General features: G+C 31.4%; 1 protein-coding gene across 1 annotated transcript; it reads right to left on the bottom strand.

Annotated features, from left to right (window-relative positions):
* Positions 1–32,393: 32,393 nt before the first annotated feature.
* LOC139868880 (uncharacterized) lies at positions 32,394–45,914 on the bottom strand. Its single transcript, XM_071857219.1, has 10 exons — positions 45,875–45,914; positions 45,423–45,475; positions 45,220–45,361; positions 44,824–44,852; positions 43,816–44,667; positions 42,880–42,946; positions 42,349–42,789; positions 41,898–41,994; positions 33,006–33,143; positions 32,394–32,913 (listed from the first exon to the last, which is right to left on the bottom strand). The coding sequence occupies exons 1-10, from the start codon at positions 45,912–45,914 to the stop codon at positions 32,394–32,396; spliced, it is 2,379 nt and encodes a 792-aa protein (XP_071713320.1).
* Positions 45,915–72,089: the final 26,175 nt, after the last annotated feature.

The raw sequence follows: 72,089 nt of genomic DNA, 5'->3' as shown, positions 1-72,089 counted from the left end.
TTTTTTTGTCTCTATGCATGGGACGTATATTTATGAGAACTCGAAATGAAATTCTTGTGGTCTATTAAAACGATGAAAATGATTATTTATGTTAAACTAATGAACTCACCAACCTTTTGGTTGACACTTTAAAGCATGTTTATTCTCAGGTACGAAAGAAATCTTCCACTGTGCATTTGCTCATTCTAGAAATATTACTTGGAGTCATAGCATCTTTCAAAAGACGTTGCATTTGAGTCGTTGAGTTCATCAAGATTATTATTAAGTCAATTATAGTGGATATATTATTAAATGGTATGCATGCTGTCAACCTTCGATGTAATGAAAGATTGTCTTTTCAAAAATGAATGCAATGTTTGTAAAATGTATCATATAGAGGTCAAGTACCTCGCGATGTAATCAACTGTTGTGAATCGCTTATAATCGATATGGACTTCGTCCGGATGGATTAGGCCGGGTCGCTTCACTTATTCAATTTCATTTAATTTTTTTTTTGTTTTAATTAATTGAATTGATCACTAGTCGTTTATGTATCATTTATAAACACTAAAATTATATAAAATAGGGATTGATCCCTGATCGTTACATGTCTGCTCGATTGATTTATTTACTGGAGAAGATGAAGGAGCATAAACAGAATACAGGTTATAATAAATTTTGAGGGGATTTAAAAACAGAAAACGGGCATCAGCCCAGCTGGTTAAGTGGGGTGTCGGGTTTCAAAAGGTCGCGGGTTCGAGTCTCTCTAGTGGCGAATTCTTTTTTTGGTTTCTTCAAAGGTTGTAATAATTATTATTATTATTATTATTATTATTATTATTATTATTATTATTATTATTATTATTATTATTATTATTATTATTATTATTATTATTATTATTATTATTATTCATTATTATTATTATTATTATTATTATTATTATTATTATTATTATTATTATTATTATTATTATTGTTGTTGTTGTTGTTGTTGTTGTTATGTGTTTATTGTTACTTACTAATATTAATGTATTGCTAACTATTATCATTATTATTAATAAACTAGTCATAAAAATTATTATGATTAATATAGTTTATATTATTAACATTTCTAATATTATTAGTATTAGTATTAACATTATTATTACTATTAGTATTATTATTATTATATTACTATTATTATTACTAAATATTAGGATTAAGATTATAGTTATGTTACTACTAACATGAATATTATGAACATTATTAACATTAAAACAAGTAATATTACTATTATCATTAGTATTAAGACTAGTATTAGTATTAAGCATTAATTGTATTATTGTTATTTCCTAAATTTAAATCTAAAGATATTAGAATATTCGAAAGAGAGTCATGAAATAAAAATATTATAAGTAATTCATGAATTAAGTATAATATAATTAAGATTAAGTAAAAATCATAATTAAAAGTATTGTTATAAATGTTAATTCAAAATCTCGAATATGAAAATAATAAAAACTATTATATTTATCAATAATATTAGTATTGGTAACATTTAGAATTTTTATTATTAACAAAAGTATTATTATTAAGATTGCTACTTGTAATAAAATTGTTATTGTTATCATTATTATTATTAAGTATTAGGCATTGTTATCGAAATTATTATTTTCATTACCATTACTATTAAATTATTCACTTTATTAAAAACTACTGATATAATCACTATTATGAGATTTATTATTTAAACTTATCATTAATATCCTTACTAATAAAATTATAAATAATATCATCATATTTATTAGTATTATCACTACTATTTCAAATATTATCTTAGTATTACTAAAGTACTGTTTTAACAAACAAAAATATATATATATATATATATATATATATATATATATATATATATTACATATGACATAACACAATTTAATAATTTCATAAAATGAATATAAGTTATTAATATAAAAATTATATCATAAACAATAAAATATATATATATTCGATTACAAGTATATGTTTTAATATATATATATATATACACAAATGATATAGGTTCGTGAATCTGAGGCCAACCCTGCATTGTTCAATATTGTCATATGTATTTTTACTACAAAATACATTAGGTGAGTTTCATTTGCTCCCTTTTTAAATGCTTTTGCAATATATATTTTTGGGACTGAGAATACATGCGCTGTTTTTACAACTGCTTTACGAAATAGACACAAGTACTTAAAATTACATTCTATGGTTGGATTATTAAACCGAATATTGCCCTTCAAGTCTGGTAACCTAAGAATTTAGGGAAATGGCCCCTGATTGACGCGAATCCTAAAGATAGATCTATGGACCTTGACAAGTCCCATTCGGGGTACGAATGCTTTAGTACTTCGAGATTATTATACAGACGAGAAGTTCTGTTTTGGGGATATTCTATGCATTAAGTTAACGTCGGTTACCAGGTGTTCAATCCATATGAATGATATTTTTGTCTCTATGCATGGGACGTATATTTATGAGAACTGAAAATGAAAATCTTGTGGTCTATTATAATGATGGAAATGATTATTTATGTTAAACTAATGAACTCACCAACCTTTTGGTTGACACTTGAAATCATGTTTATTCTCAGGTATGAAAGAAATCTTCCGCTGTGCATTTGCTCATATTAGAGATATTATTTGGAGTCATTCATGACATATTTCAAAAGATGTTGCATTCGAGTCGTTGAGTTCATCAAGATTATTATTAAGTCAATTATATTTGGATATATTATGAAATGGTATGCATGTATGTTAACTGTCGATGTAATGAAAGTTTGTCTTTTAAAAACGAATGTAATGTTTGTAAAATGTATCATATAGAGGTCAAGTACCTCGCGATGTAATCAACTATTGTGAATCGTTTATAATCGATATGGATTTCATCTAGATGGATTAGGACGGGTCATGAAAGTTGGTATCAGAGCGGTGGTCTTAGCGAACCAGGTCTGCATTAGTGTGTCTAACTGATAAGTCGTTAGGATGCATTAGTAAGTCTGGACTTCGACCGTGTCTGCATGTCAAAAGTTTTGCTTATCATTTCGTGTCAGAAATCATCTGCTTATCATCCTTAGGAAATTACCTGCTTATCATTCGTAGTCTAGACACATCTTACTGCAATGATTGCATGAATAGTGTATAGACAAAATTCGTATCTTAGCGTATCTGCTAATTCATATCTTAGCATATCTGTTACTGTAGACTTTGCCTGACAGCTTCCGTAGATTCCTCCATAACTTATGGGATTTTAGTATTATATATGCATATGTAAATTATGTATTGCAGGGTACTAATCTACATCCTATTCTATTCCTTATCGGAAATCCTTCATCTGATCGTACGAGATGAGTCCCTCAACCAGTTCGAGTCCCTTAGATTCCGATAACTATTCCGATAGTTAATCCGACAGCCATTCCGACATAGAGTTTCACTCAAGCTCCGAAAGCAGTGTCACCGGAATGAATCAACCAATCAACCATCCCCAATTCATCTGATGGTTTCGTAGTCGACTAAATCAATGGAGACGAGAAGAAGGCGATCCTTTCCACTCACCAACCTGCGCTCTTGGTGAAGAACCTGAAGCACTTACCGGAGAACCTGTTCGTAACATCATTTTCTCTCTCATTTCCAGAGTGTCTCGCCACGACTATATCACAAGTCAGATTCAAAACCTTATTCATTCACTCATTCATACCGACAATCATCCCGGAGTAATAAAGTCAATGAGTTTCCGAGTTGTAGCCTTAGAAAATATGGCGCAAAATTTACCAGCTTCAACAACATCAACGGCATCAACTGTACCACCAGCAACAACACAAACCACAACAACACATGCCTCAACATCACAATCGGTACCCCGAGCATACAAGAATATATAATCTCCAAAACATTAGAGATTACATATTCGCCATGTTGAACGAAGATAAATGATGTAGAACGTCATCGTTCTACATGACGTTCTACATCATTTATCTTCGTTCAACATGGCGAATATGTAATCTTTAATGTTTTAGAGATTATATATTCTTGTTCTAACGTAAATCAAATGAGTTTAATATCATATTAACTCATTAAATCCATGATTATGTCTGAAGAAAATATATATGTATATATATTGTTTCATAAAGATTGTAATTAAAAACTCTTTCGTACAAACTGTTAATGGTGAAAATATTTTAACGGGTAGGTAATATGAAGCGACCCGTCCTAATCCATCCGGACGAAGTCCATATCGATTATAAACAATTCACAACAGTTGATTACATCGCGAGGTACTTGACCTCTATATGATACATTTTACAAACATTGCATTCGTTTTTGAAAAGACAATCTTTCATTACATCGAAAGTTGACAACATGCATAAAATTTCGTAATATATCTTATTCTAATTGACTTAATAATAATCTTGATGAACTCAACGACTCGAATGCAACATCTTTTGAAATATGTCATGAATGACTCCAAATAATATCTCTAAGATGAGCAAATGCACAGCGGAAGATTTCTTTCGTACCTGAGAATAAACATGCTTTAAAGTGTCAACCAAAAGGTTGGTGAGTTCATTAGTTTAACATAAATAATCATTTCATAATTTTAATAGACCACAAGATTTCATATTTCCATTTCTCATAAATATACGTCCCATGCATAGAGACAAAAATATCATTCATATGGATTGAACACCTGGTAACCGACATTCACAATATGCATATTAGAATATCCCCATCATTTCGGGATCCTCCTTCGGACATGATATAAATTTTAAAATACTAAAGCATCTGGTACTTTGGATGGGGCTTGTTGGGCCCGATAGATCTATCTTTAGGATTCGCGTCAATTAGGGTGACTGTTCCCTAATTCTTAGATTACCTGACTAAAAAGGGGCATATTCGGTTTAATAATCCAGCCATAGAATGTAGTTTTAAGTACTTGTGTCTATTTCGTAAAACAGTTATAAAAGTAGCGCATGTATTCTTAGTCACAAAAATATACATTGCAAAAGCATTTAAAAAGAGAGCAAATGAAACTCACATATTGTATTTTGTAGTAAAAATACATATAACGACATTGAACAAATGTAGGGTTGGCCTCGGATTCACGAACCTATATCATTTGTGTATAACATATACTCGTAATCGAATGAATCTATTTATTATTAATGATGTATTTGTTAAATTAATAATTTATAAGTTTCATTATTTATTTATATATATTTTCATTTTATATAAGCAGATATATTAATATAGTTAAGTTATGTAATTTAAATATATTTTTGTATATAAAATCATTAGTTCTATACCTATAACTTTAACAATGTTATTAAAACTTTTTATTTTAGTAATCATAATTATTTTAATAATAATAATATAGATAATACTGCTAATAACAATAATGGTAGTTTTAATGATAGTAAAATAATAATTTTAATAAAAATGATAATAATGTTAACAATTTTTAATAATAACGATACTATTAATGATAATCATAATGATAATAATAGTGATAATATTTATAATAATACTTAGGTTACTAATAATAATAAACATAATCATATAAATGATAATTATACTAATGATAATAATGATTTTTAATACTTTTAAGTATGGTGATAATAATAATAATTATAATACTACTAATAACAATAATAATAACAATCATAATAATAATAATAATTATGATCATTATAATTAATAATTAATAATTACTAATAATAATAATAATAAGGATAGAAATAAAATAAAAGAGTATACCCTTTCCAAGCTTCTTCTAAAAAGAAATGCTTAGACGGGGCTCGAACCCAAGACCTCACAATAACCCAAACTACTCCTAAACCATTCGTCTGTCTTGGTTTTTCTGAAATTACACGAATTTAATATCTGATAAACCAATTTTTCTGTTTCCTTCTTCTAAACCTATCCATCCTCATCGATTTCATTACTTGAAATCAGTTTGGTACAAGCCCACAGCAGCTAGGCCCAAACGTCTTTGAATCATAACAAAGAACACGGCCCAATTATCAGTATTTGAAGCCCAACTGACCCAACTCTTAAGACATCTTATTGAAGAAAAAGAAAATATATATGCAAACTCCTAGTTTCGAACCCATGACCTCATGTTCAACACCCTCACCCCAAACCACTCGATCTATCTTGTGTTTTACTGAAATAATTACCTCTTTATTTTTATTTAAATCGTAATTCAGTTTTCTTCATCATCGTAATACCATCTAACCATTATCATTAATCTAACATCATACATAAACGTAACCATCATATATGTTTCATCATTGTCGTGTAACCAAACATCATCATCAACTTTTTAATCCGCAACATCATCATTATTTATTTCATCTTCTAATTCATGATCACAAAAAATAAATAAATAAAAAATAATTCCGGTCCCTTAAAAGTAAAGTTGGTCGACCCTTTTAGCTCCACTTGTTCCCATGCATAGTAAAAAAAAAAAGGCTGTATAAGAAAATATAATATCCTTTATAACCAAGTTGACAACCCATAAAAGTGGTATAGTAGTGACCGCAAGAAGAGAAAAAAAAATGACGGGTTCTTCTTCATAATTATCTTCATAATAATTCATTTTCCACTAGCAATCCAAGTCCACTTAGATTACTCATGTGTATCGTGAGAACCAGCTGGAAGGGTATAACTTTATGTGAGATTTTTGATAGTGTTGCAGGTGGCGGTGAAGATGAGTGTTGAGGTGGTAATCATGGTGGTTCACAATGATGTTTTTGGGGTTTGATGAAGGTGGTGTTTGATAGCGTTCGATTGAGAAATAAGAGGAAGGAGTTGGAAATAAATTGGTGTTGGATAGTGGTGCATCACGATGGTAAAGAGGAAGAAAAAAAACAAAAAAAACAAGGTGAAGGTTGTTTCAATGGTGAGGTAGTGATAATTGATAAAGGATGGTGGAAATCGAATGCCTTCTTTTCAATAAAATAAGATGATTGATTGTTTTGTATTGCAGTTGTATCGACAAAAAAAAAAAAATCACGAGCAAACAGGAGACAGGACAAAGAAAAATAAATATACTGATAGGGATGTGAAACCGATTTCCTTTTTCTATATCGACATTAAAATTCGTATTTAATTAATACTAATAATTAATACATATAAATATGTTAATAGTAATAATTCTAATAATAGTAACCGAAAAGTGATTGTGGTGGACATGGCTTCGGGTTAAGAGAAAGCAAATAATAGAAATGTAGTTTTCAATTTACATTTGCCTTTGCATATTTTATGTATCATATAAGTTAGTGGAGAATAGAAAAAGAAAACAGTAATATATTATAATAATTCAATCACATTAAACGTGTTTATGATTATAGCAGCCTTCATAATTCTATCAAGAGTGATATATCCCGCTCCGTTGTTAATTCAGTGGTGGATAAAAGTTCTCGAAAAAAATCCCATATTTTTAAATTAACTTTATTTATTTATTTTGGTCATTATGGTATAAAATTCAGTCATTAATTTAATAAATAAATATTACATCAACTGTCTCTCTCATTTATGAGTGAAATATAAAAAGTGTTAAAATTAAATAATTAGATCCTAAATATACTTTTAATAAGCCTATAACTTATATAACTCATTTTCGGATCACATTTTATTTTAAAAAATTACATAAGTTCGAATTTAACTTGCTTAATATCAATCGGAATATCAAACGAGTATTACAAGCATTTAATATTTATTTTTAATATACTTTATTTATATATAGAGATATATTTTAAATAATAATTATTATAATATCATATCTTTATTTTATTAATTTTTAATAACAACAACATATAATACTTCAAATTATATTTTGAATTATTATTTATATATACATACACACATATCTATTTACAATTAATTGTTCGTGAATCGTCGAGAGCAGTCGAAGGTCAATTGAACATATGAACATCGTTTCAAAATTTTCTAGACTCAACATTACATACTTTGCTTATCGTATCGAAATCATATAAAGATTAAGTTTAAATTTAGTCGAAAATTCCCGGGTCGTCACATAATACCCGAGGAATATTTAGATTTCACATTAATAAGTACACTGTACATTCTTTCAAATCTAATTCAACAGTCATTTACTATCATATTTACAACCACCGATATACAAATCCGTTCACCACAGAATAACCATATTCATTCAATTTCATATTTGAATTTTGATCTATTAGAATCCAACAAGTGGCATAATGAAGAAAATATTGGACAAAAATAAAAATTTGTTAGAAACAAACAAATTAACCATGAGAAATTTTGTTAAGAATCCATGCTAACTGTTCCTAGATAACTGTTCCTAGCTAAATGTTAATTCTGTATTACATTTTAATTATCGCAATTTATTTTATCGCAATTTTAATTCTCGCAATTTTATTTATCGTCATTTAATTTCTGTTATTTATTTTACGCACTTTATTTATCTTCATTTAAATACCGTTATTTATGCATTTAAATATCGGGATACGTATACAAGGTTTTGACATATCATATCGACGCATATATATATATTATTTGGAATCACCATAGACACTCTATATATGCTGTAATGTTAGAGTTCGCTATACAGGGTTGAGGTTGATTCTATAATAATATATATACTTTAAGTTGTGATCGAGTCTGAGACATGTACACGGGTCACGATATGTATTAATTAATTCGAATATTATATATTAAACTATATATGAATTATTGGACTGTCAACTGTGGACTATCGACTGTGGACTAATAACATTGGATAATTAAAATGAATTAAAATATTGATTATAATATATGAAACTAAATAACTCTTCAAGTTTGCCACTTGATTTCATCTTAAACCTCATTTATATCTTGACGATTACAATCTGCGTTCAAACCTTTCATGATTCTTGAAAATACCTCAACCGAGAGGATGAACCAACCGCACTTCATCTACGGAAGAAGAGATTGACGCATTTAGTTATGCATCTGAAAAACTCTCGAAAACTGAGTAAACGTTTAACACGTAGCTGTGCTAAATTCCTTTAGCGTTATTATTACCGAAAATAACTTTGCAATATCTTCAAATTAGCCAAATTTGTCACAGCTTCAACAAGTCAACTTCGACTTTTCGTTCGAAACAACCTTATTATAACCTTGACATATATGCATGCTCTTTTATTGTTACCGGGGAACCTTTCATATTCCACCATATTATCATCAGCGTTTAATCATCTAAAAACACAATTCTCCTGAAACCACCTCGGATTGATAACCGATGGTTCAGATATCGTAGCATTAAATGCAGAGAAAACAGAAAAATAATAGATGGCCTAAACGGCCAAAAGTTTGATGATAAAGAAAAGAGTGTTAAGGACGCTCGATAGAAAATTTGGTACTGAAAAACAAATTGAGCGAACTATGAAGGAGACCAAGGACATATACAAGGACCAAACCCTATATTCAAAGAATCCAGGTAATTCGGGATCAGATGAAATCTTTAGAGAATATCCTGCTCCAAAGTCATGTTAAAATCTTGCGGAAAATCTTTCTTCATCAACCATCGAACTTAGAAATTTCAAAATATCATCATTAATATCTTCGATATTTCTGAGGATATTTTCATAAATATTCTCGTCCGAAATTATTTATCTCTTCATGCTATCAGTGTTACATCATATAGAAACTGTTAGTTTCTACATTCTGTAAACTTTCGAGCTTAAAATATGAATGTTATTGAAGTAATGTTAGGAACTGATGAATGAGTTAGTATAATATAATGACACTTGATCAACGTGATTATATTACAGTAATTCATGCTGAGTTTCTAATGGGACGTGATGATTCACAGATCATAACGTCATTATGTGCCATGTTACGTAACTCTTTCATTCTGCTTAACTTCTGAACATATCAAGAAGGTATATTCTTGATAGTTCTATTCTCAGTGATTCAGGTAATTTGACAAATCAAATCGTGCGATTTCGTTCTTTCTTGTTTAGAACATAAAGTTCATTCGAGGTTACATACTTATGAATTCTGGACCTTCACTCGCTTTACTAGAGGTCGAGAGGAGAATAAAAAGGCAAAGAGCTCCAAAATATAAGAGAAAATATAAAGCTCAATAACAACACGGAGGTCACAAACCATGGATATTAATAAGAATAGCAATATAAAGACACGGTATAATTAAGAAGAGTATCACCCAAGGTAATAGTAGAAGTAAACAGAATTCTCTGGCGGAAGATTGGAAAGAAGGATGACGGAAATGATAATTAGGAAAAATATCAAGTATTAGAACTGGATTAAACATTTTCACAATCTATTGGGTGTATGAATAAAGGAAGAAAGTGTAAGAATGGTGAAAATAATGGAACGGAAGAGCTTAAATTATAATGGAAATATCAGACAGTGTAATCAAGATGGATCACCGTATTTAATTACAGAGATCTTAATTTCTTTACTCGCCGAAGAATCAAATCTTTTAGATTTCGAAGATTTTCTTTATATCCCTTGAATTTTGGAATTCAACCAAGACAACGTCAAAAATTAAAACGAAACTTCATTTATTCATTTCACTCTTTTGTGATAGCTTCATTCGTGCTCTTCGAATAATCGAATTATTTTATCTGTATTATTCAATAATGATAAAACTCTATTTATCAGCTCATATTCGTCAGGAAAACATATTTATTGTTAGTCATGACGACCTCTTTTAAATTTCGGGACGAAATTTCTTTAACGGATAGGTACTGTGATGACCCGGGAATTTCTGACCAAATTTAAACTTGAAACTTATTTGATTTCGATATGATAAGCAAAGTCTGTAATGCAGAAGTCTCAAAAAAACTTTGAACTGTGTTCATGTATACATTTGTCCTTGACTATTCCCGACGATTCACGAACCATTGTGTAAATTTATATGTAATATATATATATATATATATGTATATATATATATATATATTTGAAAATATGTATATATATAACAATGTTAAATAATAAAATACAAAATAATTATTAGAATTAAAAATATAAAATAATATATAGAATAATTAAGTTACTATCATATGAATATATATATATATATATATATATATATATATATATATATATATATATATATATATATATATATATATATATATGATAGTAAAAATAATCTATATATATGATTTCTATAAATAAAAATTATAACATTGTAAGATATAAATATTAGATATTCAATAAATTTTATCATATAATAAATGAGATAATTATTAAATAAACATAATTAATAAATTTTAAGATAGTAAATGTGTTTACAAATTAAAAATATAATTGTTATACTAATATTATTATTTGTTACTTTCATTATTAATATTATATTGATATTATTAATACTACTATATATAAAATGTAGATATGAAATTGTTACATTTAATTTGTTATAATATTATTATTATGATTGAAAGTATAATCAGTATTACTAAAATCAGTAAACTATTATAATTATTGTTATTATTATAATACAATTTATTATTATCATTAATATTATTAATATCATTATTAACAATATTGTTAATAATTAACATTATACTTGCTGTTTATATTATTATTGTTATTATTATTGAAAGTATTATTATTATTTATATATTTGTATTTATTAATTATTAACATCAATTATATATAAATCATGATAAATAAAACCAGATTCATAGAATCAATATCTGATCTATTAAAATTAGCTGATAAATTAAATAATATATATAGGAACAGATTGGTACGCCATCTCTATCTGACTATATTTTTTTTTTTGGTTTCTTCCTTTTGTTTCGAATATTCTGCCGATATATTTTCAGTATAAGGCAATCACTTAACTCATATTATTTGACAAACCCACATGAATTTAATTTACCAATATCAATTATCAATTATAACAGCTCAATCTGTCGTAGTTAAATTAAAAATCGAAGAAATACAGTTTCAGTTCTCTGTTTTGTTTCAATTTTTCAAAAACGTCGAAAATGAAAAATCTTCAAAATGTGTAAATGCAGTTGTTCTTTAAATCTTCTACTCCAACTATCTGCAAAAGCTTAAGCTCCAATTTTTAATATTGAGTTTGAATTTTGGAGTCAAACATATAAATTAAAAAGTCAAACAATTTGTTCATAAGGAAATTCGAGTTCGTTTTTGAGTTTATGGAACAATTGATGATTCCTAAAGTTTGTATACATGATTTCCAAACTATTTCGTATAGGAAGTTTTTTGTTAAAACGCTCTTAAAATCGAAAATCAATTTTTTTGTTTTGTTAAAAAACTGCGACAGCAGCAAGCTTATTCAGTTTCATTTAAATTTTTTTTGTTTTAATTAATTGAATTGATCACTAGTCGTTTATGTATCATTTATAAACACTAAAATTATATAAAATAGGGATTGATCCCTGATCGTTACATGTCTGCTCGATTGATTTATTTACTGGAGAAGATGAAGGAGCATAAACAGAATACAGGTTATAATAAATTTTGAGGGGATTTAAAAACAGAAAACGGGCATCAGCCCAGCTGGTTAAGTGGGGTGCCGGGTTTCAAAAGGTCGCGGGTTCGAGTCTCTCTAGTGGCGAATTCTTTTTTTGGTTTCTTTAAAGGTTGTAATTATTCTTCATTATTATTATTATTACTATTAATATTATTATTATTATTATTATTATTATTATTATTATTATTATTATTATTATTATTATTATTATTATTATTATTATTATTATTATTATTATTATGATGTGTTTATTGTTACTTACTAATATTAATGTATTGCTAACTATTATCATTATTATTAATAACCTAGTCATAAAAATTATTATGATTAATATAGTTTATATTATTAACATTTCTAATATTATTAGTATTAACATTATTATTACTATTAGTATTATTATTATTATTATATTACTACTGTTATTACTAAATATTAGGATTAAGATTATAGTTATGTTACTACTAACATGAATATTATGAACATTTACATATTAACTAATAGACAAAAGTTATGAATAGTAATCAGGGGCATTTTCGACTTCTTATCTTTTTTTTTAATTCTAACTAAATTTCATTTTACTAACAACGCCCCCCACACTTTTTTGAAAAATTCAAATCGACCCCCCAAACAGGGGGGAAAGTGTCAAATAACTATTTTCATAAAAAATTTTAAATAAACTCCACCCAAATATTCAACGGGTCATATCTTCTCGCTCGCAACGAGTTAAATTTTTTCGACACCATCGTTAAACTCGAAATAATTGTAGGAACACAATGTCACTAGCTATACGCAAAATGGACGCTTTTAAAAAAACGCTAAATATTTGGGGTACTTTTCATACACGTTGATTTTGCGTTAAATTTTTAAAAGTCGACAATTCCATATCGAAACGCGGAGATGCACATATATTGTTAATTTAAAATAATATTTAAATCTCTCACGGGTTATACCTTTTAGTTCGACTCGAGCTGCGCTTCAATGACATTATCGTTAGCCACAAAATAATTTTACTAAATGCAATAAAATACATTAAAAACCGAACCCCCGGCGCGAAGCGAGGGTTCGATAACTAGTATTAACTAATAGACAAAAGTTATGAATAGTAACCAGGGGCATTTTCGACTTTTCACATTTTTTTAAAAACTTTAACTAGATTTCATTTTACCAACAAAGCCCCCCACACTTTTTTGAAAACTTCAAATCGACCCCCAAACAGGGGGGTAAAGCGTCAAATAACCATTTTCATAAAAAATCTTAAATAAACTCCACCCAAATATTCAACGGGTCATATTTTCTCGCTCGCAACGAGTTAAATTTTTCCGATACCATCGTTAAACTCGAAATAATTTTAGGAACACAATGTCACTAGCTATACGCAAAACGAACGCTTTTTAAAAAATGCTAAATATTTGGGGTACTTTTCATACACGTTGATTTTGCGTTAAATTTTTTAAAAGTCGACAATTCCATAGCGAAATGCGGAGATGCACATATATTGTTAATTTAAAATAACATTTAAATCTCTCACGGGTTATACCTTTTAGTTCGACTCGAGTTGCGCTTCAACGACATCATCGTTAGCCACAAAATAATTTTACTAAACGCAATAAAATACATTGAAAATCGAACCCCCGGCGCGAAGCGAGGGTTCGATAACTAGTTATTAACATTAAAACAAGTAATATTACTATTATCATTAGTATTAAGACTAGTATTAGTATTAAGCATTAATTGTATTATTAATGTTATTTCCTAAATTTAAATCTGAAGATATTAGAATATTCGGAAGAGAGTCATGAAATAAAAATATTACAAGTAATTCATGAATTAAGTATAATATAATTAAGATTAAGTAAAAATCATAATTAAAAGTATTGTTATAAATGTTAATTCAAAATCACGAATATGAAAATAATAAAAACTATTATATTTATCAATAATATTAGTATTTGTGACGATCGCTCCAAATCCATATGGACGAACACGTCATTCATTGATTTCATTGCGAGGTATTTGACCTCTATGTGATACATTTTGTAACATTGCATTCGTTTGAAAAGGTATTTCATAAATGAATATATAAATTCCAGGTTTTTTTACATCTGATGATTCCTACGTATAGACAATCACCATTTAAATGGTTTACAATAATACATCTGTTGACAATACAGTCAAAATAAGATACATGGTAATGGTTTGATGAATGCAAGTTTCTTGTATATAGCATGTATGACTCCAAGCACATAACTTGTATCACGTATGAGCAAACAGCGGAAGACTTCTAGAAACCTGAGAATAAACATGCTTCAAGTGTCAACACAAAGGTTGGTGAGTTCATAGTTTTAATATTACACATAATCCGTATATCAATGTGGATTACAAAAGTTCAGTTGTTTCATTCAAAACGTTTATCATTATGTTTTAAATAAAAGGTGGACCACAAGATTTCAGTTGTTTCATCCGAAACGTTTATCAATCGGTTCTACAAAATTGAGCACCCTGGTAACTAAACTTTAACGTTTATATAATTTGTACCCTCTGTATAATCATCTTAATAATACATGCAAACCAACGTGTACGCTTCTCAAATAGCATACGTCCGTTAAAAGGCTAGCGCTCTAGCTCGAACGGGGATGTCAAGCCCTATGGATCCATATATAACTACTCGCGCCCACCAGTTCTTATAACCGGCAGTTACTAGTTACCAAAGCTAAGGGATTTTCGGTTCAAACTCAGTGTAGAATTTAGTATGTACTTGTATCCATTGCGTTTAAAATAAAGTGCATGTATACTCAGCCCAAAAATATAAAGATTGCAAAAGCAATTAAAAAAAAGATCAATGAAACTCACGCATATAAATATTGTATATCGGTTAATAAAGCATTTGCATGTATTCGCAGTTAAAAATATATTTCAAAAGCATTTAATAAAGCAGTTGTAAAAATAGCGCATGTATTCTCAGTCCCAAAAATATAAAGAGTAAAAGGGAATCAAATGAACTCACTGTTTAATATTGATATACAATATTGCAGGAAAGCACGTAGACGCATCGGAGATGATAAACACGAGGTTTGATTCAGAAAAAAAATACCCCCGAACATTACCCATAACCTCCTTGGCAATAACCCATAATTTCCTTAGCTCTAGCTTGCTCGAAAACTCATTTTGAAAATTACTTGGACAGCACTCCGTCGTAATATTTGATGTACATTATTATTTTTGTATCGCAAAAATAATAATACTAATATTAAGATTAATAAGATTAATAATAATCTTAATAATAATAATAATAATAATAATAATAATAATAATAATAATAATAATAATAATAATAAATATTATACGGAGTAATATATATTTGATTTTTCATTCGAGCAAAACACCTGAATTTATAGTACCTGGCCTGGAATCTGGAGTCATGCGACTCGCATGGAAATGGCCTTCTGGCCATGCGACTCGCATGAGGACCAGGGACAGCTCACATTGTTTTGGCTCCTAGCTTGTCGACATAATATAAAATAAATATAAATATATAAATAATTAATATAATTATTTATATATTATATTTTATTCTTGTGCATAGTAGACTAGATATTTTTGGTCCGATAAGTCGTACGTCATCACTCGACTTATGTCCCGGTTCCGGTTTCTCGAACGCATTTTCGTACGCTTAGAAAACTTGCATTTTACATTTCGTGACACGTACCTTTGTCAAAATATAGCCTTAAATTATCCCTTAATTATATCACTCAAAGTGTATCTTAAACTTTCGAGTGTTTTGGTCATTTACTTCTATAAATCATCGTCTCGCTATTTGTTAAAACACATTTTTATAATAGTGTTTTACTGTAGCAAAGTTACTGTAGCAAAGTCAAATTTTACTGTAGCAATTCACTGTAGCAAAGTCAATTTCACTGTAGCAAATAGTGATTTTCGAAAACACTGTAGCATTTTGAGTAATGTGGCAATTTGAAAACACTGTAACAAATTAGTGTTTAACTGGTTCATCTTAAACGCCTTAGTTAACTTAACTAAATATCAATTGAATCAATAAACGAATGTTACTATCGTTTATTATATATATGTATATATCTTTTTAATATACATAAATCAATTTTTAAATACACATTGGAAGTTATTTATAAATAAATTTTAATAATAAATATTTCAACTTATCATATACATTCGAATAGATATTTAAACCAATAAGTTTAATGTACGGTATCAAACAATTAATACATTGTTACCTTTTCATGTTATAGTATATATGTATCTATTTACATATAATTGTTCGCGAATCGTCGAAAACAACCGAAGGGTATTTAAATATATAAAAGTAATTCAAAAATTTTGAGATTCAGTTTTACAGACTTTGCTTATCGTGTCGGAAATGTTAATCATACAAAGATTAAGTTTAAATTTAGTCGAAATTTCTGGGTCATCACAGTATTGGTAACATTTAGAATTGTTATTATTAACAAAAGTATTATTATTAAGAATTTTGCAAAAACTTGATGTGCGAAAAGTGGTATATGAATTTATCGTATGGAAAGTACCGGGTTTAAAGATTACACACACTAACGGGCAGTGTACCCGATCGTGTAGTAGTATAGATAATGGTAAAATCCGTGTATAGTTCCAAGGACAGTTATATGTGCAAATTAAGATTGTATGAACTAAATTGTGATTAAGCTAAAATAAAAGGAATCACACAAGTACAAGATATTGGGTTGCCCTTTAACGATGGGCAAATCAATAAAGGAATAAGTTTAAAGACAATAATTTTTGGTATTTTAGGTTTATGAAGATGAAAGATAGTTTTTATAACAAATAAAAGGAATATGCTCATCTAGACTTTTTACCCTCGATATTGAATGTAAGTTTTGATATTAAGGCCTGATTGAATAATTATGTGTGTAAGTTATCTAATAGGTTTACTAAGAGTTCTCTCGGATAAACACGCAAACACAATAACAAGATCAAGGGTTCCCTTTTCACTATGGTTCTTGTATTTGTAATCAAACAACTATTATAAGCATGCTAATCGCCTAAATCGACCCACCAAGAGTTCTCTTTAGCGAGTACTCAAACTAGAATTACTAAGTGAGGGTTCCCTATTACTTAAACCTTTTCGTTTGTGACTAGTTGATTAGCTAGATTAAAGACTTGAATAACAATTGTCTTTGCTTTCGCTCTACACAATTCATTCCTATTTTGTTTAACCTTTTTAATCTAGTTTACCCCCTTGGTCCGGTTTAGCAAACAATCAATCTAAGACAAGTTGATTGTAAATCAATATGATACATCAACAAGAGTTCTCTTTATCAACAACATATCAATTAACTAGATACAAATGATTTTTAACAGCAATAAGCATGGTTCTTAATTCAAGCTTTAATCTATCACGCATAATACATTCAATCAATAAGATTACATTCAACACCTTGGTTATTAATCTAGACAAGCATAAAAGAGCTAGCTAACAATCATATTTAAAGACAATAACAAACTGGAAATAAAGATAGAATTCATTGAACTGAAAGAATCGACCTCTTGAAGCAATCTTGGATGATGATCCTGATGATTCTTGAATTTGGATTGGAATGATGGATTAGGTGATCCTGGATTACTCCAAGGATCACCTTGAATCGTCACCTAAGCCTCTGAAAATTCTGTTTCTGTACTCCCTGGTTCGTCCCTTTCTAACTGATCTTCAATAATGAGGTTTTAAAGTGGAGAAAGTAGGTAAAAAGCACAAAAGTCGGCTGAAACCTACTACGGGACGGCGTCCTAAAAGGATGGACGGCGTCCCGTTTCATGGAGCAAGACGGCGTCCCATTTTCCCAGACGGCGTCCCAGTTTAAAGTTCAGGACGACGTCCCAAAACAATAGACGGCGTCCCGGTTAAAAGGGCTGGACGGCGTCCCGAAGCCCTGAACGGCGTCCCATTGTGCTGGAAGTTACTGTTTCGATTTCTCTTGCAAATATCTTCCATACTTCTTCCATATTTCTTAATATCTTCCATATTTCTTCAGTTACACAATGATTCTAAAGTTAACTACAATACAATGAATTATACAAGGAGACTATACAAATACAAATGGAAAAACAATGAAAAAGACTTGATATTGCGACTAATGATATATCTATTTTGAGCAATATCAAAATCCCCCACACTTATCTCTTGCTTGTCCTCAAGCAAGTCTTGTTTTAAACACTCGAATACAAAACAAAAATATGAAACACACACACATTTATTGGATCACACATTTATTGGAATCACACTCACACAATATAGTACACAAGTCCACACTAATCACACGAAACACACACGTTCTTTTGGAACACAAAACTCACGCTATATTTTACACAATTGGAACACACACTCATTGAGTTACACACACAATATATGAAACACACGCACACATTTGGATTAATCGGGAGAGGTGAACTTCGTTGCAAGTATTGAAAATTTTGGATCCTTAGGGAAAAATGGATCTTAAGAAAACGTTTTATGATTTTGAAAATGTCATGCTAGTTTTTACACTAGACACGTTTTCCGGTTTTAACCTCAAATTCCGGTTGAGGGTAACTGAAAACCGAAGTCTCGGTAGGCGATTAGCAAGCTATCCGCCCCCATGATTGTAGTATCATGGAACTCTTAACCGGGCGCCCCCTGACGCGATATAAATATCGGTCTTTCATGACAATTTTGTACATTTAATATCAAGGGTTAAAACTGCGAAGACTAAGCTATCGCGCGGGACAGATCCTGCTCCAGCTTATACACCGTAATCGGTCTTGCACTGGATAGCGACTTGGATTTACCCTACCAAGTTTATTTTCGGGTTTGAAAGTTCAAGACTTACCCTTCCCACTGTACCGTATATCGTGATATGATATTGGTATGAAATGACATAGTTTAGGAAGTATGCTATATCAAGTAAGACAAGAATTCGGAAGACTTTACTTCCTTCAAGGATGGACTAGATACATCCTTTAGGTTTAGTGACATTATTCTTTTTCCTTTCAAGCCAAAAGTACTTTAAACATTTTTCTTAATAAAATTTGGTGATAGTAATTCGAAAAGATTGGTAAAATCCCCCACACTTGGCTCTTTCGTTAAGACTTTTAGTTCAAAAATTTTAAAATTTCCCATTAAATTACGAAAATAAGCCAAGTTGAATACCCGCGAGAATTTATACCATCCCCCCACACTTAAGATTAAGTAATGCCCTCATTACTTAAAATCAGTAAAATTTAAATTTGAGAGGACAATAGTGTGAAAAGGGAGTTCGAAAAACCTATGTTCAAAAACCGGAGATCGTGGGATATAGGTGAGCGATGGCGCATCCTTCAGTCCTTGATCTTCATCACACAATTTCAAAGTTGATAGGTACCTTGCTGAATTTTAATGCTTGTGTCACTAAAACCTTGAAAAACCTCGTGCACTTTTATTAACGCGTCATGCACTCGACTTGACCCCAGAATTTAATGCCTAGTGGGGTTAAAGTCCCCCACACTTTATCGGACGAGACGTGAAGTCGGTGGAAAAAGTTCCACGAATCAAAATAGTGAGCCAATCATTTACACCTCGGGTGGTGTATATTATATGTGATAAATTCTTTTTCAGTTTCCCGAAAAAGGATGACCTAACGCGAGGGTTAACACATGACTCCCCTCCAAGTGCGGTTTTCAGTAACACTTTTATTCTTATTGATGGATCTTGGTCAAATGGGTCTTTAAATATTGTATTCCCCAACTTGACATCCTCTGGAATAAGCATGGACCCGCTGTGAATCTCAACTATTGAGCGGGGCTCAATTTCCAGCTTCACTTCCTTTAATTCTTCAGTTGTAGGTTCATAACCATTAGCCATGAGAACGAGTAGCAAACCGTTTTCCTCCTTTAACACAATCTCATCTATATAACTAGAAGAGTAAGAATGTAACTCCGGGAAATCCTGCAAAAGCTCAGAAAGTGGATCTAAACGAGTACATTTTTCAACAACCAGTTCGTCTTGCAAAATAGATTGTGAAGTTACAAGTTGTGGAGCTAGACTGGATTCTGTCACATTTGAATTTTCCGGAAACAGAATCAACGGTGAATAATGATCGGTAGCATGTTGCATAGTGGGTAGGGGACTCGAATGTTTAACGTTCGGATTCATGCAACATTGCCAAGACCCATAAAAACACGGGCAGAAACCTTCGGCTATCATCCTTTCTTTCATAGACATGTTTTTAATGTTAACCACAACTTCATCTTCTTCTTTCTTTTGGTACCCCTCGTTGGTAACACTAGGAGATAAATATAATTCGATTAGTTTCCTCCGTTCTACTCTCATTCTCTCACCCATTGTCATATTCCTATGGTCAACCATTTTCCTGCAACTGACAAAAATAAGAAAAGAATAAAAGCACCGACACTAAACAGTGAAAGAAAAATAATAACAAAAAATTCTACAAAAAATGATAAAATCTAAGAAAATAATAATCACAACTTAGTCAACAATTCTTATCTTGACACAACTGTCCCCGGCAGCGGCGCCAAAAACTTGATGTGCGAAAAGTGGTATATGAATTTATCGTATGGAAAGTACCGGTTTTAAAGATTACACACACTAACGGGCAGTGTACCCGATCGTGTAGTAGTATAGATAATGGTAAAATCCGTGTATCGTTCCAAGGACAGTTATATGTGCAAATTAAGATTGTATGAACTAAATTGTGATTAAGCTAAAATAAAAGGAATCACACAAGTACAAGATATTGGGTTGCCCTTTAACGATGGGCAAATCAATAAAGGAATAAGTTTAAAGACAATAATTTTTGGTATTTTAGGTTTATGAAGATGAAAGATAGTTTTTATAACAAATAAAAGGAATATGCTCATCTAGACTTTTTACCCTCGATATTGAATGTAAGTTTTGATATTAAGGCCTGATTGAATAATTATGTGTGTAAGTTATCTAATAGGTTTACTAAGAGTTCTCTCGGATAAACACGCAAACATAATAACAAGATCAAGGGTTCCCTTTTCACTATGGTTCTTGTATTTGTAATCAAACAACTATTATAAGCATGCTAATCGCCTAAATCGACCCGCCAAGAGTTCTCTTTAGCGAGTACTCAAACTAGAATTACTAAGTGAGGGTTCCCTATTACTTAAACCTTTTCGTTTGTGACTAGTTGATTAGCTAGATTAAAGACTTGAATAACAATTGTCTTTGCGTTCGCTCTACACAATTCATTCCTATTTTGTTTAACCTTTTTAATCTAGTTTACCCCCTTGGTCCGGTTTAGCAAACAATCAATCTAAGACAAGTTGATTGTAAATCAATATGATACATCAACAAGAGTTCTCTTTATCAACAACATATCAATTAACTAGATACAAGTGATTTTTAACAGCAATAAGCATGGTTCTTAATTCAAGCTTTAATCTATCACGCATAATACATTCAATCAATAAGATTACATTCAACACCTTGGTTATTAATCTAAACAAGCATAAAAGAGCTAGCTAACAATCATATTTAAAGACAATAACAAACTGGAAATAAAGATAGAATTCATTGAACTGAAAGAATCGACCTCTTGAAGCAATCTTGGATGATGATCCTGATGATTCTTGAATTTGGATTGGAATGATGGATTAGGTGATCCTGGATTACTCCAAGGATCACCTTGAATCGTCACCTAAGCCTCTGAAAATTCTGTTTCTGTACTCCCTGGTTCGTCCCTTTCTAACTGATCTTCAATAATGAGGTTTTAAAGTGGAGAAAGTAGGTAAAAAGCACAAAAGTCGGCTGAAACCTACTACGGGACGGCGTCCTAAAAGGATGGACGGCGTCCCGTTTCATGGAGCAAGACGGCGTCCCATTTTCCCAGACGGCGTCCCAGTTTAAAGTTCAGGACGACGTCCCAAAACACTAGACGGCGTCCCGGTTAAAAGGGCTGGACGGCGTCCCGAAGCCCTGAACGGCGTCCCATTGTGCTGGAAGTTACTGTTTCGATTTCTCTTGCAAATATCTTCCATACTTCTTCCATATTTCTTAATATCTTCCATATTTCTTCAGTTACACAATGATTCTAAAGTTAACTACAATACAATGAATTATACAAGGAGACTATACAAATACGAATGGAAAAACAATGAAAAAGACTTGATATTGCGACTAATGATATATCTATTTTGAGCAATATCAGAGATATTCTATGCATTAAGTTAACGTCGGTTACCAGGTGTTCAATCCATATGAATGATATTTTTGTCTCTATGCATGGGACGTATATTTATGAGAACTGAAAATGAAAATCTTGTGGTCTATTAAAATGATGGAAATGATTATTTATGTTAAACTAATAAACTCACCAACCTTTTGGTTGACACTTGAAAGCATGTTTATTCTCAGGTACGAAAAAAATCTTCCGCTGTGCATTTGCTCATATTAGAGATATTATTTGGAGTCATTCATGACATATTTCAAAAGATGTTGCATTCGAGTCGTTGAGTTCATCAAGATTATTATTAAGTCAATTATATTTGGATATATTATGAAATGGTATGCATGTCTGTCAACTGTCGATGTAATGAAAGTTTGTCTTTTAAAAACGAATGCAATGTTTGTAAAATGTATCATATAGAGGTCAAGTACCTCGCGATGTAATCAACTATTGTGAATCGTTTATAATCGATATGGATGTCATCCAGATGGATTAGGACGGGTCATGAAAATATAAACTGAGTAGTAAATTATTTCATTTTTCTTTAAAAAAAAAAAACATTATTGCTATTCTAATGCTAATTGCAACGGAGTATATGCTAATTGCTACGGCGTATATACCACTATACAAGTGTCCTTCTAACCAAAATTCAATTATTCCATCCCTCTCAAATCTATTATTCCTAAACAAAAAATACACAATATAAGAAAAAGCACCCGTCACATGTACTTTTCTGTTTACATTACAATTTTACCCCTTACTTTTTACCTATCTTTTTGTCATACATGCATAAAGTAGGGGCACAAAAGACTTTATTCACATTATTTTTTTTCATTTATAGATATAAACAATTAATTTGAAACATTTCAAAATAAAATAATAGACTATAGATTTGAGACGGAAGGAAGGAGTATTATTTTAATATACAGTATATAAGCTTTGCTTATTTGGTGGTAGTGGGTTAATTGTACAGTGGAGTAGAATTTTAATTACATATTTTATAATTAAATATTTTATATTTTATATATGGAGTTATCTCATATGTGTCAGTTTCAACTTTAGAAGGCTCATGCAACTTATGACGTCATAACGACTTTAACTAATTAGGTACTGCCGCGTGTCGTAGCTGCCACCAGTTTCCACTGCTAACAGGACTAATTATGTTAAAGTTCGGTTTGACTAAATCGTGTATCATTTTCACATGACTCACAACTCACAAGTAACACCCATTTTCAAACACTCCGTAATTAATTCAAAAAAATGCATAGTCCGGAGTTTTTTTTAACAATAATTTATATAAATACACACTGTACATATTATACATACGAGTAATGCACACTAGTAGATCTTATCAAAACAGTGAAAAAAAATATCAATATCATTACTCCTTTAAGAAAAGTAAATTATTATTTTCCCGTAGTTCCTCCTAAAGTGTACTTTAACTATTTACACCATTTTAAGAATATTTTTTATTATATCATTAATCCGTATATTTCATCAAGAGTTTAACTAATTAGCTGGTTAAAATCTGTTTCTTTATAGTTGAAAATCACTATTTATATAAGACAATACAAAATAACAATAACAATATAATATAAATAATACAGTAATAATATATAATATTGTATATTTATGATATAAATATTTATAGCAGAACGAAAATATCATTTTATTTATCTTTTAAATCTTGTACGTTGAAAAACATAATTGATTGTAAATAAGTTTGGGTCAATATAACTTGGATTAGATTTAAATAATTTTAATAAGGGTTTGGTGAAACTCCTGGATTTAGGACTTGGATATTGTTGTCAAAAATGATTAGCCGTTGATTAAGATAATGGGTTCATAAATCAACGACTGATAGATCAGCCACATGCTCAATAACATGGCTCTTCACAAAAGTGACCTTTCAAATTTCAACGGCTTTTTCCGTCTCATTAATTCATATTAAATAATTCGGAGTAAAGTAATACGGAGCAATTACAAATTTAAAACGTATTGTTTAATATATTCACTTGTTGCTCAACTAACCATGTTTGATAAGTCATTTGATAAGCATTCGGCTACACTCTTAACTATACCCGTTTCTGTTATTGAAAATTCAAAAATGTACCCACTCATCATGGAGTAGAGTATTAAATATTTTCTCGTTCTTGCATACTTGAATGAAAATTGAAAAGACTGTCGAATAAAAGTCTACAAAGATTAGGTCCTATGACGTACACTTGTCTCCCATTAAATTTTGAGCCTAATTGCGTCCTGCTTTTGGAAAACTGATCAAATCGGAAACAATGGAATGTGGAATGGCTAAGTTTTGGTCATTTCATTCAAAGAAACTGTACATAGTGACAACTATCGGTCAATAAGAGCACAAGGTGTCCGTGTTCATTTCAGTGTTCATTTTTCAATGTCCATTTTGAAAGCTGAAATTGACTGACAGTGTGTAAGGTGGATGTGTCCACAGTGTCCATTTCAGTGTCCATTTCGGTGTCAATTTTCATATTTTGTATTTTATTTTTTAATACCTTTTTATTCTTAATTATTGTTTTTTATTAATTGTGAAAAATAAAAAAATCATTAATAAAAAAAAAATGATTAAACCTGCAGCAAAAAAAAAAAATGATTAAAATTATTGCTTATTCCATACTCAAAATTATCTTCATCTTCTACCTACAGCCAAATTCAACCTGCAGTAAAAAAAAAAAAAAAAAAAAAAAAAAAAAAAACCCTGCTCTTTCTTCTTCATCTCAGCAGCAGCTAGCAAACCTGAAAAAAAAAAAAAAAAAAACCCCGCTCTTTCTTCTCCAACGGCTCTTAATTTGAATTTGGACAACGGCTCTTAATTTGAATTTGGACCCCACAATCACACCCTAAAATCACCGTCGGTTTTTGGTGGCTGGAAATCGACGGCGAGATCGACGCCGTCACGGTGTCGACCGACGGTCGATCTCACCGTCGATTTTGAAGGACGGTGAAAAAATTAAACGGGCACCGTGTGCTCTAAGTGAATTCAAATTGTCTTCTTATTTCAAACCCACATGTTTTACGGTGTGAATTTAAATCACGTTTCACAACCTACATCTCGTTAAGTTACACTCTTTTTATGTTGCGACATTTTTCACGTACACTTAAACATAATAACCATATATTTATTTGCTAATTATAAATATTTTCGTGAAAGACTATTGTTTTTCATATATGAGTGTTAAATAAGTACTCCGTATTAACGTCGCCAATAGTTGTGGCAGGTGATCAACTATTGGAAGAAGGAAAAATATTTCGAAATACAGTGTGTCAAAGTCAATAGAAAATTCTAAACCTGTTTCTTTTCCTTCGGATTCGTGATGTTTAAACTTTCACTTGATGTGATAAATTAAATTTTGTAGCTTCAAGTGCGGTTTTTTCACGTTCCGCGCAAGTGATTGTGTCCTTTTGTTCAAACATTTTTTGTACAACGTCGGTCTTGTGTGTGTTAACTTCTTCAACTAACTCCTCAAATCGTGAAAAATTTGTTCCACGGGAGCTAGTTGTCGCATCGGAAGATGCGGATTTCCTGGCCAGTTTCCCTGCTCGATTCCTTCCCATGGGACTTGGAATCGCATCATCACCTAAAAGCGCATTAGCTTTATCGTCCGTGATATCAATCGTATGGACTATGTCATCGTCATCCTCATCGCGCAAACCTCTACCAATAACAGCTCCATCGACCGGAGTAGACGTAAGCTACTTCGGTATGTTTTCAAAAATTGTGAAGCTTCTTTAAACGCCTATGTTTTTCCCCGTTCGTACCGTACGATTTCACCGCATCCTTGTAAAAGTCTTGATCGTTTGGTCAAATGTATCTTGGATTGCGTTTTTTTCTTCATAGTATCCTTGAAACGCCTTACATCCCTTGTCCACATAACCGTGATCATTTAGACTATATCGAATTGTGATGGCAAGAGTGACGTGTTGGGTGTAAGGTGAGGTGTGTTACGGAGTATATATTATTATAGGGTAAGTAGTTAGGATCAGTCCCTCCCGAGAAACAAATTTTTTACTCATATGATATGTGAGTTAATATGATTAGATTTTTTATTACTTATAATTATATTATGAAATTTCATAAACATAGCTCAAAGAGTTATATTTAAGCTTTTAAAACATACATTAAATAATCTTAACACGTTAATAATTACCTCACTAACTTGCTTATAACCATTTTCTTAACATGTTTGTACTACTCCTTCCATCCTTAATTTATTATGTAGTATTATAACTAGTTGTGGAGCCATCGCTTCGTGTCGGGGGCTCCGTTTTGAATGCGAGTTAAAAAAAAAAAGTCTTGATCTATTTTGTAAAAAAGAATTATTTTTTTCGACATAACATTGAAGGGTTGTTCCTTTTGTGAAAGTTGCTTCTTTTAGCGTTCGGGTTTTATTTTTTTTTAAAAAAAGTTAGTAAAGTGGGGGTTCGATTTGTATTTTAATAAAAGTTAGTGTGTTAAGTTTGTGAAATTTGAAAAAACATTACGTATAAAGCGGGGGTTCGATTTGTATTTTAATAAAATTTAGGGGGTTAAGTTTGTGAAAATTGAATATTAGTAAAAAAAAGTTAGTAAAGTGGGGGTTCGATTTGTATTTTAATAAAAGTTAGGGGGCTAAGCTTGTGAAATTTGGGGAAAAATATACGTATAAAGTGGGGGGTTCGATTTGTATTTTAATAAAAGTTAAGAAGTTAAGTTTGCGAAAAGTGAAAAAATGAATAGTACTATTCATTTCCACTTTACTTTTTAGATATAGGTATATAATTTGAGATGTCTCAAATTAAATGTCTTTCTATAAATAAATAAATACACTTACTTTATGCATTTAAGGCAAAAAGTAAGGTATAAAGTAAAAGAAAAAAAAATTCAATTTAATGATAACATTTCTTAAATTATGCGTTTTTTGTTCGGTGACAAGTAATATTTGACAGAGGGATGTATTATTTATGATCACAATATTTGTTTAAGTACGAAGTACAACTTTTAGGACTATGTTTAGATAAATATATACAATATTATATTATATATATGGCCTACCCAAAGGGGGAGTAAGCCGATCGATAGCTCGGGGCATAAGGTTTTTAGCTGGCCAATTTTTTTTTTACATATAAACACAATCGGAGATTTGAGGAACATGAGACTTACGAAAACACAATTGAAGCAGCGAATGTGAAACGCAATAGGCTCAAAAACAACAATCAAATATCTCAAAAGCAATTGGGCCTATCCACCGATGGGCCGAACGAATAGTGAACTAAATGAGTTACGTGATACTGTTCGGAACTTGCAGGTGACCGAAGGTAAAAAAGACTGTTGGAGCTGGAATCTTAATTCGAAGGGCATTTATACGGTCAAGGACTGTTCGGTTATTGTTGACAAAATCATTCTACCACGTGCGGTTAATTCTATTGAGTCGTTGCGAAATGGTTTGGTTCCAAAAAAAGTGGAGGTGTTTATTTGGCGGGCGAGATTAGGACGTATACCGGTAAGATTCGAGTTAGATAAACGGGGCATCGACTTGAATAGTGTGAGATGCCCGATTTGTGATGGTGACATTGAGACGGTGGAGCATATACTTTTTTCTTGTCAAGTGGCAAAAGACATTTGGGCTAAAGTTCTTAAATGGTGGGGGTATAATTCGGCTATATTCGGGTTTGAGGATATTTTTAATGGTACTTTCGGTTGTGTAGCACAGGATCATAAAAAGAATCAATGGCAAGCGGTATATTGGGTGGTTTGTTACATTCTATGGAAGAATAGAAATGCAAAGATGTTCAAGAATAAGCTCGAGACGGTCCCATCTTTATTTAGCGAGGTTCAAGTTCTTTCATATGATTGGATTTCACGACGTTGCAAGGGTCATATTATGGATTGGCTACAATGGTTCTCACACCCTTAGTTTTAACCCCTTTTGTTAGTTGCAATCTTTGCAATTAGCTTAAGGCGATGTAATTTGTTTTTCTTATTTCTTTCGTGATGTATCGTGCTGTTAAGGTTGACCAGTCAACCATGTACTATTCGTGTTTGTTTAATATAAGTCCTTCTTGCTTTTCAAAAAAAAAAAAATATATCTCAAAAGCAGAGAAACTAGGGGAACACAAGTACACAACTGAGTCGTTAGGGGCTAAGGGACTTCTTTTTTTCTTTTTCGTTCTAGATACTTAAGTTTTCGGGATCGGCCCTTATAATATACCACGTATGTAAATATGTGCATTTACCATAATTATTGATGTAGAATTATTACGGTGAAATTTTTTGTTCTGTGTATCGTCTATTTTGTTTTGTTAATTGTTATTTTGTTTTGTTAATTTTTTGTTTTTGCATGTTTACTTTTGATAACAGTTTTATTTGAATTGGTTATATCAGTTTAAAGGTTCATTCATGTATTGATTGAGATTTTTATTTGTCATAGTAATCGTTATTTTAGTAAAAAAAAAAATAATAATAGAAAAATAAATTTTCTGTTCCGTTATGGTGAAAATTTTCACCTCTAAGTATGGTTAGATTATTTGTCACAAATTAAGTTTAATGCCAACAACACCACGTTCATCCCACGTTGCACATTCATGGCTTAATTATGACTGCGGCCTTGTAACAGCTGCACGTAAAGCGCCGTAAGGAGTATATTTAATTAGTTCATTGATAAATTATGTAGTTAATAGAATAGATAAAACGGTATATAACGTATTTGCTTAGATTAATCTTCCAATTGCACAAAAATGCATGTAAATAACTTAACCGTAGTAGTCTAATAATACCAAAACATCACCTGCCATCTTTATATTTTGAGTCGTTTTTGTATTGATTATTATCAGTTAACTATTTAATACGCAGTAATCGATATTCTATGTTATAAGTTCAATTACGACGAGTTAACTAACTATCAATGAATAACATATTTAAAACTTTTTCCTTGACGCTTATGTTTAATTAGAATGTCAACTACTGACCTTTAAAACGTTTTCCCCGATAATTAAAATGTCAACTGTTGACTTTCATAGCATGTGGTGTTGCTTACTATATAGTTCCCGACTCCCGTTGTGCTAATTATTTACAAGCAAAACATTAAAGAATATATAAATAAATTTCCAACATGTTATTACTAATAAATCGATGTATATTCTGCAACCACTTACAACATACACTTTAAGATTTTTGGTTTTTAATCCGTTCAATTATTTTATAAGAATCTACTTGAATTTTCATATTTGTTCAAGGTACTAAATATACGGAGTATAATCTTAAATTGTGAGTTATTGTAATTTGTACGTATAGACAATGAGACTGAAAAGCTACCGGCCATGTTGAACGGAGTGAAAATCAACCTAGATATTTGGATTGCATCATTGAGAAGGTTAAAAAGAGGTTATGTAGGTTCTATTTTGTAATTTGTAATTTATAATTTCTAATTTCTAATTTCTAAATGTGTTGAATCTCATCACCATTCTAGGTTGTTTTTATTATTATTTCGGGACCGAAAATCAACCTTCTTAAATAATCTTTATTTGGTGTGGGATTTAACCGTGAGAAATTGCCCGTTAGCCATGATTCTGGGTTGTGCTGCAGGTTCTTTTCCATTCAATTTCTTGAGTCTCCCGGTTGGACATGTAAAATTAAACAGATCTATGAAAATAATCTTTCAACCAATATTCACAATCACAAAGTCGATTACAGCAATATGAAGAATCAGTTTAATCTGATTCAACTCTAAACAATCTCACAAAATACAGAATACCACAATCACAATATGTGATTGTATATTAAGATGAAAAGAAAACTGAACAATCTCAAGATTAGGGTTTGTAGAATGAGAGAAAACAACAATCGGCTGAATGAGAGTATGTGTGTATGTATCAACCCTAGCACTTGAACAGCATATTTAAATGAAGAAAATGAAGCCTTGAGCCCAAAGTAAATAACAACCCAATCTGCTAAGCAAGTCCAATAAGCTGCTACTAGAATCACTTTGTCCAGAATAAGCCCCTTAACTTTATAAATACTTGTATTGCAAATCCTTTCCAGTTATCCTTTTAACCAGCATTTTCTAGAATCCAAAGAATAAGAAAAGAACAATAAGTATTTAAAAATAAGCTTGTATAAAGTTAACATTCCCCTTCAAACTTATTTTTAAATAAATCAATAAGACCCAATCTTTCAACCAAAAAATGATGTTGTCTTATGCTAAGACCTTTAATTAAAATGTCAGCCAATTGATTTTGAGAATCAACCCTTTCAGGTTTTATAACACCGGTGCAAACTTTATCTTTTATAAAATGTACATCTATATCAAAATATTTGGTTCTTTCATGGAAAACAGGGTTTGAAGCAATCTGCATAGCAGAATTATTATCACAGTAAAGATCAACAGGTAAATTGATCTTAATATTAAGATCATGAAGTAAATTTTATAGCCAAATAATTTCACAAGCAGTTGTTGCCGTGACCCTATATTCTACTTCATCAGAGGACCTGGAGATAGCAACTTGTTTTTTTACTTTTCCAAGAAACTAAGAATCCACAAAAATAGACTAGATAACCAGTGACTGATTTTCTATCCAATTTACATTTTCCCCGGTCTGAATCAGAATATGCATATAAAGAAAAATCATCGCCTTTCATCAAATGTAAACCCTTCCCAGGAGAGCTCTTAAGATATCTTAAGACTCTAAAAGCAAGGTTCAAATGAGATTGCAATGGAGCATGCATATATTGACTAAGAACATAAATAGCAAAAGCAATATCAGGTCTGGTTAAAGTCAAATAGATCAATCTTCCAACCAACTTTTGATATTTAGTTAAGTTGAAAATTAAATGATCCTTTTCACTTGGTTCACAAGCAACACACAAATTTGGTTCAATTGGAGAACCAATTGGCTTAACACCTAAATAACCATAATCATTTAAAAGTTCTAAACAGTACTTTCTTTGAGACAAACAAACACCTTGATTTGTGTTTAAAATTTCAATGCCAAGAAAATATTTCAATTTTCCTAGATCTTTTATCATGAACTTAGATTTTAGAAAAGTTTTAAACTTTTCTATTTCAGACACATTATTTCCTGTAATAACAATATCATCCACATAAACAAGTAAAGCAATAAACACATCACCACAGTTTTTTACATATAAAGAATAATCATTTTTACTTTGAGTAAAACCATTTTCAAACAAAGCAGAATTTAACTTTTCATTCTATTATCTTGGGGTGCTTGTTTTATACCATAAAGAGATTTAGTTAACTTGCACACTTTAATTCTTTTATCAGAATCAGAATAGTAACCTTGAGGAAGTGTCATATACACTTCTTCATTTAAGTCACCATAAAGAAAAACATTATTAATATCAAGTTGAAAAAGAGGCCAATTATTCTGCACAACAATTGTAATTAAACATCTAACAGTAACATGTTTGACAACAGGAGAGAAAGTTTCATCATAATCTATTCCTTCCTTTTGACTATACCCTTTAGCAACAAGTCTAGCTTTATATCTTTCAATTTCACCATTAAATTTATACTTGATCCTATATATCCATTTACAACCAACATGTGTTCTATTAGGTGGAAGATCAGTAATAATCCTGGTGTTATTCCTATTAAGAGCTTTAATTTCAGTATTCATAGCTTCAATCTAGTTTGGATCTTTAACAGCTTGATCATAATTTTTAGGTTCATAACTTTTGTTCAGATTAGAAATAAAGCACAATTTGTCAGAATTCAGATTAGAATAATTCACAACTCTATTTATACTATACTTAACTTTATCATCAACAATAACATCATCAAACTTTTTAGAAAAAACAGTGCTTCTGGTAGATCTCCTTAGATTATCAGATGAACTTGTATTTTGTAAGTTTAAAGAGCTGCCCTCAGAATGAGAATTTTGTTCACTTTCATGAGTTGCTGTAGGACTATGCTCATTAGCATTATCACTAATACCATCTACATGAGTTGCTGTAGGATCATAATCATGATCACTACTGCCATCACCATCACTATTAGACCTCTCTTCATCATAGGGACTTGAAGTGTCATTGGTGCTTAAAAACATTTGATCAAAGAAATTCATTTTATATAAATCATTATCATTTTGTTTTTCATCAACATTCTTCAATTTTAAAGGAAAAACAGTTTCATAAAATTTCACATCTCTAGAAAAAAAGACACTTTTATTATCCAAATTGTAAAGTTTATAACCTTTTTTGAAAAACTAGAAAAACCAATTAAAATACATTTAATATACCTGCTACTAAATTTATCAGAAGGATTAAGAACGGTTGAAAAACACAAGCAACCAAAGCACTTAATATATGAGAGGTTAGGTTCAGTTTTGAAAATAAGTTCATTAGGAGATTTTCCATTCAGCGCAGCAGTAGGAGTCCTATTAATCAAATAACAAGCAGTTAGAACACATTCAGACCACATATTTAAAGGTAATCTGTAACGTCCTCCCAATAGGGTCTGGAAGGAACGTCACTAATATCAAAACATACCAACATATTATAATAAACGAGAACAATACTAAATGATGAATTTAACTTTAATGAGTACGCAGCGGAAAATGAAATATCGTTACAATGACAGGAATAACAATATCGTAAATGTTCACATGCAGAAGTAATAAATGCGATATCTCTTGATCCTATGTCCAAGTAGCATCACATAAGCAGTAAGTATAAGAGCTTGAATCAAACAGTACCTGAGACAAAATATGCTAAAGTGTCAACCAAAAAGGTTGAGTGAAGTTCATAGGTTTAACAAAAAGTTTGTCGTTGTTTTAGACCACAAGATTTAGTTTGTAAAGTTGATCTCCCGCAGGATCAAAAAGTTATGCCAATGCGTGATATTTAGACTAAACGTTCAAGTTTGCCCCATGACAAGTTGTGTCTGTCCTTGTCGGTTTAATTTCATTATTAAGTAATACAATGACTTGGTCAAATGTACCGGGGACGTTACTCCCGATAGGCCTACCCCCAATAATTAAGCATGCTGCAGCAATTAAAAATATCACTGTAGGGACTTAGTCGGACATAGCCGGGTATAGCATAGTTTAACAGTTTGGCACTTGTGTCTAAAGTGTAATAAGTAAAAACAGCATGTGTCTCACCCTAAGTAAAAGTAAGTAAGTTTGCTAGCAATTAAAGAGGGGTTATGAATTCACCTTAGTAAGTAGAGAGAGTGTTATTCCTCGGAATAAAGAGTTGAACGAGTGAGCAGGAAAGTCAACCTATTGACATTTAAGAGTAGTTAAGTGTTTTGCCCATGTTTAAGTTTAAGTATGTGTTTAAGTATAGTTTGTTTTACTAAGTTTCTATTCCTAGTAAGTTACTATTTTTATAAAGTTTCCATTTTTAGAAAGTTTCTTATTTTACTAAGTTTCTATGACTAGAGAGTTTCTACTTTTATCAGTGTTTTCCATTTTAGGATACTTGTCGTATTAGATAAGCTTCCAATCACCCCTTTCCCTTCGAATGGCTAATTTAGATCTAGGGGCTTGAGCCATAGGACCCTTTAAATCGGAAATTCAAACCCTCTGCCTAGAATCTCATAGAAACCATTCGTCAAGAAAGTTCGAAGATCTATACATCTCTAATACATATCCCAAAATGTTTTTATGTTACAATATAAGTAGTAGGTTATAGGTGCTAGTAATAGTAATAGTGTATACATGTTATTTATTTTATTTTTAATTGCATATAATTTATAACATTATTTACATATTTCGGTAAAAATAATAACCGAAGTAAAAAGTAAAAAGTAAAAAGTAAAAAGTGAAAAGTAAAAAAAATAAAAAGTAAGAAAAGAATACTTACTAGTAGTAATTCTTCAAAGAGAGAATGAGAGAAATTTTGGTGTGAGTTTGAATGAGAAATGAGGGGTATTTATACTTGAAAAAATTAGGTAAAAAGAATAAAATAATTAAAAGAAAAAGAAATATTTAATTCTTAATGGGATTTTAAAATTAAAAAGTATTAAATGTTAGGTCATGGGATAATGCACAAAATAAAATAATAAAAGTAGTTTTTCCATTAAAATTTTTAATTAAAAAGTAATTTATTTATTTATTTATTTATTTTAAGGATTTTTTATGTAAATAAACAAATTTATTTAATGTTTTTCCAAGAATATTTGTCAATAATATTTTTTTTTTGTTTTATTTAATTAATAAATATAAATTTTGCATAAAAATAATAAATAATTCGGTATTTTGTATTTTTAATAATAATTATGATTTTAATTATTAAACTATAGTTTTAGTAAGTTTGTAAATATTATTACATTTATATATAATTAGATTTATTATATAGTTAAATATATAATACATTAACTAAATAATAAAAGTGATACAAAGTTTATATACTTAGTTAAATTATGTCAAATTATATAAATTAATAATATATTATTTATTTAAGCGTACATTGTTGACTAAAAATTACTATTCGGTCAATATTTAATTGTATATAACAACCCTTAATACATATAGTCAGACATATAACCCTAGGGTTAATTCAGTAATTTAGAAGTCGAAAAGTGAGGGTTGTTACAATACCTCCCCGTTAATAAAAACTTCGTCCCGAAGTTTTAGGTAGACTTCTCGAATGCATCAGCGGTTGAGAAGAGATGGGGATATTTCTGTTTCATTTGGTCTTCACGTTCCCAGGTATGTTCGGGGCCTTGCGTGTTTTCCAAAGGATAGAATATTGTTTTGTTTCAAGCGTTTAAGTCATACAAACCATAATCTCTATAGGTTCTTCTACGAAGTGCATTTTATCATTAATGCAGAGATCATTCAAAATGATGATGTTATGCAAGTCATTTCAGTAAATTGGATACATGAAATGTGTTATGAATAATATTGAGCTCATTTAAAACCTTGAGCGTTTATGCTGCAATATTAGGCAGACAAAACAGAGAGGAGTTCATGAAAATCATAGTCATGAAATTTGATAGAGATCGTCATTCTTTATAACAAGAATGATGAATTAGAGTTTTATCGACATTAAATAATATGGATAAAGTAATTCGATTATAGAAAGAGTATAAACGAAGCTATCGTAAAAGAGTAAATGAGAAAATTAAATGTTTGCCTTAACTTTTGACGTAGTTACGATTGATTTCCGGATTTCAAGGAATTAAAGAAATCTTCGAAATCTTTATAAGATTTGATTTTCCGGTAATTACAGAAATTAGAATTTTCTTTAATTAAAGGCGGTGAATTGCCTCGATTGCTGTGTCTGGAATTTTTGCTATAAATTAGCTTCTTCCGTTTCATTATCTTCACCACTTATATACTTTCTTTCTCAATTCATACTTCCAAAAGTTTTGTTAATATGCTCAATCCAGTTCTTGTCTTTGACATTATATTGGTTATCGCCACAATCATCCTTCTTTTCCAATTCCCACCAGAGGAGTCTGTTTACTTCTACTATGGTCTAGAATTTATTGTGTTTTTAGTTCTCCCGTGTCTTTATATTGCTATACGCATTGATATACACGGTTTGTAATTTCAGTGTTGTTATCGGGATTTATATTTTCCCTTATATGTCGAAGCTTCATGCTTTTGTAAAGCAAGTAACGGTCTAGAATTCGTAGGTATGAAGTTTTGAATGATCATGATATTCAAAGCAGAAGGAAAGGTAATAGCACGATTTGATTTGTCATATTACCAGAATATCCGGAAAAGACCGAATTATCAAGAAAAATAATTTCTTGATATGTTTAGAGTTTAAATAGATAAGAGTCGTGTAACATGGCAAATGATGATTATAAAGTCTATGAATCATCATCTTCCATTAAAAATTTAGCATGACTTACTGTAATATAATCACGTTGGCCTGACGTCATTATATTATACTAACTCATGCTTCAATTCCCAACACTACTTCAAATCATTCATAATTTAAACTTGAACTTTACAGAATATAGAAACTAAAATAGTTTCCTTTATGATGTGATAAAGATATCGCAAAAAGATAATTAATTGCTGACAAGAATCGTTATAAAGATATCTTCAGAAATATAGAGGATATTTATAACGAAAGATACAGTGATATCTCAGAATTTCTAAGTTCCAATGACGAGGAAAATTCTTTTGTTTCCTCTGCATTTAATGCTACCATATCTGAATCATTGGTTATCAATCCGAGATGGTTTCAAGAAATTTTATTTTTTTAGATGATTAAACGCTGATTGTAATCGTCAACGGATCTAATGGTTAACGAATAGGCGTTGTTGATGATAATTTCGGTGGTTTGATGTGATAATTCATCATAGAATACGAATGAATATAATTCATGAATGTAGTGATCTTTAGGAAGATAACACCTGCTAAAGCTTTACTTGAATTCTGGTATGTTAATTTCAGAATGTGTAATTAAATTTGTATAAAAATGATTGTGTATCACAGTGAAGGCAGTGAGTATAATTAATGATTTATGAATCGAAATTGAAGAATGTACAGTGTATTTATGTGAGATGTAAATATTTCTCGGGTATTACCTACCCGTTAAAATATTTTCACAAATAACAGTTTTTACAATCTTTATGAAGATATACGTTCATATATGTATTCTTCAGATATAATCATGGATTTAATGAGTTAATATATATTAAACTCATTTGATTTGCGGTTTGGAACGAGAGTAAATAATCTCCAAAATCTTAGAGATTTCATAATTGTTGCGAAATATATCGCTAATGAAGTTATGAATCAATACATTCATCGTTATACTTGATTTATTATGAAATGGAGTTTATTGTGCTGAAGCAGTGATTAACAATTGTTAAGTCATTAGCGAAGGGTGTACATCATAGCATATTAGTGATATGAATTAACCAAGTAGTACATACTAGTTGAGATTTTCACGTAATTGCTTAGTACGACAAGATTTATTATTGTTCCAAATCATATATATATAAGGTATACATATATAATTCTTCACGAAGAATGAGTCAATACATCTTAACTCTTTATTGCTAATATTCCTTGGTATCTATGGGGCGTAACATGTTGATGTTTGAGGTACTGAGTGTGTTGTTGAGGCGGGGGATGCGAATGTTGTTGTTGATAAAGCTGATGCTGTTAGTGGTGATGTTGATGGTACTGGTGGTGATGCTGGTTATGCTGCTGGTGCTGCTGCTGGTGTTCGTAGGTTTCGCACCAGATTTTCCAGAGCCACTACTCGAGCGCGAAGCTCGTTGACTTCTTCTATTATTCCGGGATGATTGGTGGTTGGAACAAGGGGGTGAATAAGATCTAGAATCTTCGATATTATATATTCGTGACGGGATACCCTGGAAAGAAGAGAGAAAATGGTGTTTCGGACTGGTTCGCCAGTAAGCGCTTCAGGTTCTTCGCCAAGAGGTGAATTCGGTTGGTGGAAGGGATCACCTTCTTCTTGTCTCCATTGATTGAGTCGGCTACGAACCCATCCCCAATTCATCCAGAATAGATGATGGCTGATTGGTTCGTTTGTTCCGGTTACGCTGCCGTGGGAGCTTGAAGAGTTTGAGAAATTCATATTATATGTTTGGAATAGGGTTTGATATGAAATGGGTATTAAATACCGAATGATATATTCGTCTCCTTGAATACGTATTTATAGCAAAAATATTTCCGTAATTTACGGAGGAAATTTAGGATAAGTGGTAGACAAAGTTTATAGACATGATAATATATGATAAGATATGATGTGTTATCCATTTATGTAATAATGGTGGTATGACGTGTTGAGATTTGTAACTAGATATTGATTAAAGAATTTCAATTCGTATACTGTGATAACCCAATAATATTTTCCGGTTCGCAAACCGATGCATAAAGGCATAAGATACGTGAGTGTTTGAAGTAGTAGCAGGAGCTTGTGGATGAACCGTTATCTTCAATAACAAATAGAAGTTTGATAAACTTGATAGGTCATAAGTTTGAAAAAAAAAATTAAGTGGAATAAAGATGAATATGATATAAACGAAACACTTTATTTTATTAAGAACAAGGCTTTAAACAAGCCTTCTTATTACACGATTCGGGGATAGAAATAGTTTAAGGCCTAGCCTTTGCATAGATAGAAAATGACTAGGAAATATTAAGATTGAAGTAGTCTTCATATTTCTTCTTCTCGTCCTCAACCTCCTTCATAAACTTCTCAAACTTGTCGTTCTTCTCCTTTTGTTCCTCATAAAGATACTCGATGTTATCATAAAGATTGGAAACATCATTGTTGATTACATGGTACTTGCGGTCCTCCATCTTCAATCTAAAGTCAACATCTTCTCTAGGTAGGAGAGATATTGCTTCCCCCATCGGGCATTTCTTGTAAGGGTGCAAACCAAAGTCCCACATCGGTCATGGGATAAAACAAATGTATGTATATAATCTCTTTCTTTAACTCAGCATTTTCCTTCATGAGCTTCTTGATCGCTAGGTCTTTTTCCTTCATTTGAGCATCGATCCTTGCAATATGGCGAATTAGGCCTTCGGTAGTTCTTCGCAGATTCATGATCTCGTACTTGACATCAACTTCATCATAGGAAGGAGATCAGGATCTTTTCTTTGATTGGCCAGTTTCTTCAAGATGTTTCCTCTTGTCTTTATTTCTTGGGGTTGGATAGTATTGAGGAGACCCATGTGAATCAAGATTAGTATTTGGGCTATAATTTGGTGATGGAGGACCACCAAAGCCATAAGGTGGGCTTTGGACTGGTCTTTCAGCAGAAGATCTTTCAGTATCTTTTTCGGTTGGCTCGAAAAGATTCATTTTGTTCACTTGATGAGAATTAGACATCCTAATATTAGGAAAGAGATTTTGATTAGAATCTTTAAGTCAAGTATATTAAAGCATAATCTTTAAGATTATGGAGCAATCCTAAGTGCTTTAATTCTAAGGCAGGAAAGGTTATAGTTTCCTAGATTGCTAAGGCACCCTAGCTAACAAGTAAGGCACACATAAAAATGCAATCCTGGTTCTCTATAACAGCCTGGTTATGCTCTGATACCAATCTGTAATGTCCTCCCAATAGGGTCTGGAAGGAACGTCAATAATATCAAAACATACCAACATATTATAATAAACGAGAACAATACTAAATGATGAATTTAACTTTAATGAGTACGCAGCTATTAAATGAAATATCGTTACAATGACAGGAATAACAATATCGTAAATGTTTACATGCAGAAGTAATAAATGCAATATATCTTGATCCTATGTCCAAGTAGCATCACATAAGCAGTAAGTATAAGAGCTTGAATCAAACAGTACCTGAGACAAAACATGCTAAAGTGTCAACCAAAAAGGTTGAGTGAAGTTCATAGGTTTAACAAAAAGTTTGTCATTGTTTTAGACCATAAGATTTAGTTTGTAAAGTTGATCTCCCGCAGGATCAAAAAGTTATGCCAATGCGTGATATTTAGACTAAACGTTCATGTTTGCCCCATGACAAGTTGTGTCTGTCCTTGTCGGTTTAATTTCATTATTAAGTAATACAATGACTTGGTCAAATGTATCGGGGACGTTACTCCCGATAGGCCTACCCCCAATAATTAAGCATGCCGCAGCAATTAAAAATATCACTGTAGGGACTTAGTCGGACATAGCCGGGTATAGCATAGTTTAACAGTTTGGTACTTGTGTCTAAATTGTAATAAGTAAAAACAGCATGTGTCTCACCCCAAGTAAAAGTAAGTAAGTTTGCTAGCAATTAAAGAGGGGCTATGAATTCACCTTAGCAAGTAGAGAGTGTTATTCCTCGGAATAAAGAGTTGAACGAGTGAGCAGGAAAGTCAACCTATTGGCATTTAAGAGTAGTTAAGTGTTTTGCCCATGTTTAAGTTTAAGTATGTGTTTAAGTATAGTTTGTTTTACTAAGTTTCTATTCCTAGTAAGTTACTATTTTTATAAAGTTTCCATTTTTAGAAAGTTTCTTATTTTACTAAGTTTCTATGACTAGAGAGTTTCTACTTTTATCAGTGTTTTCCATTTTAGGATACTTGTCGTATTAGATAAGCTTCCAATCACCCCTTTCCCTTCGAATGGCTAATTTAGATCTAGGGGATTGAGCCATAGGACCCTTTAAATCGGAAATCCAAACCCTCTGCCTAGAATCTCATAGAAACCATTCGTCAAGAAAGTTCGAAGATCTATACATCTCTAATACATATCCCAAAATGTTTTTATGTTACAATATAAGTAGTAGGTTATAGGTGCTAGTAATAGTAATAGTGTATACATGTTATTTATTTTATTTTTAATTGCATATAATTTATAACATTATTTACATATTTCGGTAAAAATAATAACCGAAGTAAAAAGTAAAAAGTAAAAAATAAAAAGTAAAAAGTGAAAAGTAAAAAAAATAAAAAGTAAGAAAAGAATACTTACTAGTAGTAATTCTTCAAAGAGAGAATGAGAGAAATTTTGGTGTGAGTTTGAATGAGAAATGAGGGGTATTTATACTTGAAAAAATTAGGTAAAAAGAATAAAATAATTAAAAGAAAAAGAAATATTTAATTCTTAATGGGATTTTAAAATTTAAAAGTATTAAATGTTAGGTCATGGGATAATGCACAAAATAAAATAATAAAAGTAGTTTTTCCATTAAAATTTTTAATTAAAAAGTAATTTATTTATTTATTTTTTATTTATTTTAAGGATTTTTTTATGTAAATAAACAAATTTATTTAATGTTTTTCCAAGAATATTTGTCAATAATATATATATTTTTTGTTTTATTTAATTAATAAATACAAATTTTGCATAAAAATAATAAATAATTCGGTATTTTGTATTTTTAATAATAATTATGATTTTAATTATTAAACTATAGTTTTAGTAAGTTTGTAAATATTATTACATTTATATATAATTGGATTTATTATATAGTTAAATATATAATACATTAACTAAATAATAAAAGTGATACAAAGTTTATATACTTAGTTAAATTATGTCAAATTATATAAATTAATAATATATTATTTATTTAAGCGTACATTGTTGACTAAAAATTACTATTCGGTCAATATTTAATTGTATATAACAACCTTTAATACATATAGTCAGACATATAACCCTAGGGTTAATTCAGTAATTTAGAAGTCGAAAAGTGAGGGTTGTTACATAATCCCCCCTAAAACATTAAGGCTCTTGCAACATTTAGCAAGTGCCTATGTTTCCTTTCAACATCCCCATTTTGTTGAGGTGTGTATGCACAAGTAGTTTGATGAACAATGCCTTTAGTTTTCAGAAAAATCAGCCATTTTATTGTTAAGAAATTCAGTTCCATTGTTAGACCTAATAATTTTAATCCTTTTAGTAAACTGATTTTCAAGAAGTTGAACAAAACTAAACAAATTATCATACACATCTTCTTTACTTTTAAGCATATAGATCCAGACAGCCCTAGAGTAATCATCAACAATGGTTAAGAAATATTTAAAGCCTTCTCTACTCTGAATTTTAAAAGGACCCCACAAATCAAGATGAATTAATTCACCAAGACTTGTAGTTTTTTGTTCACTTAAAGGAAAAGGTAATCTAGTTTGCTTAGCCTATGACAAATTTAACAAGGTTCAGTATTTAAATCACCTTTTAAAGAAAGTTTAGTTTTAAGAACATTGAGAACTTGGTCTGAAGGATGATCAAGTCTAGCATGCCAAAGTTTACAAGAAGCATGATCATCAGTATTATCAAAAAAATATAATCCTCCATCTTGTCTACCAGTCCCTTTTATTTTCAAGTCCTTCAAATCCTGAATATAGCACTTTTTATCATCAATCCTGATACTAATTTTATTATATCTTGACAATTTATAAACAGACATAAGACTAACACAATATTCAGGCACAACAAGAACATCAAACAGTGTTATATGATTATTAATTTTCAGATTTCCAATACTTTTGATTAAAGCTTGAGTTCCATTTGGATGTCCAACAGTTAATTTTAGATCAGAAATATTAACCAGGTTAAATAAACCTTTTTCAGAAAAAGTCATGTGTTGATTCGCACCAGAATTAATTACCCATCCTTTAAACACATGTTTTGACTCAAGATTGGAAGCACTAAAGAATTTATTAAAATTTAAATTAAATTTCACACTACAATTGAAAAAAGTACCTGCCATATTAGACTGAGTATTAACAGTATCAGGAGAATCATTTATAAGACTGAGAAGCTTCATCATCTGTTCATTTGAAAAAGAAAGAGAAGGAGAACTAGTACTTGCTTCTTTAGAAGCAGTACTATTATTAGACACACTTTTAAAATTGTTTTGATACCCCTGATTTGGTTTATAACGAGAAAAAATTCGGCCCGCGCATTGCTGCGGGTGTGTTTGGATATACGTGGTTAGTGCCTAGTATACCTAATGGCATGCGCGCTTCTAACGTTTTATAAAAGTAATGTTGAGCGTGAACAGAGGGGAAAAATTGCGTAGAGAAAAGTTTGAGTTGTTTATTATGTGTATATATATGCATGAAAGATAGCCCAAAATGGTTAGCGTTTTTTAAAAACGTCCATTTTGCGTATAGTTAGGTTGCGTTATGTTCATAAAATTATTTCGAGTTTAATGGTGATAGAGGTGAGAAATAACTCGTGGCGAATACAAAGATAAGCTCCGTCTAAGATGTCAGCGCATTTAACTTTTTTTTATAAGCGTCCGTTTTGAGCGTAGTTAGTTGCGTTTTGTTCGTAAAATTATTTCGAGTTTAATGGTGATGCGGTGGAAAGTAACTCGAGACGAATAAAAAGATAAAATCCGTGTAAGTTTATGGTGGGGTTTAGTTAATTTGTTTTTAATTAAATAATAGAGTTATACTTAAAGTACCTGAAGGTCGTGTATTATTACATATTACACCTTAGAAAGAGGGGTTAAAATGAAAATTTGGTGTTGTGTTTGTTGTTGTCGTTTGAAAAATTGGAGGAGGCCAAAACGACCAAATTTTGCTCTCCTTTTAGTATATAAGATTAATAATTATTGTTATTATTGAAGTTTTTCTTAAACCCAGGTGGATATCCTACAATCTCAAAACATCTATCAATAGTATGACCTACTTTATTGCATTTTTTACATTTTAAGTTCTGATTAGGTCCTCTACTATTATTGAATCTAGAATTGAAATTCTTATTTGGATTAACATCTTTATTAAAAGATTGAGCAATAAAAGCAGATGATTGAGTTTTAGTGATCACAATTTCTTTTGAATTAACATTTCTATGTGATTCTTCCCTAGACAAGATAGCATAAGCACTTTTCACATCATGTAAGGGATGTCTTAACAAAATATTACTTTTAACAGACACATAACAATCATTTAAGCCCATTGAAAATTGCATTAATTTTTTAACTTTATTTTGTTCTTTAACAAACACACCAGCAGGACAAGTACAAGCAACACCACAAGTACAAGCAGGACCAGCAATCATGCAATCATATTGTTTCCACAAACTATTCAAATTATGATAATAATTAGACAAACTACTATCATTTTGTTTTATAGAATTCATCTTATGATGCAGATTGTAAATAACAGAACCATCTATCTTATCATAAGTCTCTTTTAGTTCATTCCAAACATGAGTAGCATTAGTAGAAAAAATTTGATCAGAATAAAATTCATCAGATATTGACCCAAGTATCCATGAAAGTACAACATTGTTACACCTATCCCATTGATTTTGAAGAGTAACATCTGTTGCATGTCTTTGTAAAGATCCATTTATAAAACCAAGTTTGTTTTTAGTACCCAAAGTCAATAACATAGACCTGCTCCAAATATTATAATTTTCAGTACCCTTTAGTTTAATTGAAATAAAAGGTGTTCCAATAGTTGTATCACTTGCATGTAAATACAATGGGTCACCAAAGTCAAGTTTATTAATCATAGTAATAGCACCATCCCCCATCTTAACAGAAAAACACAGAGAAACAGATATAACAAACAGATATCAAATTGAAGTAATAAAGAACAAGATTAAGCAACTAGGCAAATAATCACCAATAAAACACATAAATAAAGAAGCACAGAAACAATATCAATAAATCAAAAAAACAAATAGCACATTCACAGCATCAATCGCTGGCCAGAGACCTGTAAAGGAAAGAAACAACTTACAATACTCAAGCAAAAAATTGGTTACTAACCAAGCAGTCTGCAAGATTAGTAAAATAACACACATCAATAATAAAGGTCAAGAATCTTAAACCGTGCTTGATCAGGTATTCATGAGTTTCTATGAACTTGGATCAAGAGTTGGGCACAGTGATTCGATCAATAACAGGTATAAAAGCACGAATAAATTCGAGACACCCCTTTGTAGATAACTACAGTAGAAGAAACAAGAAGATAAACAGCGGAAGACTTGATAAGAAAAGAAGCACAAACTTGAAAACCCTAACCCTAATTGAGAAAATTCGGGTTTCTTCAATAGATCGCGAACAATAACAATAACAATAACCGATACACAGATCCACAAACGAACCCAATAAGATGATGAAAAAGAGTAGATCACCAGAAACCTTCCAGAGACCTTGTTTAACAGAAAGATGAACAAACCTTAGAAACACTGCAACCGAACACGAATCAAGCGAACCTATGCTCTGATACCATGTAAAATTAAAGAATTCTACGAAAATAATCACGATCTCAACCAATATTCACAATCACAAAGTCGATTGCAGCAATATGAAGAATCAGTTTAATCTGATTCAACTCTAAACAATCTCACAAAATACAGAAAACTACAATCACAATATGTGATTATATATTAAGATGAAAAGAAAACTGAACAATCTCAAGATTAGGGTTTGCAGAATGAGAGAAAACAACAATCGGTTGAATGAGAGTATGTGTGTATGTATCAACCCTAGCACTTGAACAGCATAGTTAAATGAAGAAAACGAAGCCTTGAGCCCAAAGTAACTAACAACCCAATCTGCTAAGCAAGTCCAATAAGCTGCTACTAGAATCACTTTGTCCAGAATAAGCCCCTTAACTTTATAAATACTTGTATTGCAAATCCTTTCCAGTTATCCTTTTAACCTGCATTTTCTAGAATCCAAAGAATAAGAAAAGAACAATAAGTATTTAAAAATAAGCTTGTATAAATTTACCAGGACAAAACATCAACTGGATTGATAGTTGGGATTCCATTATTACGAAGGTTAATAAGAGGTTATCTTCATGGAAAGCGAACATGATTTTCATGGAAGGTAGACTTACTTTGATTAAGTTGGTTTTGAGATATCTTAGATCATATTACTTCTCCTCTTTTATTGCTCCTAAAAGTGATTGACAAGCTTGAGTCTTTAAAATCAAATTTATTTTGGGGTGGAAAAGATCATGATCGTCAAATGCATTGAATAAAATGTCAAACAATGTTAAATTTTCATTAGAAAATGGTGGTCTAAATGTAGCAAATCTTAAATCTTTGGACCTTGCTCTTATTATAAGTGGAGGTAGAGATATTTTACCAATAAGGGGTCAAAATGGGCAAACGCCATCTCTGCCATTCATGGGTCTAGTATAAGGAATATCCTGTGTTTTAAACATTTGATACATGTTTTTTTAATGCCGGTTAGGAGTCACTGACGAGGGTCGAGCGCGATTTCGAAACACACCCACCCGATCATTTCCTTGGTACGAATCATTACAATCCTACAACCCCTCAGGACAAAACTCCCATGAGGAACCCATACGGTCATTGCGTGTGGTAACACGTCCTCAGGTAAGGCCCGAACGTAAGACGCCTACAACCTCCAAGTCCCATGAAAATGGACGCGTAACAACAAGGAAATTTTGCAGCGAGTAGGAGTCGAACCTCTGACCCCTCATATGGGAAGGAAAGTCACTACCACTACGTCAATTCCTTATTATTTTAGATACCTGGTACATGACTGAATATTGTTAAGTATATTGTTGAAATCCATGCTAAGCAAATTATTCCTGACTAAAGCTTATGTATGTGCATCAGAGATTGGTGCATGTCTTACTTTTGGCACGACATTTGGATTGGTGATATTCCTTTGGCTTTCCGCTTCCATCGTTTATTTTTGCTTGATACTAAACATGATAATACTGTGGTTAATCGTTACTCTCGCAATGAATGGACTTGGTGTTGAAGAAGACCACCTCGTATGGGGGATGGAATTGACCCAATGGGATGAGCTTCAGTTTATTCTCAATTCTTTTACGCTTTTTGAAGTACCTGACTAATGGATATGAACTAAGGATCCATCGCATATTTTCTCAGTTGCAAGCCCTAGACTTTGATTGATAAAATCTCCTTCGCACCGTCAACTACGCCTACAATTTGGTGTAAGTTTGTCCTAATCAAGATTAATATTTTTATATGGCGTTTGAACCTAATTTGTTTACCTTAGAAAGTAAATCTGTTGCGTGGAATTGAGCTGGATCAGACCTCCTATTGTTTTTGTGATCGACACGCTAAAGTCGAGTATCGTTTGTTTCTTGCTTACGACACCAGTTTGCAGATTTGGGATAAGATCCAACAATGGACCAACATCGCCTTCCCCACATGGAATTCCATTCAGGACATTTTGTTATGGATGGATGACGTTCCTATTATTGGTAGACAATGTATCATTCTCATAGTTATCCTTATCCCGCCTTATCGAACATACGACGCCTTCGTAACTACTATGTTTTCGAAGATTCAAAGTTCAAGAATTTGCATGTTTTTGATAGCATAGTTGTTCCGAATTTCACTTGTAACGACCCAACCCGTTAACCAACGCAAAACAAATTTTTTTTTTTTTTTTAAAGAAAGGCAACCTGCCCTTACAGGCTTAACCCGCGGTACGGTCAGCCTAGCCGCGGCGCGGCTTAACTCATTCTCAAATGGTCAGGACCATTAAAACCCTCGACAACCAATTTGCTTGTTAACCAGCGGCGCACCCCTCAGGGCCGCGGCGCGGCTCGAGTTTTATGCTGATTCTATCTTAACAAAAATTTACACAAGTGCCAATTTCCGCGAATACGATAACCAACATTTCAAAAGGGCTTCATGCCACATAAATAAGCAAATTTTACAAGTTTTAAGACTCCCGTTCAAGTATTTGACCACTGGGCATCATGCACCCATTTCCACTTCAAAATATAAGGTTCGACCGACAAGTTTAAATACCAAACAAAACCCGAGCATGGTGTTTGGGATTAAACTACCCAAACCTAGGTCGAACTTCAAAAGCTATTCTCTAGCATAATCGATAAGGGAGATCACTAGTCCAAACGTATACCCTTTCCTTTGTCCATGCCGGAGCCTAAAAAGAGTAAACAACGAGAGGGTAAGCAAAACGCTTAGTGAATGCAATAATTATACATATACATATATAACTTACTCACTTGCAATCACTTACACCAATTCTACACATATACTAGCAATATAATTAGCATACCATCATAAAGTATAACGCCAAATCTTCGATAACACAAGCTAGTATAACATTAGCATATAACACGAGCAATATAATATGCTACACTACAATACACAAACATTGATGTTCACAGCATCCATTAGTATTCAAATTCCAAGGCTAGCCCTACGAATGGTATCGTCAACATCGAACTTAAACCTCATCCATCCCAATTAATGTGGAATCATCAACATCGAACTTAAAACCCTCATATGAGGTATCGTCAACATCGAACTTTAACCCCTCATCAAATCACTACAATAGTGGTATGGCATCGTCAACATCGAACTTTAACTCCATACATGAGGTATCGTCAACACCGAACTTTAAACCCTCATCCAACAAACAATAGTGGTATGGCATCGTCAACATCAAACTTTAAATCCATACCCCACAAGCAAATAAATCATATACATACACATATAATTATTCTACTCACCTTAACGCCTTCGGTGAATTAGAAATCAAGCTCGCAACCTTCAATGCAACGTACCTATTACATTATGTATATAATTAACATACAACTCGTTGGACTAAACACCAACAATTTACTATTGCGCATTTAATGACCCATTTGCATTAAATGGCCCATTTACACCAAAACCGCCCATTCGAGGCCAAGGCTCATCGTTAGTCACTAAAAGCTAGTGATTTAGGTCTAACAACACCAACTAACACAAGCTTAGAGCATTTCATATCCATCTTGCCCAACTAGGTCAACAATTACCCAATTGACCCATTTTAACATCAAGACGCATGATTTGGTCAAACTTGAACCCATTAACAAAAGTTCCACTAACACATAAATGTATTAGTGATTTAACAACACAATTGCACCTTAAACATCAAATTTACAAGACAAAACCCTAGATTACAACACCTTAGAGTTTTCTTACATCAACTTAACCCAACTTCACCCATTTAACCCCTAAATGGGTCTTACAAGTCTTTAAATGACAAAACCTTAGCCATAAATCGAATTAAACTCAAAACACGGAGTTAGGACTTACCAACACTATCAAATCGTAGCTAGAGACGTAGGGAACAACTTTAAAACTTGGGCTCGGGCGAGATTCGGTCTTCTTCTTCCCCAAAGTGAGCTCTCTCACTCTAAAACTCTAACTCTCTCTCTAGGATTAAAGTGGAAGAGATAAGGTGGTTGAAAATGGAGTAATGACACTCCTGGATCTGATCTTGTGCTTTAAATTCGTCTATCACGCGAAAGTACCAAAATGGCCCTCATTTAATTAATTTAAAACAACGAATTGCTGCCAGACGCCAGCCGCACCACTGGCCTATTGGCTGCGCCGCGCCCAAAACTGGGAACTGAGGCCGCCACTATATAAATATATACAATTTTGTACATTCTAAACTCGGGTCTTACAACTCTCGCCCACTTGAATCGAATTGCGTCCTCGCAATTCAAGCCGCATGACAAGCAGGAAGATACACCAAAACGAATTCTTCGAATTCCCACGTGAACTCGGAACCCTTTCGATGATGCCATTGAACTTTAAAAGTCCTCACCTCCTTTTTACGCAACATTTTGATCTTCTCGTCAAGAATGGCAATTGGTTCCTCCACATACTCTAACTTGTTATTCAATGAAATCTCATCCAACGGTACCCACGTCGAGTCATCCGCAAGACACTTACGGAGATGGAAAACATGGAATGTGTTATGAATCCCTGCAAGTTCTTCGGGTAACTCTAGTCTATAAGCAACCTCACCAACACGAGCCAAGACTTTGAAAGGACTAATAAACCGAGGAGCTAACTGAAACCGAATAACACCTTTCCATGGCGAAACCTTAAGCATCACCATGTCACCTTATTGGAACTCAATTGGTTGCCTTCCTTTATCGACATAAGATTTTTGTCTATCTTGCATCGCCTTAAGTCGAGCCCGAATCATCTCAATCTTACTATTCGTCTCTAAAACCAAATCGGTACTCCCGATTTCTCTTTGACCCACTTCACCCCAACAAATAGGAGTTCGACACCTTCGTCCATAAAGCATCTCATACGGTGGCATTCCAATACTAGCATGATAGCTATTATTGTACGAGAATTCCACCAAAGGTAAGTGTTCATCCCAACTACCACCGAAATCAATAACACACGCCCGTAACATATCCTCCAACGTTTGATTCGTACACTCGGTTTGACCGTCCGTTTGAGGATAATACGACGTGCTCATCTTCAATTGAGTACACATATCTTCATGAAACTTGTTCCAAAACTGAGAAGTGAAACGAGTATCTCGATCCGAAACAATAGATATAGGAACCCCATGCCTCGATATCACTTCTTTGATAAACAACTTAGACAATGTTTTCGATGATATCGTTCGGGAAACAATGCACTTTTTGTCAACCGATCAACTATCATCCAAATCATATCAAACTGTGTTCTCGCCGTATTTGGTAACTTTGTAATGAAATCCATGGTAATGTGTTCCCATGAAGCAACCCGTCCTAATCCATCCGGACGAAGTCCATATCGATTACAAACGATTCACAATAGTTGGTTACATCGCGAGGTACTTGACCTCTATATGATACAATTTTACAAACATTGCATTCATTTTTAAAAGACAAACTTTCATTACATCGAAAGTTGACGGCATGCATACCATTTCATAATATATCCAACTAAAATTGACTTAGTAATAATCTTGATGAACTCAACGACTCGAATGCAACGTCTTTTGATATATTTCATGAATGACTCCAAGTAATATCTCTAAAATGAGCAAATGCACAGCGGATGATTTCTTTCGTACCTGAGAATAAACATGCTTTCAAGTGTCAACTAAAAGGTTGGTGAGTTCATTAGTTTATCAGAAATAATCATTTCCATCATTTTAATAGACCACAAGATTTTCATTTTCAGTGTTCATAAATATACGTCCCATGCATGGAGACAAAAATATCATTCATATGGATTGAACACCTGGTAACCGACATTAACAAGATGCATATAAGAATATCCCCTATCATTCCGGGAAATCCTTCGGACATGATATAAAACAACATCGAAGTACTAAAGCATCCGGTACTTTGAATGGGGTTTGTTAAGCCCAATAGATCTATCTTAAGGATTCGCGTCAATTAGGCGTGCACTAATTCTCAAAATTAGTGATGTTCCCTAATTCTTAGGCTACCAAGCTAAAAGGGGCATATTCGACTTCGATCATTCAACATATAATGTAGTTTCGATTACTTGTATCTATTTCGTAAAACATTTATAAAAGCAGCGCATGTATTCTCAGTTCCAAAAATATATATTGCAAAAGCATTTAAAAAGGGAGTAATGAAACTCACAATACTGTATTTTGTAGTAAAAAATACATATGACGACATTGAACAACTGAACGATGCAGGGTTGGCCTCGGATTCACGAACCTATATCATTTGTATATTTGTTAATACACATAATGGAATCACATGATTTCTTTTATTAGAATGTATTAACTTTTATATTTTTAGTTATATAGAATTTATACTAAACTCCATTAAAACAAATACTTATATTATATTTTAAATTATATGTTATATGATTTTATGTTGTATAAATACAACAAATGATTAGTATCTATATTTTTAGTTATTTTAATATCTATACATATATGATTAGTATTATATTAAAAAAAATATCATTAGTTTGTTATATATAAGTATTTATATACATAGTGTTAATATGTTTAATATATAGGTATATAAACTATTAATATTTTTACAGTATAAGTATATTTTAGGTACAAAAATATTTATCTGAAAAGAATATAATGATAGTATCGAAAATAATAATTTACTAATAATAATAGCTTTATTAATATTGATAATAATAATGATAATAATGATATTGTTAAAAATGATACTTATGTTAATAATAATAGTAATACTAATAATTACAAAAATGATGTTAATACTAATATACTAATAACTTGTATTATTCTTATATCAACAATACTAATAGTAATCCTTAATATAATCATAATAATCATAGTACTAAAATGATTGATTAGTAATCATAATAATAATATTGTTCGTATTTGTGACGATAATCATAGTATTTATACTAAATAATATTAGTCATAATAACAATTTTTAATAATAACAATGGTAGTAACAATTTATAATGGCAATAACAATAACAATAATAGTAATAATCATAATGAAAATGATAATAATAATAATAACAATAACAATAATAATAATAATAATAATAATAATAATAATAATAATAATAATAATAATAATAATAATAATAATAAAAGCAATAAAATGGCTACCTTTTAAAAAAATAACTCCCAAAAATAAACTTCCGTCCCCCGGGCTCGAACCCCCGACCTCTCGCATACCCGAACTGTGACAACCCGTAAATTTCTGGAAAAATTTAAACAAAAATCTTTATATGATTTCATTTAACCTCGACTAATTCCGATGATTCACGAACAATTATTTGTAAATAATTACGCATTAATTTGATATATTAATATTATTATTAATAATATCCTTTTTAAACAAGATATCAATAATTAATATCTTTATTATCAGTATTGTTATTATGAATAAAAAAATATTGACAAATATTCTTAGAAAAGTAGTAAATCAATTTGTTTATTTTAAAAAAATATATATATAAAAAAATCCTTAAAATAAATGATTTTTTAATAAAATAAATAAATAAATTACTTTTTAATTAAAAATTATAATGGAAAACTACGTTTATTATTTTATTTTGTGCATTATCCCATGACCTAACATTTAATACTTTTGAATTTTAAAATCCCATTAAAAATTAAAATATTTCTTTTTCTTTTAATTATTTTATTCTTTTTACCTAATTTTTTCAAGCATAAATACCCCTCATTTCTCATTCAAACTCACACCAAAATTTCTCTCATTCTCTCTTTGAAGAATTACTACTAGTAAGTATTCTTTTCTTACTTTTTACTTTTTACTTTTTACTTTTTTACTTTTTTACTTTTTACTATTTACTTCGGTTTATTATTTTTTACCGCAACATGTAAATAATGTTATAAAGTATATGCAATTAAAATTAAAATAAATAACATGTTATAATTAGTAATATATGTTACTAAAAATTATAAAAGTATTTTTATGAATTAATATATAGGAGTTATAATTAAAATCAAATTAATGAATATATATGTATATACGCACCTAACGTGAAGGTTATAATTAAAGATAGCGTACAAAGACTACAAACATCACCGCTACTTGTGGCCTAGGGTGATACTTGTTACCCTTATGGGATGCTTGTGGATCTCGAATGCCAAGACTTAGATTCTGGTCAAGAGATCCTGGGCCGCTCGGTAACAATAGATCATTCGAGTGACTTGCATGTTAGCGACGAAGTTTGGGCGAGATTGTACAACATCTTTGTTAAGAATTATAACCCGAACATTCTTAAACTAGAAGCTTACTATAAGTGGAAGTTTTTCATAAATAGTAGGTTTCCAAAAATAGAAACTTTTGAGAAATAGGAACTTTTTTCGAAAACTGTCACTGTCAATATAGTTGCTATATTAATAAACATACTTTATGTCAAGTTAGACATTAACTAATCAAACGTTATACCTCAAGGTTGATATCCAGATCACTTACTTGCTTTACTTTCCTTCTTGCGTGGAATACTTCAACTGATATATAATGTGAGTTTTCATATGCTCCCTTTTACTCTTTACATTTTTAGGCTGAGAATACATGCGCTACTTTTATAACTGTTTTTATGAAATGAATACAAATACTAAAACTGATTTTTCGTGAGTTTTCATATGCTCCCTTTTACTCTTTACATTTTTGGGCTGAGAATACATGCGCTACTTTTATAACTGTTTTTATGAAATGAATACAAATACTAAAACTGATTTTTCGTGAGTTTTCATATGATCCCTTTTACTCTTGACATTTTTGGGCTGAGAATACATGCGCAACTTTTATAACTGTTTTACACGTATCAACTATTAAATTGTGATATGTTGGGCTATGACCAGCAAGTCCCCAACCGACAAGTATAAACGATAACTTGTTATGGGGCAAACTTGAAAGTCTAGTCTAAATACAAGTACCAACTATTAAACTGTGATATGTTGGGCTATGACCAGCAAGTCCCCAACCGACAAGTATAAATGATAACTTGTTGCGGGGCAAACTTGAAATTCTAGTCTAAATATCAGTACCAACTGTTTAAACTATGCTATACCCGGCTATGTCCGACTAAGTCCCTACAGTGATATTTTTAATTGCTGCGGCATTCTTAATTATTGGGGATAGGCCTATCGGGAGTAACGTCCCCGATACATTTGACGAAGTCTTGGTATTACTTGATAATAAAATTAAAACGACAAGGACAGAACAACTTGTCACGGGGCAAACAACGTTTAGTCTAAATATCACGCACTGGCATAACTTTTTGATCCTGCGGGAGATCAACTTGACTGGATCTGAGTGATCTACTTATAAAAACAAATCTTGTGGTCTAACACTATTACTAAAATCATTATTTATGACAAACCTATGAACTCACTCAACCTCGTGTTGACTTTTTAAGCATGTTTATTCTCAGGTACTTAAATATTGCTTCCGCTGTATATCTACTACTTTGATGATGATTGCTTGCTATGCTTGGAGTCTTCATTATATATCATATCAATTAAAGACATATTTATCTTCCGCTGCAAAACTCAACAAAACGCCTCATGTAGAGTCGTTCTCCTTTATACAACTGTGATTTGATATAATTAGACACAAATACCCCAGGCCCTATTTGGGGGTGTCACTGGTATCAGAGCAGGTTGTTGTAGAGAACCAGGATTGCATTTTATGTGTGCCTTATACAATTAGGTACCTTAGCAATGTAGGACTACAACTATCCTTGACCATAGTGCCTTTAATTATTGTCTTTAATTGTTAAATGCTACACTATATCTTAGAAACTATGCTTATTAAATTCTTTAATCTTCCTTAGAATACCAAGCCAACCTAAGAACTCTGCTTACTTTCCTAAGTATTATCCAATTACGCCACCACATTTAAATGCGACACCATGATTTCTGAAATTCTTGACATTCCTATGTCATCTATCATGGTTTTGTGTATTACATATGTATTACATGAAATATTATCCATGATTTTTGAAACTCCTATAATTGTTACTATTCATACTCAAACGTATATAACTCCCTGTTATATCACGTACCTATATGCCTTATACCTTTATGCATCGGTTTGCGAACCAGAAAATGTCATTGGGTTATCACAGTATACGAATTGAAAGTCTTTAATCGAAAGATTATTAGATTACATACTTATCATTTTATAATCTCGACACGTCATACTGCCATTATTGGAGTATAGACAAATCATATCTTATCATATCTATCCCAATAGACCTTGTCTACCACTTTTCCTAAATTTCCTCCGTAAATTACGAAAATATTTTTGTTATAAATACGTATTCAAGGAGACAAATATATCATTCAGTATTCAATACCCATTTCATATCAAACCCTATTCCAAACACATAATATGAATTTCTCGAACTCCTCGAGCTCCAACGGCAGCGTAACCGGAACAAACGAACCAATCAGCCATCATTTATTATGGATGAATTGGGGATGGGTTCGTAGCCGACTCAATCAATGGAGGCAAGAAGAAGGTGATCCCTTCCACCAACCGAATTCACCTCTTGGCAAAGAACCTGAAGCACTTACCGACGAACCAGTCCAAAACACCATTTTCTCTCTTCTTTTCAGGGTATCTCGTCACGAATATATAATATGGAAGATTTTAGATCTTATTCACCCCCTTGTTCCAACCGCCAATCATCCCGGAATAGTATAAGAAGTCAACGAGCTTCGCGCTCGAGTGGTGGCTCTAGAGAATATGGTGCGAATTCTACAAGCATCAGCAGCACTAGCAGCATAACCAGCATCACCACCAGTACCATCAGTATCATCAACATCACCACCAACAGCATCAGCTTCATCAACAACAACATCCGCATCCCACGCCTCAATATCACACTCAGTACCTCAAACATCAAGATCATACGCCCATAGATACCAAGGAATATTAATAATAATGAGCTAAGATGTATTGACTCATTCTTCGTGAAGAATTATATATGTATACCTTATATATATATATGATTTGGAACAATAATAAATCTTGTCGTACTAAGCAATTACGTGTGAATCTCAACTAGTATGTACTACTTGGTTAATTCATATCACTAATATGCTATGATGTATACCCTTCGTTAATGACTTAACAATTGTTAATCACTGCTTCAACACAATAAACTCCATTTCATAATAAATCAAGTGTAATGATGAATGTATTGATTCATAACTTCATTAGCGAAATATTTCGCGACAATTATGAAATCTCTAAAGGTTTTGGAGATTATTCATTGTAGTTTCAACCGTAAATTAAATAAGTTTAATATTATATTAAATCCATGATTACATCTGAAGTAAAATATATATGTATGTATATTTTCATAAAGACTGTAATTAAAACTCTTTTGTACAAACTGTTAATTGTGAAAATATTTTAACGGGTAGGTAATACCCTAGAAATATTTATATCTCACATTAATATGTTACATTGTACATTCTTCAATTCTGATTCTCATGAATTGTATTCATTCATATTCTATGATGAATTATCATATCAAACCACCGAAATTATCATTCATTACTTTTGAAATCAACAACGCCTATTCGTTAACCATTAGATCCATTGACGATTACAATCAGTATTTAATCATCTAAAAATAAAATTTCTTGAAACCATCTCGGATTAATAACCAATGATTCAGATATGGTAGTATTAAATGCAGAGAAAACAGAAGAAATTTCCTCATCATTGGATCTTAGAAATTCTAAGATATCACCGTATCTTTCGTTATAAATATCCTCTATATTTCTGAAGATATCTTCATAATGATTCTTGATCGCAATTAACTGTCTCCTTACGATATCTTTATCACATCATAAAGGAAACTGTTTTAGTTTCTATATTCTGTAAAATTCAAGTTTAAATTATGAATGATTTGAAGTAGTGTTGGGAATTGAAGCATGAGTTAGTATAATATAATGACGTCAGGCCAACGTGATTATATTACAGTAAGTCATGCTAAATATTTAATGGAAGATGATGATTCATAGACTTTATAATCATCATTTGCCATGTTATACGACTCTTACATTCTACTTAAACTCTGAACATATCAAGAACATATATTCTTGATAGTTCCATACTCAGTAATTCTGGTAATATAACAAATCAAATCATGATATTACGTTCCTTCCTGCTTAGAACATTATGTTCATTCGAAACTTCATACCTACAAATTCTGGACCATTACTTGCTTTACTTAGAGTCGAGAGGAGAATAAAAAGGCAAAGAGCTTCGACAAATAAGGGAAAATATAAAGCCCGATAACAATACCGAAATTACAAACCGTGTATATCAATGCGTATAGCAATATAAAGACACAGGAGAACTAAAAACACGATAAATCCTATAGCATAATAGAAGTAAACACACTCCTCTGGTGGGAGTTGGAAAAGAAGGAAGATTGTGGCGATAACCAATATAAGGTCAAGAACAAGAACTGGATTGAGCATATTAAGAAATCTTTTGGAAGTATGAATTGAGGAAGAAAGTATAGAAGTGGTGAAGATAATGAAACGGAAGAAGCTAATTTATAGCGAAATTCTAGACACAGCAATCGAGACAATTCACCGCATTTAATTAAAGAAAATCCTAATTTTCTTAATTATCAGAGAATCAAATCTTATAAAGATTATGAAGATTTCTTTAAATCCCTTGAATTCCGGAAATCAACTTTAACCATATCAAAAGTTAAGGTGAACATTTAATTTCCTCATTTCACTCTTTTGTGATAGTTTCATTTATACTCTTTCTATAATCGAATCATTTTATCCATATTATTTAATGTCGATAAAACTCTATTTTTCAACTCATATTCATCATTCTTGTTGTAAAGAATGACGATCTCTATCAAATTTCATGATTATGATTTTCATGAACTCCTCTCTATTTTGTCTACCCTAATATTGTGGCATAAACACTATTATTCATCACACATTTCATGTATATTGAAATGCTTGTATAACTTCATCATCTGTTTCTGAGGAAAACCTAATCAATGACACTCTTGTTAAATCCTTTAGATAACCTCCGCATTAATAATAAAATGCACTTCGTAGAATTTATGGATCTTAAGATTTAAACGCTAGAAACAAAACAATATCCTATTAGTTGGAATTCACGAAAGGCCCCGAGCATACCTGGGAACGTGAAGACCAAATAAAACGAAAATATCCTCACCTGTTTACAAACAATGCCGACTGATGGCAACAACTAAATTTCGGGACGAAATTTCTATTAACAGGGGGATACTGTGACAACCCGTAAATTTTTGGAAAAATTTAAACAAAAATCTTTATATGATTTCATTTAACCTTGACTAATTCCGAGGATTCACGAACAATTATTTGTAAATAATTACGCATTAATTTGATATATTAATATTATTATTAATAATATCCTTTTTAAACAAGATATCAATAATTAATATCTTTATTATCAGTATTGTTATTATGAATAAAAAAATATTGACAAATATTCTTAGAAAAGTAGTAAATCAATTTGTTTATTTTAAAAAAAATATATATAAAAAAAATCCTTAAAATAAATGATTTTTTAATAAAATAAATAAATAAATTACTTTTTAATTAAAAATTATAATGGAACACTACTTTTATTATTTTATTTTGTGCATTATCCCATGACCTAACATTTAATACTTTTGAATTTTAAAATCCCATTAAAAATTAAAATATTTCTTTTTCTTTTAATTATTTTATTCTTTTTACCTGATTTTTTCAAGCATAAATACCCCTCATTTCTCATTCAAACTCACACCAAAATTTCTCTCATTCTCTCTTTGAAGAATTACTACTAGTAAGTATTTTTTTCTTACTTTTTAGTTTTTACTTTTTACTTTTTACTTTTTTACTTTTTACTTTTTACTATTTACTTCGGTTTATTATTTTTTTTACCGAAACATGTAAATAATGTTATAAATTATATGTAATTAAAATTAAAATAAATAACATGTTATAATTAGTAATATATGTTACTAAAAATTATAAAAGTATTTTTATGAATTAATATATAGGAGTTATAATTAAAATCGAATTAATGAATATATATGTATATACGCACCTAACGTGAAGGTTATAATTAAAGATAGTGTACAAAGACTACAAACATCACCGCTACTTGTGGCCTAGGGTGATACTTGTTACCATTATGGGATGCTTGTGGATCTCGAATGCCAAGACTTAGATTCTGGTCAAGAGATCCTGGGCCGCTCTGTAACAATAGATCATTCGAGTGACTTGCATGTTAGCGACGAAGTTTGGGCGAGATTGTACAATATCTTTGTTAAGAATTATAACCCGAACATTCTTAAACTAGAAGCTTACTATAAGTGGAAGTTTTTCATAAATAGTAGGTTTCCAAAAATAGAAACTTTTGAGAAATAGGAACTTTTTTCGAAAATCGTCACTGTCAATATAGTTGCTATATTAATAAACATACTTTATGTCAAGTTAGACATTAACTAATCAAACATTGTACCTCAAGGTTGATATCCAGATCACTTACTTGCTTTACTTTCCTTCTTGCGTGGAATACTTCAACTGATATTTAATGTGAGTTCGTTTGCTCCCTTTTTATATATTTTTGGGCTGAGAATACATGCGCAACTTTTATAACTGTTTTACACGTATCAACTATTAAACTGTGATATGTTGGGCTATGACCAGCAAGTCCCCAACCGACAAGTATAACGATAACTTGTACGGGGCAAACTTGAAAGTCTAGTCTAAATATCAGTACCAACTATTAAACTGTGATATGTTGGGCTATGACCATCAAGTCCCCAACCGACAAGTATAAACGATAACTTGTACGGGGTAAACTTGAAAGTCTAGTCTAAATATCAGTACCAACTGTTAAACTATGCTATACCCGGCTATGTCCGACTAAGTCCCTACAGTGATATTTTTAATTGCTGCAGCATTCTTAATTATTGGGGATAGGCCTATCGGGAGTAACGTCCCCGATACATTTGACGAAGTCTTTGTATTACTTGATAATGAAATTAAACGACAAGGACAGAACAACTTGTCATGGGGCAAACAACGTTTAGTCTAAATATCACGCACTGGCATAACTTTTTGATCCTGTGGGAGATCAACTTGACTGGATCTGAGTGATCTACTTATAAAAACAAATCTTGTGGTCTAACACTATTACTGAAATCATTATTTATGACAAATCTATGAACTCACTCAACCTCGTGTTGACTTTTTAAGCATGTTTATTCTCATGTACTTAAATATTGCTTCCGCTGTATATCTACTGCTTTGATGATGATTGCTTGCTATGCTTGGAGTCTTCATTACATATCATATCAATTAAAGACATATTTATCTTCCGCTGCAAAACTCAACAAAACGCCTCATGTAGAGTCGTTCTCGTTTATACAACTGTGATTTGATATAATTAGACACAAATACCTCAGGCCCTATTTGGGGGTGTCACACGAACTAACCCTTTACCATTACGCTGCTATGTGTTTTTCTGATTAACATCACTTCCAAATAATTATAACCCGTTTTCCTATCTGTTTTCTATTCCTCCTTCTTCCTTTCAATCAACTAACCAGACGTTCCACTCTATTATTTAATTACTGACTTGGATTTAGTTTTGAAATTTAATTGTAATTAATATGTATTGGATACACTCATGTAACAGACACGATAACAAAATGAAATTTAAAAGGTCTGTTGTATCGTGAAAACTCAAGAACACTTCACATCCAATTTCAAGTTTGAGACAATTTTAGTTGAAGATTACAACACAAATTGTTTTGCAAATGAATCATAAAAACTTTATGAATTATCAATTTCAACAAAAACGACACCTATAATTCCAATTTAATCTTAACATGTCCGGTTGACTTTTTCATCCCAAATCTTTGACTCGTAAATTCAAAATGGATAATAAGAATTGGAATCTGCTATTTTACAGACAATTTAGACAAAAGATTCCTAGCAAGACCACATTTATACATTTTGAATTAGAAATCAAATTTGAGCAATTGCTTTTTCATATTTCTTGAGTATAAACTCAAAATCAAATTTCAAATTTTGAATCGTTTCAAATAAAATTTATAATATGAATTAGGTAGTAAAACATTCCTATAAACTTTCTGGATCATCATTTGAACTCAAATCATCAAAACAAATTCGAATTTCATGAAGAAACAATTTCTTTGACTTTTTGACATTAACTTTTGACTTCAAAATTAGAATTTAATAGAAAGATTTGAAGTTTGAAAACTTACAGAGATCTTAGTTTGCTCCTTCCTAACGGAACTGTATTACTAAATTTTTATATACAACAAGAATTTGAGCTTTTGATAAATTGAACCAAGAACAGAGTGTTATCTGGTTCGTTTGGGTTTTCTGTCTAAATTCACCAATTGAATTTAGTTATAATTGATGATGAAAGTTAGTAGTTAACAGATTGTGTGCATAACAGGTCATACTCGTTTGTCTTATAATCAATTGGTGTCGACAGAGATTTATTTGCTCGTACAGAATTATATAAAAAAAATTAAAAGCGGAAAAAGATGGATAACAGAATTTGGTCTTGCTGTAGAGATTGAATCTGATTTGTACGAGTGATAAAGATAGATAACAATTGCAGACAAAAATCCAAAAGCTGATGGAAACATGAAACTGATTTAATTTATTTATGATTTTATCAAATTAATATTAATAATTAATATAAATCATAATAATATCTTTAATAATAATAAATACTAATGCTAATAATAATAATAATATAAATATATACAGAATAATTGGTTTTTGTTAATTCAGATATTAATAAGAATAATATTATTTATAGTAATCAAAACAATATTTAAGAATAATACTAATAATAATGATATTTAATAATAATTGTATTTATAATTATAAAAGTAATAACATTAATAATAATAATAGTTTTAATCATAATAACCAATAATATTTAAATAACAACTAATTAATAATTTTAATCATTCTTATAGTAATATTTATATTTTAGGTATTTATCATAATCTTAAATTTATTATATATATATTTACATTTTTATTTACACACAACTGTTCGTGAATCGTCGGGAATAGTCAAAGGTCAAATGCATTCATGTAAACTGTTCCAAAGTTTTCGAGACTCAACATTACATACTTTGCTTATCGTATCGAAATCATATAAAGATTAATTTTAAATTTAGTCGGAAATTCCCAGGTCATCACAGTACCTACCCGTTAAAGAAATTTCGTCCCGAAATTTGAGTAAGGTGGTCATGGCTAACAATAAAAATGTTTTCATGACGAATATGAGTTGATAACTAGATTTTTACCATCGCTAAGTAACTAAATAGAATAATTAAATTACTCGGAGCGTATGAGAGAAGCTATCGCAAAAGATTTGAATAGGGATTCGCCTTAGCTTTTGACGTAGTCAGGGTTGAATTCCGGAATTCAAAAGATTAAAGAAAATCTTGGAAGTCTATAAGATCTGATTCTTTGAGATTTAAGGAAATTAGGATCTCTTTAAGTAAATAAAATGATCTGTTCCGATTACTACGTCTGATATTTCCATTATAAATTTACCTTTTCCTTTCCATTAGCTTTCACCACTTCTATACCTTATTTCTCAACTCATATATCCAAAAGATTATAATAATACTTAATCCGGTTCTAATCCTTGTTCTCATCCTGACTATCACAACAATCATTCTCCTTTTCCAACTTCCACCGGAGGGATCTATTTTCTTCTATTTCACACTTGGGGTTATAGTGTTTTTAATTCTCCGGTGTCTTTATGTTGCAATAAACATTGACATACATGGTTTGTAATTTACGTGTTGTTATCGGGCTTTATATCCTCCTTTATATTTCGGAGGTCCATGCTTTCGTTTTCTCTTCCCGACTTTTAATCAAGAGAATAATGATCCAGAATTCATAGATATGAATTTCGAAATGAACATAGTTAATGTTCTAAGAAAGAAATAGTAATAGCACGATCTTGATTTGCCAAATTACCAGAATAACCGGAAAAGATAGAACTATCAAGAAAATATGTTCTTGATATGTTTATATATCAGATAAAATGCAAAATTCGTGTAACATGGCACATGATGACGTTATAATCTGTGAATCATCATGTCCCATTTAGAAACTCAGCATGACTTACTGTAATATAATCACATTGATCAAGTGTCATTATATTATACTAACTCATGCATCAGTTCCCAACATTACTTCAATAACATTCATATTTTAAGCTCGAAAGTTTACAGAATATAGAAACTAACAGTTTCTATATGATGTAACACTGATAGCACGAAGAGATTAATGATTTTAGATAAGAATAGTTATGAAAATATCCTCAGAAATATCGAAGATATTTATGATGATATTTTCAGAATTTCTAAGATCGAAGGTTGATGAAGAAAATCCTTTCGCAAGGATTTAGAATAAATAAGGAGCAAGATATTCGCTAAAGATTTCATCAGAAACGGAATCATCAGGATTCTTTATGTACAAGTTTAGTCCTTGTGATTTGCTCAGAGTCTCCTTCATGGTTTGCTCAATCTGTTTTTCAGTATCAAATTTCCTTTTGAGCTTTTCCAACGTATCTTTTTTTTTCTTCAAACTTTTGACTGTTAAAGTCATCTACAGTTTTTGTTGCTTCATTCGGCTTTTTCAATATTCATAGTATTAATTCACAGACTGTGTGCTTTTCAGAATTTCAGAATGAAAGATCATAGTTCTAAAAGATAAATGTTATATGGATACATATAACTGTTGACGTGGAAACGTTGCGAGACTCACAATACAGATTTGCTGATTCTCGGTAATTGGTATGGTAATTCTTGTTACAAGATGCGGATGAGTACATGATGAGACTTCAATAGATAAATATAGTGATTTGTCGGAGAGATTTAAGCCAAGGAGCAACGTGGTTGCTGGTACATCTGTTGGTAATATGGTGAAATATAAAAGGTTCCCCGATAACAACAAAAGAACACGCATATATATCAAGATTATAATAAAGTTGTTTCGAACGAAAAGTCGAAGTTGATTTGCTGAAGCTGTGACAAAATTAGCTATCTCGAACAGGAGTTGCAAGGTTATTTTCGGTAATAATAACGCCAAAGAAGCTAGCACAGATACGTGTTAAACGTTTACTCAGGTTTCAAGTATTTTCAGGTGCATGACTATATGCATCAATCTTTTCTTCTTTAGATGAAATGCGATTGGTTCATCCTCTCGATTGAGGTGTTTTCAAGGATCATGAAAGGTTTGAACGCAGATTGTAATCGTCAAGATACAAATGAGGTTTAAGATGAAATCAAGTGGCAAACTTGAAGAATTGTTTAGTTTCATATGTTATAATCAATATTTTAATTCATTTTAATTGTCCAAGGTTATTAGTCCACAGTCGGTAGTCCACAATTAACAGTCCAATAATTCATATATAATTTAATTTATAATATTCGAATTAATTAATACGTATCGTGACCCGTATACGTCTCAGACTCGATCACAACTCAAAGTATATATATTATTGTAGAATCAACCTCAACCCTGTATAGCTAACTCCAGCATTACGGCATATAGAGTGTCTATGGTTATTCCAAATAATATATATATGCGTCGATATGATATGTCAAAACCTTGTATACGTGTCCCGATATTTAAAATGCGTAAATAACAGTATTTAAATGACGATAAATAAAGTGCGTAAAATAAATAACAAAAATTAAATGACGATAAATAAAATTGCGAGAATATAAATTGCGATAAATAAACTGCGATAAATAAATTGCGATAATTAAATTGCGATAAAATAAAATGTAATACGGAATTAACAGTTAGCTAGGAACAGTTAGCTAGGATCTTGTTAGCGTGGTTTCTTAACAAAATTTCATATTGTTAATTAGTCTGTTTCTAATCAATTTTTATTGTGTCCATTATTTCTTCATTATGCCACTTGTTGAATTCTGATAGATCAAAATCCAAATATGAAATTGAATGAAAATGGTTATTCTGCGGTGAACGGATACGTATATCGGTGGTTGTAAGTAGGATAGTAAATGACTGTTGAATCAGCTTCAACGAATGTACAGTGTAACTTATTAAGGTGAAATCTAAATATTCCTCGGGTATTACCTACCCGTTAAAATATGTTCACCATTAACAGTTTGTACAAAAGAATTTTTAATTATAATCTTTATGAAAACATATATACGTATATATTTTCTTCAGATGTTGATGTGGTAGCGGAGTGGTATAAAATAGCTTATATTTTTAGAGAAAACACTATTAAATACGATACAATTTTACACAAGATATTTATTTATTTATAGAATGGATATACTTAAACCTTGCTACAACACTTATAGGCAGTGTACCTAATCGTACAGTAGTGTAGTTTTTAGTAAGTCCGGTTCGTTCCACAGGGAATCTTTTTAAACAAAGCTCAACGCTATATTAGTTTACTTTTATAAAAATACAAATATATATATAAGTAATATTATTATTATAAAGGGGGGTTTTTTTACCGTTTAATGACCGGTTTGTCGATTTTAAAACTTTAGTCGCAGTTAAAACCAAATAAATACAAGACTTTAATTAAAGCATAAAGTAAATAACGATAATGAAATTGCGAATAATAAAAGTGCAATACAATACAATAACAATAAAAATGCGATAATTAGAAGTGCAATTAAATATAAAATAAAAGAAATTAAATATGAAATAAAAGAATTATGCTTATTTAAACTTCCGTAATCATGATGTTTGACGTGTTGATTTTAGTTTTATGCCCATGGGTTAATTGTCCTTTGTCCTGGATTATTTAATATGTCCGTCTGGTTTTTGTCCATAACAGTCCATCAGTCATAAATATAAAGTGCGAGTGTCCTCGTCAAATTATCCTTTTACCCGAAGTTAAATATTTCAACTACTTGGGGACTTAAACTGTAACAAGATTTTAATACTTTGTTTAATAATTACACCAGGATGTCGACTGAGTGTAACCCAAGGTTTTAATATTTTGTTATCAATTATACCAAGTGTCCTTGTACATAATTTCACCCCTGTTTTAATTATTCTAGTGGCTATTAATCCATTCCCGTGTCCGGTTAAATGAACGATTATTCGTACATATAAATACCCCGCCCATCGTGTCCGATTGAGTGTATATGGTAATTTATAGGGACGCCCAATTGTAAATCTTTATATTAACATTAACAAACTATCATTTAGTTAAACAAATATAAAGCCCATTAATAGCCCATAGTCTAATTTCCACAAGTGTCGTTCTTTTGTCCAAACCCCAATTATGGTACAAAGCCCAATTACCCAATTTTAGTAATTAGCCCAACATCATGATTACTTCGGATTAAATAAGCATAATAATAACTTAGCTACGAGACATTAATGTAAAAAGGTTGAACATAACTTACAATGATTAAAAATAGCGTAGCGTTACACGGACAGAATTTCGACTTACACCCTTACAATATTCACTAACATACCCTTATTATTAGAATTATAATTAAAATTAAAATTAAAATATAAATTATATATATATATATATATATATATATATATATATATATATATATATATATATATATATATATATATATTTACGTATATATGAGAGAAGAGAAAGATAGATTATGATTTTTGGTGCACCAAAACTCGATTTTTATAGGCATGTGGGCTGGAACTGGGGCTCATGCGATCGCATGGATTTATGCCTTCCAGGCCATGCGATCGCATGGCCAGCTGGGGAGGCTCATTTTTGGTTGTTTTCTTCTGCCGACGGTTTTATAAATAATATAATATATTAAATAATTATAAGAATTATTTAAATATTATATTATATTTATGTGCATTGTTGACTTGTAATTTTTAGTCCGTTGCGTCGAGCGTTGAGAGTTGACTCATGTCCCGGTTCCGAATTTTCGAACGTCCTTGCGTATAATTTAATATCTTGTACTTTGCGTTTTGAATCTTGTACTCTTGTAATTTCGAGACGTTTCTTATCAATAATTGGAACCTCTTTGATTGTATTTTGTACTTTTGAACTTTTTGGTCGTTTGCGTCTTCAATTCGTCGAATCTGTCTTTTGTCTTCACCTTTTTTTATTTAAACGAATATCACTTGTAAATAGAACAATTGCAACTAAAAGCTTGTCTTTCTTGATGAATAATGCTATGAAATATATGTTCGTTTTTGGCATTATCAAATATTCCCACACTTGAGCGTTGCTTGACCTCAAGCAATATCGTCTTGAAATACTAGAATCACTTCTTTATTCTTCACACTTTGTACATCAGTGATTTCTATACGGCGGTATAAACAATGATAGTAACGATAGAACCATGGTTAAAGGTGGGTGTGTCATCCACAGTTGCCTCGGGTTTAGGTCAACGACACTTGCAATCAAATAGCCGATTTACTTTCGGTTTCCAAAGCAAAGTGCACATTTGAAAGGCGGTTTACAGTCCCACATGACTATGAAAATGTAGATCCTTAAGGAAATTGGATCTTTATGAAAATATTTGATCTTTTGAAAATTCAATCTAGCTTTTACCCTAGATAAGTTTTCCGGAATAACCCTTCACCGGTGTTTGCAAAATATTTTTGTGGGTTTGGTGGGTTTCAGATTTGAAAATTTTAGCTCAAAACTTGCGGTTTTGTGTCACCCACTTGCTAACCTTGTATTAGGAAAGCAACACATCCAGTATACTTGCTCCGTATTTTACCTTTCGGTAAACTACCGTTCGGTTGTAAAGGAAAGCGTTGAACAAGCAACTGTTAAGGCAATGTCCCCTGACATGCTTTTAATTATGGTCTATAACGTGTCGGACGCAATTACTATCCTTGGTAGGAGCAATAGTAAAGCTCACCCTTATAATTTTTCGGTCTGGCACAAGGTCCTGTCTTTGACCATGCTATGCAACCACCGTTCTTACGATTGACACCCGATTTGGTTCAGGTGACCTAATGAATTCCAGGTGAATTCCTAGGATTTTACGTTCAATGGTAATGAACGCATTGAAAATAGGGTATTCAGAAAACAAATCGGTTTGTAATTTTGATCAAAATATTTTCTCGTTCAAGCTCGAGTTTAGATATCATTGAATTCCATGAGTTTGTAATTCTCAATCTTTAAAGTCAATCTCAAGGATTGAGTAATATCAGTCTTAAAAGCTGATTTTTGATCTTTTAAGGAGATTATCCTTTCTGGAGATCTGATTCATTAGTCTTATCAAGCTAATTTGCACGGTGCCCCCCCCATTGTACGAGATAAATCCTTCTCATGGTTAGGATAAATCTGACCACTTGGCGACCCTGTTTTATGTTGAGGTCCGTGGATTTCCTGCTGATTTTAGTGATGACTTTTCTAGATTTTTCGTCAACCTACAGCTGGTCTGGACGACAACTTCTTGACCTAAATCAAGAAGCGCGTGTCTTTTTCGGAAGACTTTACTTCCTTTTAATGATGGAATTGATTCATCGTGTAGATCCATCTCTTCTTTTCTTTCATCGGGTAAAATGGTTTAGTTTAGTCCAAAGCAAAAGTATTTTCAGTTATTTGTTACAGAAATATGTGACATATGTTTAAGATAACTTGGTAAATTTTCCCACACTTGGCTTTTATTTTCCTTTTTATCGTCCTCTATTCCATTTTAAATGAATTTCAACATTTTGGTTTGTTTCTCAATTTATGTCCTTTCCGAGGTTACAATAATTTCGGTGTTAACACCTAGTTTTATCGTTCATAAATATGTATAAACATGATTTTGAGTTCATTTAATTGAAAATTTTGAAAAATTTTACTAGAATTGGGTAGTCAGTATATAAGACTAGGGCTGTTCTTTATTATCAGAGAGCACTAGATTCTAATACAACTACTGCTTTACTAGTATTTTTAATGGTAACCAAGTGTATAAAGATAAAAATTTTAAAAATCCGAAAGAATTTAACCCCTTCCCACACTTAAGATCTTGCAATGCCCTCATTTGCAAGAAATCAGTACAATTTAAATTATTGAGGGTGATTAGCGTAGAAATGATTAAATTTTACCAAAGTTTCCAAATATATTGGCTTTTGTTTGCTGAATGATAAATGGTGCATAGCATTTGTTCATTTCGTCTGTTGTTACATCACATTTATTTGTCATCTTGTCGTCAAAATTAGTAGCTTTTGCTGAACTTAATGCCAGTCTTTGAAAATGCGCTGTTTTACCCAGTTTTGAACAATCGAAAATATACATACATACAAGTATAATCATGCATGACAATTTGAAATGGGACTTAATATCCCACTTTCAAATTCTAAATATGAAATATTAGTACACAATAATAATAAAATAATAAAAATTACACAAATTTATCCAATAACATAAGTTTAGACATGAAAAAGTCAAAAGATAAAAACATAAAAATCATAAAAATAACCAAATGGAACTAAATCAGTCTGGATAGGGGTTCCAGTTCATCTCATCGGGTGGGTTCCATTGTTGGTTATAGGTGTTCTGATAGGCTTGGTTATAGTCATACCGGTTAAAGGGTGGTCGGATATCGGGGCTATGTGGCGGAAAATGAGCAGGTCGAGTAGGTACATAGTTATTTGGTACCTGATATGATAGCTGGCTCATGATTTGGTGCTGATGAACTAACCAGCTATCGTGTTGGCATCGCCTATAATCCTCGTATACTCGCTCGGAGTTCCACTGCTCATACATACTATGTCTTGCCGCGTTCGTCATTGCTTCCTCATCTATACGAACGTGGACGTCAAGAATAGCATCTCGAAAGACATCCCTAATGTCTACCGCCTCCTCCATTTCCTCGTCTGAGCCTCTCTCTACCTGAGGATGAGATCCCTCATAGGGTACTGCCTGGTTACGTCTACTTTTCAATACCTTAGCACCCACATAAACTTTCAATCCTAAGGGCTCAACCTGTTCTCTACAAATCTGTAATGGACCCCCTTGGTTCCTATCAACACCTAAATACTCTCCAATGAGAGTAACAAAAATACCTCCTCCTATTATACTCCCGTCCTGCAATCCCTCTACCATTTTAGATAAATAAAAAGTAACACAGTAAGGGATATTGACAAAGCTTCTAGGATCCCGAATACACTTTAGGTAGAATAAATCATATAAGGTAATTTTTTCTTTATTATGACCTCTTTGTGTAATCGAGTTAGCCAAAAATCTATGAATAATACGAAGCTCGGCTCTGTCAATATGTGTATAGGAGTGTCCTCCTGCTCGTGTAAAAACATCAAAATGTGACATACGCCTCCAAATGGCGTCAGCGTCAAAGTTACTATCTACCCGTTCACCATAATGAATCAAGTTTGTACAATCGGGTAATAGCAACTCACCAGGAGTATATATCTGTAAGGCCCTGGCCATGTCCAGCATGGACATTCTGTACATCCTACCGCCAAGGATAAACCTAAGAAATCTTCTATCATCTATCCTAACTATATTTGTATCAAGTGATACAGTACTCATCAACTCAACACACAATTCCTTATATACAGGTCTACGAATGGTGAAAAGATGTTCCCAATCTGTAAAAGAAGAACTGCCATACCTTTGAACTAAAAGCTGCCTAACACGGTCAGCTAGATGGACCGTTTCCAAAGGGGCCCAATCAATTACCCTTGGCACCTCTACATTTTTTGTTACCAATTTGAATTTGTTCCTTTGATATGTCTCGTAATCTCTCCATCTTCTATCAAATCTCAGATTAGGATGTAGAGTGTGCTCAGGAATCGTTGGGAATTCTACTGGCGGCCTCATTGGGAATACTATGAATTCATCAACAAACTGTACTGGATCATAATAAGGTATGTGCTGATCAGGCTGTTGTTGTTCCTGTTGTGGTTCTTGTTCGTGTTGCATTTCTGGTTCTGGTTCTGGTGCTGGTGCTGGTCATCTAGATGATGATGCTCCTGAACCTCCAGTGTCGGCTCTCTGTAAAATACATTAAACACAAAATTTGTGCATCCAAATATGCATTAGTGTTAGCAAAATAACAACTTAAAACAATCACTATAACATGTTAAATCAAAATTAAACTTATACACATTTTCACAATTTTTCACAATTCTACATTTTTCAAATAAGCACATATGAAAATGTATACAAAATTCATAAGCATTTAACTCAAATAACATGTCAAAATATTCATTACTAATAATTTAACAAGTCTCAAATGGCAAATATATCAAATAAATCAAGTTCATGAATTTTGGACTTAAAAAGTCCACTTTAATCTCCAAAAATCATGTTTAGGATCATTGTTTGGATCACTTAACTATCTAAACATGTTACATTACTCAATTTAGCAATAATTCATGACAAAAATCGGCCATAACCTATTTATATCAAAAAGCCCCAAATTGCTCAAGAACACAAACCCTAGATTTCTAAAAATTTTGAAGTTTTTGGCTTCAAATCATGTTAAATAGCATCAATCTAGGTTATACATGCATAAAATACTAACAATTTAACACTAATTACACTAGAAATTAACAAAATTGCATTAGGTAAAAAAAATTGGTAATTATCACAAAAACTAGGAATTTATAGAGTTTAGGGGTGTAATTTTTACCAATTTGCTGAAGAATGAGAATCTAGGCATGATTAGAGCAAG

The sequence above is a fragment of the Rutidosis leptorrhynchoides genome, chromosome 9 (genome assembly GCF_046630445.1).
Source record: "Rutidosis leptorrhynchoides isolate AG116_Rl617_1_P2 chromosome 9, CSIRO_AGI_Rlap_v1, whole genome shotgun sequence".
Lineage (NCBI taxonomy): Eukaryota > Viridiplantae > Streptophyta > Magnoliopsida > Asterales > Asteraceae > Rutidosis > Rutidosis leptorrhynchoides.
Note: the sequence above shows the minus strand (reverse complement) of the source record. Positions and strands in the feature narration are given on the sequence as shown.

What these genes read in the sequence shown, in the direction of transcription:
- LOC139868880 (XM_071857219.1), bottom strand. Translation starts at nt 45,914, where the DNA reads ATGGAATCCCAACTATCAATCCAGTTGATGTTTTGTCCTG. An exon ending in CTGCAATCGACTTTGTGATT is followed by an intron (nt 45,362 to 45,422) that starts GTGAATATTGGT and finishes ACATGGTATCAG; the next exon opens with AGCATAGGTTCGCTTGATTC. An exon ending in CAGCGATTGATGCTGTGAAT is followed by an intron (nt 44,668 to 44,823) that starts GTGCTATTTGTT and finishes TTTTCTGTTAAG; the next exon opens with ATGGGGGATGGTGCTATTAC.